General features: G+C 37.7%; 1 protein-coding gene and 1 non-coding gene across 2 annotated transcripts; one reads left to right on the top strand and one right to left on the bottom strand.

The window, feature by feature from the left end:
- Nucleotides 1–7,255: 7,255 nt before the first annotated feature.
- Trnad-guc (transfer RNA aspartic acid (anticodon GUC)) lies at nucleotides 7,256–7,327 on the bottom strand. Its single transcript has one exon. It is a non-coding gene; the product is annotated as a tRNA-Asp (tRNA).
- An 8,210-nt stretch (nucleotides 7,328–15,537) lies between these two features.
- LOC106075047 (T-box transcription factor TBX2-like) lies at nucleotides 15,538–51,296 on the top strand. Its single transcript, XM_056007136.1, has 8 exons — nucleotides 15,538–16,032; nucleotides 19,876–20,449; nucleotides 37,948–38,043; nucleotides 40,837–41,008; nucleotides 46,057–46,203; nucleotides 47,584–47,660; nucleotides 48,241–48,431; nucleotides 48,950–51,296. Exons 2-8 carry the CDS (start codon nucleotides 20,064–20,066, stop codon nucleotides 49,921–49,923), a joined length of 2,043 nt encoding a protein of 680 aa, XP_055863111.1. The 5' UTR covers nucleotides 15,538–16,032; nucleotides 19,876–20,063; the 3' UTR covers nucleotides 49,924–51,296.
- Nucleotides 51,297–72,089: the final 20,793 nt, after the last annotated feature.

Below are 72,089 nucleotides of genomic sequence, written 5' to 3'. Positions count from 1 at the left end.
CTCTCTTCAATATTATTTTAAAGCAAACTACAGTCACCAAATTCTATGATCGTAGCTAAATGGGGTTTTGAATTAAAAACAAAACAAAAAAAAACCCAGAGATTTTTTAGTTTAAAACCCCTCAACAGATGATTTGACGAAAAAACTTTCTTTTTCGATATAAAATCTAAAGCGAAATACAGGCATGTAATTCCAAGAGCGTAGTTAAGAAAGGTTACAAATTTCTACCAGTGGCTTGGGCTTCATTAATTAAGTGTGAATAGTCTTCTGCCGAAATTGAAAATCATTAAATGTGTCTCAACAAAGATGGCTAAGACAGATTTTAGGAGTCAGTCATAGAGATCGGGTCTAAATCAAAGAAATGATATGCCGAACTGGGAGTCGAATCCTTAGTAAGGTTGTGACAGAGCGTCGCATGAGGTTTTGCGGGACATGTTTTCCGACAAAATGAATTACGCAAAATAAGAGTTGCGGAAACAGCTTGCCGGAAAATGCGCCGAACGGCGCGAGAGGGTTTAAGGTCAGTAAGAATAGCACATTAGGTTTTTGAAATAAAACTTTTTAATAGCAAGATAATGCACTGTAGGTACCTCAGAATATGCAGTTTGTTATCTTTCAATACCAGAAATAGTGCTCGGCGGCGGGGCTTCGCCCCGCGCTGGGGGAGTGCTGCGAACTCCCCCAGACCCCCTTGCTAGCAAGGGCGGGGAGTCTACAATAAACAATAAACGTCTTCCGAAAGGGTCAGAATGTAATAAAGATTAATTATGTACACACACACACATATATATATATATAATTTTTTTTGCGGGGGGGGGGGGGGGGGGGAGGTCGGGGAGGGGGGAATCCCCCCCCCCCTCCAAAACCCTCCCCGAAAAAAAATCCTGGCTACGCCCATGGATCTATGTATCTATGTATGTATCTATCTATGTATCTATCTAATAGATCTATGTATGTATCTATCTAATAGATCTATCTATCTATGTATGTATCTATGTATGTATCTATCTAATAGATCTATGTATCTATGTATGTATCTATCTAATAGATCTATGTATGTATCTATCTATGTATTTATCTAATAGATCTATGTATGTATCTATCTATGTATTTATCTAATAGATCTATGTATGTATCTATCTATGTATTTATCTAATAGATCTATGTATGTATCTATCTATGTATTTATCTAATAGATCTATGTATGTATCTATCTATGTATTTATCTAATAGATCTATGTATGTATCTATCTATGTATTTATCTAATAGATCTATGTATCTATCTATGTATTTATCTAATAGATCTATGTATCTATGTATGTATCTATCTATGTATCTATCTATGTATCTATTTATGTATCTATCTATCTAATAGATCTATGTATCTATCTATGTATCTATGTATGTATCTATCTAATAGATCGATCTATCTATGTATGTATCTATCTATGTATCTATGTGTGTATCTATGTATCTCTATCTATCTATCTATCTATCTATCTATGTGTGTATCTATGTATCTCTATCTATCTATCTATCTATCTATCTATCTATCTATCTATCTATCTATCTATCTATCTATCTATCTACCTATCTATCTTGTTTCATATATATATTTAGTGTAGGAAGCACATTGGCTAATGCAATATTCATAAACTTGATTGCACTCTGGAAACTCCCGGATTTCTGATGTTGAAAATCTTCAGGTTTCTTCAAGATTGTAGACCAACAATTCTTTAAGCCACGTCAAATCGTCACATCCTTCCTTCTTTATTGGCCCTTGTATATTTGTGCTGTCTGTCTGTCTGTCCAAACTTAAAGCCATTTTCAGTATCACTGATCTCAAAATTGCACTAAATGTTTTACTTTTCTTTTTTTTTTTTTTCACTACAATTTAAACACGTCATCTTCAATTTTGTTTTTGTTGCAATTCCTCTATTCAAGTCACTCCTTCATGGAACCAGCAACCTGGGCAGCTGATCTCAAAAACGACCGTTATCAATTTTCAAGTAAAAAAAGTGATAATTTAAAATTTGGCTAGAGATCTATATCTGGGATTCTAGGTTTAGATCTATCATCTGTTTTGAAAGGACTATCGCGTTTGGGACTTTCCGGAATGTAAGGCTTTATTGACGCATGAGTTTAATAAATGAATGTTCAGGAAAATTTTATGCATCGTCTTTTTAAGTCTAGTCTACTCTTAGATCTGAATGCTTATCGTTGGAATATTATAAAGCGTACAGTGTACTAGATCTATACATTCGCTTAACCAGGAGGCTTTCTGGGGGAGGAGGGGGGGCGGGGTAAGACATGCTTCATTGTTTTTAAATCAAACATTCATTAATTTTTAGGAGAAAAACAATCGCTATATAAATTGTACAAAGGAATATTGTCTTATCTTCTTATCTTATATAATACAGACGTTACTTAAAAAAGAAGATGATTACGTCCTACGCGTCATGCATTTAGCCAATGCCAATGACCAAAATTCTGCCAAGTCACTGTTTTTCCTGGCTGGCTCAGGCAACCCATTCCATGCTCTTATAGCGCTAAGGAAGAAGGAGCTTTTGTACAAATTTGTCCTAGCATATGGTCTAAGCTGTTTTGGTTTGGTTTATGTTATGCTAAGCTATTTTAGTTTATTTTCTTGTTTGATTTTAAAAAAATAATAATAATTCGTTTTTAATCATGTTTTTCTGTGTTTTTACAAAGCTTGTAAACACGTCATCACGAAGTCTATACACCCATCTGCCTGGTACGAATTTTATAATCGTTTTTTTTTTTCACCCACTTCCCATTCTCAAAACCATCCAATTATTCATTGCCCCAACAAAATATGAATCTATTAAAAATTTAATCGATTAATTGATAACCAGGTTGTAATATTTTTTCAGAAAGGGGAAATAAATCTAACAGTATTAAGAGATCCCGTATATAAGATTTTTTACAAATATTTTTTTGTGTGTGTCTGTTTCTCTGGTTGTTTTTTTTTTTATATGTCTGCTTCTCTTCCTGTTTCTCTATTTTTCTGTGATTGAGTTGTTCTGTCTGTTTCTCTGTTTGTTTCTCATGTGCATACCTCAATTCGCTCCCTTTGTTGGGACTATGTGACTAAACAGAACGAAACTACTTTAAAGGTTTAACGTCACATTTCAAATCAATGTGTTGCATTATTCCCGTAATGACCTCGTTAGTACCCACCAACTGCCCACTGGGCATTTCATCATCGACTGTAAAACTAATAGCTATAGTTAAACCCTTGGCTGTCAGTGCTATTCCCCCTCCCCCCGCTTCTTCCTTGCTCTTGTCTCTTTCCCCCGCCCCCCCCCTCTCTCACCACACTTTATCAGTGTCACTTGCAAAGCACTGTCCGTTTATCTATTTCGCCGCTGACCACGGCCTGGCGGAGTGACCGCTAGAGTGTCACATACGCCCGGTTTTTCCGGTCATGTCAGAGAGTTTTGACACTCGGTAAAAGTGTGTTCGCACGGGAAGGAAGATGTCCAAGTTATTTTTTTTAGAGCTAGAATTTATATCGGGATACAGAGAAGATGGACTGAAAGTATGCATTATGAGAAATTGTGCAGAGTCTTAGTGAATTTAATGCCTTAATTAATTAAAGCTGTCAACTCAAAGGTTCTGAATTCGAACCGTAATCTTCTAATAAACATCTTTATTTGTATATTTATACTCCGTACTTTTTTTTTTTTTTTTTTTTTTTTTTTTTTTTTTTTTTTTTTTTTTTAAAAAGACATTTTAATGAAGATTTCTATATTTTTGAAAAGGTCATAGGTTTTATGAATGTCATAAAATATGCATTTTATTTTGTCTACTTTTTATTACAAAACTTATAACAACTCAGTCTGTCTGGGTGGAATCTTGTACACCTTGTCTCTCCCACTTTCTAGTCTCGGGTTAAGTTGAAACTTTGCCCCATTATTTATACCGTCCCTAACCAATCAAAAAATTGACAATCTGCTCATAATAATTTCGTTTTAAAAGAGACATTACTGGCCAGGGGGAAGAAAGCCATATGTAGAGAAATAGTTTGTCGCCTACAAAATTGTAAGCTAACATAGTGCATTGAGAAAGCTAAAAACATGAAATTGCGCTAAACAAAAACAATTGGAAAACATATTTCCAATCGCAAAGATTTATTATTGTTAGTCTAGAATCTAGATCTATTACAAATAAATTAACTGAAGGATTAAAATCATTGATACAATTAAACTATTTTTTAAAGTTTTTTTTTTTTTTGTGTCATATTTGATTTCCAGATGTAAAAAATATAAATATTCTGTAAACAACAATAAACGTTTTAACAGTTAAAAAAATACTCCATTATAAAGCTGATAACATTTTTGTACTCCTCAAATTCTTTCCACCCCCACCCCCCTAAAAAAAATCCTGTTTTCGACCATGTATAAATCTATTCAGTGTAAAGATAAAGTTTGGCAATTATAGATCCAGACTTGGAAACATTAAAAGACAGTAGTCTAGACTAAAATACTCTGACCAGTTAAAGATATACTGTTGATACTGTGTATTCATAAATCGTATCAGAACTATATATAATTATACATGTATATATTGTCACCAATTAACTCTAGCAGTCCAGTTAATTATTTCGACATCAGACGGTGAGCACAATGTTTCTGGACGTCTTGTTATTGGTTCAACTCTTTGCTGAAAACACGCGCGAGATTTCCCAATGACGAGTTTGTGCACAAATAGACTAAATTTTAATTTAAAAGATGGTTATATTTTGAAACAAAAATTATAACGGTCGATTCAGAGTTTTTACTTCCTAGGCAATTATGTAGTAATTTAAATTTATTTCCAAAATAAAAACTTGTCAAAATTCTAGGAAAATCGTTAGATCCGTATTTGAAATCCGTATCTACGCACACAGCGTCCACCCACCCACGCCAATAGTGCAAGCTACTAAGGTGAAGTGGAATAAAAATATTAGGAGGAAATTGTTTATAAATATTAAATGTTAAAGTTTGGGCGCTCAGTAAACTCAGTTAGACTAGATCTCATTTTTAAACTTTTTGAATACACAGACCAATAGGGTTTCGAACTAAGCCCTCTTGTTATGTAACCCAGGGCCTATGCCTTTCAGCCAGAAAGGAAGGTTTCTAATGTTGATTATTCATTTCAAATTATTTACATTTGTATATGGGGCCTAAATAGTGTAACGGCGCGGTGAGTGATAAAGCTTTTGGCTTCCGAACCGGAAGGTCCTTAGTTCGAATCCTGGTTGGGATTTTTAATTTTGGAATGTTTAGGGGTCATCCAGCTCAACTAGGTATATGGGATTAATTGATAAAAGTAAAAGAGGTTGGCAGTGGCGCTTGCCACATTACACCGTTGTTAACATTCGAATAATAAAAAAAAAAACACATGACCTTTACATCATCTGCCTTAAAGACTGCATGGTCTGAAAAGGGAACTTTACTTTTGAATATTCCAACTATAACCATGCAAGATGTTGTGTGTTTTTTTTTATTTCTTTACAAAAAACAACTTACAAACAACTACAAAGGCAACAACAATTATACATGTAACACGTAGGCCTATTTCAAGCCTATCACGTGGTCTGGGAGAGGGCGGGAACTTCAAAACAAGGTTAAAGAAATAAATAGACTTAAAACCTCAGAACTATTTTTTTAAGCGTCATGTTACGCTCGTCCAAACTTTCCGATATACAAGACAAAGGTGTCGCTTTAAACAAAACAAAAAAAATAGAGGACTAGATTTTCACTCTCCCCCTTCTCACCTTCTCCCCTTCATTTTAATACCCTCCCTCCCCCCCCCCACCCCCCATCCAAATCGGTGCTTGGACTCAGCTAAAGAATGTTTGCCTGGTTGTGTGGTATGCGCTCAGGACACTCGTCTCAATGGTCCCGTGTTCAAACCATGCCCGCTTCAAGCTCCCGCAGTTTTGCGTAAAAATCTTCATCTCAATAGGAACATCTGAAACCTGTCCAACGAAACAAAGACTATAAGCGCTAATTGGTATTAGAAGGTCGCCACTTTCGTATCACGACGTAACGTTGTATTCTCAATTTTCAGGTTGGGGGGGGGGGGGGGCCTTGATATTCCTAGCTCGCCCCGCTTTCCATTCACCGGCACTGTAGCCCATCCCCTGAAGGTTTAGCCTTTTCGTTTTATCTAGTTGCAATATGCCGATACCTGTATTTGAGCTTCGATCTTCATTTCGAAATATAGTTTGACACTTTAAAAAAACAAAACTATCTTCCGGTACTCTTTACGGTAAACGTTCAAAAATTTAACCAAAAAAAAATGTTTAAAAAAGTTGAAATCAAGCTGATGAAGGCGAGAGTAAAGGTGGGTGTGGTATCATTAGCCGGAAGGGGGGAGATGAACCGTTATCGATATATTCATTAAGGGCGTTCAATGAGGTGTTATTATATGCAAGAAACGCCCCGCGTGGTCGTTATTATGACAGGGGAAGTGTAGAAGAGATATGTTCCGGAATAATCAAGTCTTTAATGAAGTTTAGTCTCGACTGCGCATGAGCGGGATCTATATTGGCGCGAGATGCGACAGTTCTGCCCGTACCAAGTCATTCCTTGGTTACGCTCGATTGATGGAAGGTTTGTGGAGTGCCTTTGATACCAGAGATGTTCAATAACTTCAATATATACAAGAAAAAAAAAGTGCTTTCGTGTTTTTAGGGTTGTTTTCCCCATAAATGTAATCAAAGATTTTAAATAGGAAGAAAAATACGAAAGTGTCAACTTTTCAACATGCATTGGAGATTCCCCAATCTTTAGAGGAGAACTATAAATAGCTAGCTATTTAGTGTATCTGGTGTAAAACGAGAACATAACATTTTTAAAATATTTTTTTGTTTAAAGACAATAATAGCTTCATTAATTAAACTTCAACTATAATCAAATAATTTGGAAAAAATAATTTTATAAAATTTTGGTTCAATTTGGATGTCAAGCTCGTGACACACGTCTGCTTCTGTGAAATACGCATTATCTAATTCGGCCAAAAAAAAAAAAAAGGCCAGGACATCAGGAACCGTAAAGATGTGGCGGGTGTTAGTGTAGGAGAGAAATTCCCTTCTTGATCTTCGTCTGTGTATGCAAGAGAAATAGAACACAACGATGTAGCTAAGTGAAAAGAGCATTTATGCTGCAAAGAAAAAAAAAAAAACTCCATAGGCATAAATTAGTATTATTCTAACAAAGAATATTATTTAATAAAAAAAACTTCCTCCCCGGCGGGGAATCGAACCCCGGTCTCCCGCGTGACAGGCGGGGATACTTACCACTATACTACCGAGGAAGTTACAAATAAGTAATTCTTTATTGATCTACATAAAGAAGTTTGATCTCAATTAGTATTTATTGTATTGATTAGTAATGTAGGGCATGTTATAGTTAATGAGATAACGTTAGCAAAGTAAAGAATTTGTTTTCTTTTTATTTCGTAACTCTTGTCTCTTGTTTGTTTATTTTTACTTTATTAGTATTGCTAGGGTTAAATGTAGGCTAAGTTTTTACACGACTTTTTACACGAATAATCTAAAGTGAGGTAGTTTAATTAAAAATCAACAACAAATTGTAATGTTTAAATATGCGAACTAATAGAGTCTACCGTACTTTAAGTTTAGCGAATAGGTTCCCTTTCAGACCTTGTGGTCTATAGGGCAGATGATGTATAGGTCATCTGCTTCTGTGGCCTACGGTTAACGAGGGTGTCATGTGGCCAGCACAACGACCGACCGCTTTTAGTTTTCCCCAACTAATGTCAGGTACCCATTAGAGCTGAGTGGACTCAGCGGCACCCGCAGATCCCGAAATAAAAAATCCCAGTCTTCATCAGGATTCGAACCCCCGGACCCCGGTTCGGAAGTCAAGCGCTTTACCACTCAGTCACCGCACCTCCGCTTTGGCGAATAACCCTACAAGTATCTCCTGTTCAATTCTGTTATTTTTTATTTATAGGTCCGTTACCAAGCTCATCTCTTTCGTTATTCATCCGCTAACAAGGGTTTCATGTGGCCAGCACAACTACCAACCGCAACTAAGTTTATCAACAAATGTCAAGTATCTTATGAAAGTTGTATGGACTCGAGGCAGATGTCAAATTCACGAATGACAATCTTCGCTTAAATTTAAACTCTTGATCCACCAGTACGGAAGCCAAGCGGATATGGCTAATTTTTTAAACATTAATTCAATCGTCCCAAAACAAAAAGGCAAGCGAAATACACAAAAGTACTTAGAAAAACAAAGCCGGTCGATGCCATTTTGTTGTTGTTTTTGTTCTGTGGAAGGTAGCATTATAAAAGCTTATGATGTCGATTGTTTATATTTGATATCAAATTGACAATTATAATACTATGACTCACCACTGTTACACTGTAGAAACAAAATCCTAGAGTAAAACTAAAGCACTCATTTAAGACCTACCGATCTATAGGCCAGAGGTCATCTATTTCTATGGCTGAAGATTAACGAGGGTGCCATGCGGCCAGCTCAACGATTAACCAGTCTATACTTTCCCCAATTAATTTCAGGTACCCTAAATAGTTGGGTGGACTCAAGGGTGTCCTAAAAAGTACTGAAATTTAAAATCCCTGTCTTCACCGAGTTTCGAGACCCCTCGGTTTTGAAGCCAAGAAGCTTTACCACTCAGCCACCTAGCCCTGAGGAGTACTCAGGCAATATTTTAAAATTGAAAATCGAAGTCGTCAGCTTTAAGAGACTAAGAAAAATATGTTTTTGGATATTTTTTTAAATCCTTGACTTGAACAGAAGTTCCTTATTGAAGAAAGATTCTAACTGTCCGTGCCTAACCCTCCAGCAAGACAGCCGGTGTTTCAAGGCAGTGAGACTCGTGGAGAAATGACAACTACGACACTAACACCACCTGGCGGTGAAAATATGGCGGGATTCAGAGAGCATCGAGGAAGATTATCCCGCGGCAAGGCTGTAACATTGTCGCATGCATTCAGCAAAATGAGTTTTTAATCTCCAAACTAATAGTAATTGTTTGCTGAAAGATGTGATAGGAGATAGGAAGGAGAGAATAGAAGGGAGAGAATAAGAAAGGGGGAGAGTAGAATGCTGAAAAGGGACGTAATCCATGCAAATATTTTTTTTCATGTTCGAACGATATCATCTTCACAGAACGGGTTGATGATTGTGACGTCATCTAGAGTGTCGGTGGGTGAAAAGACTTAACTAGCGCCTTCTACTTTTTTTTTTTATCTCCAGCATCAAGTTTTCATTTTTTTTTCAAATATATCAATTTGCTTCACAACATGCTTTATAATAAATTATACTAGATAGAATTTTATTTTAAAATTCCTTAAAGTGGTTATGATTTTTTTAAATTAATATATCCATAATGAGGGTTGTTTCGTATCTCTGACCTACTTTAAGCAAAGTCACGTGGTTATGGTCTGACAAAGAGAATAATGATTCTATCTTACTATGATTAGATGAAGATCTAGATCTAGTACTAGAAATAGAGATCAGGGCCGGCTTTAAGCATAGGCAAACAAGGCAGTCTCCTAGGACCTTCGATTCGAGGTGGACCTTGTTTTAGTGGTGATAATATGTTGAGCCACTTAAACACCTGGGTCAAACATAACAAGAGAGGAAGGATCATTAAAGAAGTAAAAATCCGTTTAAGCTTGACATCCGCCGTCATGAGCAAACTGTTGAGAATCTGGAAGAGTACATCAGTTTCCAAGCAAAATTAAAACTAGTCTCCATTAAATGATCTCTGTTGGACTGGCTGTCAGCGGAGGAGGACAATCGCGTCCCGAAAATCATTATGGACGGGCAACTCGCGTCTGGCTCAAGGAAAACTGGTCGCCCCCACCTCCGTTACGTGGATGTGATAAAAAGGGATTTAAAATCAGTGAACATTGATACTGACCATTGGGAAAACATAGCCTTGGACCACACTAGTTGGAGAGAGACGGTGACCATGAAAAGCTATGGACAGCGAGAAAACATGGGTCTCAGCTCTTGAAGAAAAGCGTGCCATACGGAAAATGGCCGGTCCCTCTACCAACAAAGCGAAAGCCACCTTGACCTGCCATATCTGTGGACGGGAGTGTCTCTCCAAAATAGGGCTCCACAGCCAAGTGAAAAAAACAATCAAGCCTCTACAGAAAAATGCTGGGTAGCAGATACCGCGAAAAGAAGACAAAAGAGTTTGTGCTTTTACAAGTCAACACACTGGCTGGAGTAAAAGAAAACAAAAAAAACTCCTAAATACTGTGAAAAGATAAGAGCTGAGATGCCTTTGGTCATATTGTAAGACATGACTCACTGTCTAAAGTCATTCTTCATGGTAAAGTGGAGAGAGAGAAAGAAAAAAGGGTCGTCCAAAGAAAAGCTGGCTGGACAACGTAAAAGAATGGACCGGCCCATCTCTTGAAGTCCTTCTAAGAACAGCCTGCTGACCGTGAAAAGTGGAGGCATTTGGTTAGGCAAACTATTAGAGCACCCCTGTGATGAAAGTCAAGAGACAGGTCATGATGATGATGTGGAGGATGTTGATGATGATGACCATGATGATGATGATGATGATAATGTTGATAATGATGTTGATGATGATTATGATGATGATGTTGATGTTGATGATGATGATGATGATGATGATGATGACGACCACGATGTTGATGATGATCATATGATGATGTTGATGAAGATGATGATGATGATGATGACGACGACCATGTTGTTGATGTTGATGACGATGACGATGATGGTGATGATGATGATGTTATGATGATGATGAAGAGGAGGAGGAGGAGGCAAAAGAGGATAATGTTGATGATGATGACTATGATGAAGATGATGATGATGATGATGATAGTTCTATATTGGCAGTACACAAGGAAGACATGTGTTTATCGGTGATATTCACAGCCCGTGGTGTTGATGGACTTATTGTGTTTTTACGACTTCCGTCGCCAATTCTAAAAGAAGACATTTTGATTCCATACACTTATATTGGAAATATTGAAGTGTAATACATATTTATTTTACGACATCCAATATACATTGTTGGGACAGAACTCCACTTCTATGGTTTATTGATCTACATAAGAAGCTGTTACCACCACATCGTACTGACCATCTGACCCCGTGCCATCCTGATATAAGAGAATCCATTGCTTAAAACAAAAATAAAACAACTCTTTAATTAACTAACGAAAAATATTTACTAGACACAATAATGTCTGCAGTTCGCTAGGAATTAATAAAACTTGTTTACCACAAACCTCTCGCAGTGAATCACATACAAACACAGACAAACCTAACCAAACAAGTTGAGCATATAGAGTTTTTATATAAAAAAAAAAAATCATAAGAAAAAAGAAAAACCGAAAAAAAAATTAACACTGGATTACTTTAAATACTGGCTTACTTTAAACACTGGCTTACTTTAAACACTGGATTACTTTAAATACTGGCTTACTTTAAACACTGGCTTACTTTAAACACTGGCTTACTTTAAACACTGACTTACTTTAAACACTGGCTTACTTTAAACACTGACTTACTTTAAACACTGGCTTACTTTAAACACTGGCTTACTTTAAACACTGGCTTACTTTAAACACTGGTTTACTTTAAACACTGACTTACTTTACACACTGGCTTACTTTAAACACTGGCTTACTTTAAACAAAATAAAAAAAAACAAATCTAGGTGGAAAAACTATTGAATTTCTAGCTAAAAAAAAACGTGTGACAAATCTCTTAAAACACCAACACTTTTTTTTAAAGTTCCCTTCACAAGGGCGAGCAAGATAGACAACATTAGAGAGTGTGTAGGTCTAACTCAACTTCAAGTCTGCTAACATCGCATAGTCCATGTACTAATGTAGATCTTTTCTCCCCCCCCCCTCCCACTTTCTTTTCCTCCTGTATATTTTTTTCACCCATAAACGCCCCCCATCCTTCAGATCACAACCACCTCTATGATTTTTGCCCCCTCGTCGTTGATCTTTTTATGAGCCCTAGCTAGTAATTGTGCAGGCATTGTACGGGAGACCGTTCCACCAGCTCTCCATCAGATACTCATTACGTAGGGACGGGCAAGTAGCTAGTGGGATCGATACCACCACTACGGTTACTGGACTGTAAACATCCTCTTTTTTTAATACCTTGTAAATACTTGGATAAATATTTGATTGAGAGATGCTCGTTTTAGTTTCTCTCTCTCTCTCTCTCTCTCTCTCTCTCTCTCTGTCAGTGCATCTTTCTCTTTCTTTCTTACTTTCTGTGTTTCTCTCTTTCTCTTCCCCTCTTTCTCTCTGTGCACCTTTCTCTTTCTTTCTTACTTTCTGGGTTTCTATCTTTCTCTCTCTCTCTTTCTCTCAAGAGATCTTTCTCTTTCTTTCTTACTTTCTGGGTTCTTTGTTTCTCTCTCTCTCTCTCTCTTTAATCTTTTTTTTTATCTCTTTAAACTATCTATTAAACTATGCAGACACGAATGCACTCAGCCTCTTCCCCTCTTTTTATTGATAATACTGACTATCCATCTCTCTCTCTCTCTTTCACTCTCTCTCTCTCTCTCTGTCTCTCTCTCACACACATATACTTTTTCTCTTCCTAGTCCAACCATCTCTCTATTTTTGCTGTATTCTGATCACCTTTCTTTTTGCATTCTCTCCCGACTCTTTTCAGAGTCATTCTTTTATTTTTCTCTCCTGCCGCATCACTCCTTTTCCTCTCTCCCTCACTCACTCTCTTCTTCTACTCCCTTCTTCTACTTTTACCTGTCCCTTAGTTCGCGGGACAGTTGGGGGGGGGGTACTGTTCCTCGTTGGAACGTCCCCCACTCTAGTTATGCTACCTCTTCCAACCGAGGCCACGTCACAGGTCGTGACGTCACAACCCGTGACTTGGCGACAAGCTATTGTTCTAAACTGCCCACAGGTTTCGACGTCGCAGGTCAGTATTCAGGCATTCCATAACTATAGGTCACGCCCCAACGCTCCCCAAACCGTATGGTTAAAGCTGGTGTAAAGTACAGCTTAGACTCCAGTGATTTATTAAAACCTTTGTATATCCTTACACAGTCGCTCTACTTGTCGAACTCTTCACTATTTGAAAACAATAATGTTTGAAAACATAGCAGACGATACATAAAAATGGAGCGCGTTGATGATATTTACAATAAATTGGTTTCTATATATATATATATATATATATATATATATATATATATATATATATATATATATATATATATATTTCATAATTGCAGACGAGAGAACAGGATATTAGCCTAAAGCACATCATTTATAATTCATTCCTCGCAGCGCTGACTACGCCACCAAGGCTACGTCATAAATACTAAATGAAGATTTGCTGATTTTATTTGGGTTAAGTAATGCAATAATGAGTCGCGGGCGTTGTCACAAGGCATAGTTTTAAGCTGTGAGAGTCAAAGTGGCACCCTGTGTTGACAATATTACCAGACGATTGGCAGATATTGGTGTGAACGCCTAGGTGTGTGAGCTGTTGAAAGCGCTAAATGGGCCCCCCTCTCTGGGCTATTCTTGCGTTCTCAACAGAAGACTCTCGTTTAGACTTCAAGTACGGAGAGAGGGGCGGTGGGGGTGAGTGATCAGGATGGGGACAAAAATGGACACGTTTCGCTAATTATGCACAGACTTAATGACCATACTGATGTTGTGTGCTCTTATGTGTATTAGGTGAAAAGATTCTGATGTAACTATGGCAGATATAGTGAATCAAAGAGGTTATCAAAGATGTACACGCTCTGTTGAAAGTCAGCTAAAGAAGTCGGAAACTGAGAAACAGAAGGAGCCGGGTGTGTCGTTGTTTTGAACTGATTTCCATTGTTCAACATCTTATTATTAGGCTTATGTTTCTACACACAAGAAGGCGGCTGGGTGGACTTAATCTTCCTGAGGAGTATTGCCCAGAACAGAGTCCAGAATAGAGTCCGCAGCTGGCGAAGTACAGTTGCGGCCCTCATCCGCTGGCTAAGTACAGTTGCGGCCCTCATACGCTGGCTAAGTACAGTTGCGGCCCTCATACGCTGGCTAAGTACAGTTGCGGCCCTCATCCGCTGGCTAAGTACAGTTGCGGCCCTCATACGCTGGCAAAGTACAGCTCCACTAGGAGTCATAAGGACCAAGTCAAGTCCAAAGACACCTATATTAAACGTTGTAAATATTGTCAATAAAAGTGAACATTTTGTATAACTATAAAAAGAAGGTTGTTATTGACATTGTATTCCAGTGTTGTATGAAGTAAATTAAAACCCAACGATTTAGTTTGACTAGCTGTCTGGAGTTACATTGAACTTGTAACAATAATAATAACAAAAAACTATTTCATTTTATTAGTAAAAAAAAAAAAAAAAAAACATATGGAACTACTATCGTCTGCTTACAATGATTACGATGTTGCTGCTGTGTTGATGTGTCTGTCCTCTGTCTCACTCTCCCCCTCTCTCCCTTTCTCTTTTATCTTCACTTCTTTTCTCTTTTTCCTTCTCTCTCTCTCTCTCTCTTTCCTTTCTTTCTCACATCATTCCTCTTTCTTTCTTTTTTTTCCCTCGTTCTCTCTCTCTCTGTGTGTCTCTCACTGTCTGCGTGCGTGTGTGCCTCTCTATTTGTCTCTCAATGTCTCTCTCTCTCTGTCTCTTACTTTCTCTCTGTATGTCTCTCGAAAAAGTTGATATTCAGTCTCTTGTCAGCCATTATTTTTTCTATTGAAAAAAAAAACAACAACAAACAAAGCACAAAAGATCTTTCTTTTTCTCTCTACCTCCCTCACATTTCTATCTATCTATCTATCTATCTATCTATCTATCTATCTATCTATCTATCTATCTATCTATCTATCTATCTATCTATCTATCTATCTATTTGTCTGTCTGTCTATCTATCTATCTATCTATCTATCTATCTATCTGTCTGTCTGACTATCTATCTATCTATCTATCTATCTATCTATCTATCTATCTATCTATCTATCTATCTATCTATCTATCTATCTATCTATCTGTCTGTCTGTCTGTCTGTCTGTCTGTCTGTCTGTCTATCCATCTATCTATCTATCTATCTATCTATCTGTCTGTCTGTCTGTCTGTCTGTCTGTCTGTCTGTCTGTCTATCCATCTATCTATCTATCTATCTATCTATCTATCTATCTATCTATCTATCTATCTATCTATCTGTCCCATTCTGTCGACTTGATCCTAATTGTATCTCCAACAACTCTCTCCGTCTATAATTCTAAACACAACAATCAAATTCCAAATAAAATGAAATCGAGACCCACATACAAACTCACACACATAGACACACACACAGTAGCGCTAACAGTTCTGGACATAGTGTCTCCATGTCGTCTGCTAGGCCAGCCAATAACAAGGCGGTTTACACTCCAACTCTCGGGCCGAGTGCCGCCCTCGCTTCAAAAGTCGAACCCGGGGATGCGTCAGGTTCCACACGGTAGCTTCCTAGCCGAGGCGAAAACGATCGCAGGCCCTGCCCCTTTAGGTAACACGTCGTTCGTCTGCTAGCAGATAACCGAGTGTCCTGTCTTTGTTTACCCCTCTGCTCTCCCTTTCTTCAGGTAAATAAGTGATACATTTAAAAAAAAACACACAAAAAAACTTCCTCACACTGCTGCATTCTCTCATTCGCAAGAAAGGAAGAATTTTAGGAAGACGGCCTAAACATATTTACGAAAAGGATTTTAAAAAAAACAACAACAAGCGTATCGATTGCCAATGATTTCGCGTAATCTAAATTATCGGAATCGATATTTAATTTAGTGCTATGCAATGCTAAAAATCGATACACGAGGTTCGATAAAGGCGATTTTTGAGAATCGAATATGTTTTTTTTTTTTTTAGTGATTAGAATGTTTTCAAACTAGGCCTGGAGTGGAACTGATGTGTCCGACACGTTATGGTGTCAGAAACTGAGACAGATGTGCTGTTTGAGTGTGTCTCGTCTGTGGACCAATAAGGTAAGAGCTTAGAATACAACAGCATATACATGTTTTACTCATCTCTTTCTGTCTCTCTCTCTCTCTGTCTCTCTGTCGCTCTCTCTGTCAATCTCCCTGTCTCTGTCTCTCTCTCTCTGTCTCTCTCTCTGTCTCTCTCTTTCTGTCTCAATTTTTGTGATTATAATTAAATTTACTAATGTGTATATTAAAAATAAATAGACAGACAGACAGACAGACAAACAGATAGATAGATAGATAGATAGATAGATAGATAGATAGATAGATAGATAGATAGATAGAGAGAGAGAGAGAGAGAGAGAGGGGGGGAGATAGATAGATAGATAGATAGATAGATAGATAGATAGATAGATAGATAGATAGATAGATAGATAGATAGATAGAGAGGGAGAGATAGATAGATAGATAGATAGATAGATAGATAGATAGATAGATAGATAGATAGATAGATAGAGAGAGAGAGAGAGAGAGAGGGGGGATATATATATCTATCTTTCTAGATAGATAGATAGATAGATAGATAGATAGATAGATAGATAGATTGTCTTTGAATATTTCTAAAATCACGTAATCCAGTAACAATAACATACTTCTGTTATTTGTTAGACTTGATCGGCTAGACCAGTGGTTCCCAAACTATTTTGTCTCCTAGATACCTTGCCAAGTTTTCTGGTCTTTCGTAGACCATTGCTACGGATATTATGTTTCATAAAGAATTTGTTGTTCTACGAATTAGTCCTGCAAACATTAAATATTTTTCCATTTATTAATTTGCCTTAAGTATCATTGTAAAAAGTTTTCACAAAGATCAGTTTCTCATGTATTTCTTGATCTTTCACGTGTGGCTCACAGTTTTCACTAACAGGAGAAGGGGCGAAGACGAGTAACTGGCGCCTAAGCCCGTAAGTTTCGAGCAGGAAGGGCTTATTATCCTGAGCTTGCTACCCACCTAGCAGAAGTAAAACTGAATTCAAACCTCTGTTGCTTTGCAACAATACCCAAACATCGGAAAGGTTTCTTGGGTCAACCCTGAAGAAAAATATGGAGCCGGCAACCCTTAGGCAGTTTGCAGCGCTACACCCTCTCAGAGCAGAGCCTGTGACGCCGTTTATCCCAAACTGTCGTTTGCAAAGAATTACATTAGAAGCTTTTAATTTTATAACTCATGCCACCGATGTGCCCTTAAACTGTATTGCTGCTAAAAGAAATTCTTTTAATAATATCAGACGTAGATTTGTGTAAAACAGTATCTAAAACTACATCGGCTGGTAAAATGAACGCTTTGCCTATAGTGTTTTCCGTGGTCTGCAAGACGGTCACAAACCATCATCTTCTTTATATGATTACATTAATGAGATGCAAAAAAATTAAGGTCACGACCTGCTTAAATGAAATATATTATCGTAGACCACTGTGGACATCTCATAGGCCCTCAATTTATTTTTTCTTTCGTAGACCTCTTGGAGGTCTTCGTAGACCCCTGGGGGTCTATACTCTATATAGACCACTTTAGTTTTAGTATTAAATCTATTTATTTAAACAAACGTTATTTTTAAAAACATCAACAATACAAACAAACAAAAATGTCACAAGTATCTATTTCATGGTTGACATATAAACAGCCGATCATTTTTATAAGTTGTGGACGCGTTCATATTTTTACAAAGTTTATATCAACTCTTGTCTTTCTCTGTCTGTTTTGGTAGGCCAACAATCTCGCTTCCATTTCTCGGATCAAGTTGAAACTTTGCAGAATTATATAAAAAAATAATTAGTTCATCAATTAGTTGTCATTAATTAATTTTGTTATATATTGAACATGAACTAAGCTACGGAGAGACGAAATTAATGTCATCTGTTTCGATGCCGAAGGTTCATGAGGGTATCATGTGGCCAGAACAACGACCAACCGCCTTTGCTTTCCCCAACTACTGCATGGTACTCAGGAAAGCATGTTCCGAAAATTCCGAAATTTCAAAATTCTTGTCTTCAGCTAGATTCAAACCTGACACCCCTCGGTCCGTAATCACAATCAGACTCCTCGCACAGTCGACGCACAGTATATAAAAAAATAAGCTTCCAATGTAACAATAAAAATCGCAGAGAAAGAAAATGTTTGACGAGTTGAAGCTATTAAGATTAATTACATCATTTAGAATTATAAAATTATGCACTCTGGAATCGTGCTAGATATGGAACTATAATAATTTGGCAGACACGAATGATTAACACTAATTATTAGTATAAAACAACGACGCTTATTGAATAACAGACTAGTATTACAAAAAAATATATATATTTTAAAACAAGGTTACAAAGACAGTTTGTGTTCAAACACAAACTCAAAATAGGCCCCGAAGTGGTCCACCCAGGCAGATAAAAAGGCAGGTTTCAATATTTTCAGAAAGAATATCAGAATGAAATTCTATTGTAGGCAAATGACAGAGAAGAATGGAGAAAGAAGGTTGACAGAGCCTGTGTGGTGCCCCAAAGGTCCAGCAGACTAAGGGATAGGTGAAAGTGAAGGAGAAGTTTGATCTGAACCTGGCCTATCTAATGTCATATAATGATTATCTAATTGATCTAATTGTTCCGTAAAGGGTCAATCTCTATTCAAAGCCTCAAGAAAGAAAAAAAAAAAACACACAAAACTTTCGTAAAACAAAAAAAGAAAAATTCTCCCGTTCCTTTAGTTAGGTGTCCAACATAGTCATCTGTTGGGTGTAGTTCACGCGATAATATGAAAAACTACTTAATAATTGTTGTTTTAAATTACTAATATGCATACTAACTAGATTTGTTCTAATAAAAATAAAAGTAAACACTTTTTCAAAATAGTAGTAGTTAGTATGACAGAACTTCCTTAACTTAGAAATACAATTGTAAAAAAATTGTAAAATATAAAACCATTTTCATAAATGTGTTAAAAATATAGTAAATGACATCTCCCTTACTAAATAGTCTCCCTTGTTTGTTACTATAAATAGTGAATAGTTGTAAAAATAGTGTATTTTTATGAAAAAAACTGCTTTCATAGTTGATTTTAAAAATTAAATTAAATTTCAGAAAAGAAAAAAGTAGCCGTTTCATCAGAACTTTGAATGGTCTAGGTCTAGTCCCCTTTCAGACCTTTCTATCTATAGAGCAGATGATGTTAAGGTCATCTGTTTCTTTGGCCAACGGTTGACGAGCAAGGTGTCACGTGGTCAGCACAACTGCCAACCGCCTTTACGTACTTCAAAAAAAAAAAAGTCAGATACCCATTAGAGTTGGGTGGACTCAAAGGTGTTAAAAAATCCCCAAATTCAAAATCCCAGTCGTCACCAAGAAAAAAAAATCTGTTTCTTATTTAATACTTTCTATCACGAGGTGATTCGAGATTCTAGCATGTTATTAGACCTTCGATACGATCTAAGAAATATGTATGCAATTGTTTGTTAAGATAGATCAAGTGTTGTAGAATCCTAAAAATATGGTGTCTGAAGTGATATATATGTTTTGACAGTTGTTGACTGAACTTGCATCATTCTACAAGACTAACGACTAACAATAAATACTCCCTTATCTATATATCACCTATGTCATAACTTTAGACATACACACACACACTTACATACTAGCAGAGATCTTACAAAATTATTTTTGAAATAGATAATAAATATAAAATGGATATACGAAAGCTAGACATTTTTTTATTTAATGAAAAGGAGAAAGCATGGTAAGATTAGAATAGGTTAAAAGCCTCATGACAAACCTATGAATTCGTCTTAAAGCCTCAAAGAAATGTATGATTTAATTATAAAATACTTACATATTAATGTACACTTTCTGGATTTTCTCTAGGCAAAGTTTTAATGCAAGAGTATTACAGCTGGCGTATTAACAAGAAAACAGTGTTGTTAGAAATGTGCAGATAGTAAACAGTAGATGTACTGACGATGCAGTGCTTCTTGGACTATTAAAACCTGTGAACTTTTCATATGAGAAGAAGGTCCTTCTAGGAGACATTCTGACTGACGTCTTACAACACTATGACATTCAACCCCTATCTTTACAGTCCAGGGGCGCCGGATATGTTCGCCATGAACCCCGTCGCTGGACAGCAGCACTACCTGTCAGGGCTACCTCCTTTACTCCGGGAACACTACGGCAAGGAATTCGCCAGCAGCCCTTCGGCACTGGCTACCCACGCAGCACTGCAGAAGCTTCAGCATGCTCTCCCTTGCAGGTCGAGCAGCCTGGGCGTGTCCTACGAGCTGTTGGCGCATCACCAAGCCGGCGTTCAGCCCCAGACGAGGGGATTTGACACGCCGGAGGACGGGGTGAAAGACGACCCCAAGGTGGAGCTAGAAGCAAGGGACTTGTGGGAGAAGTTCCACGAGCTGGAATCGGAGATGGTCATCACAAAGTCTGGAAGGTAGGAAATCGTTTTTTTTTATTATTATTCTTATCGATAAGTAGTTTTGATCCATTCAAAGACAGTTTTGGGTACAAGGTTCGCTGTACAAGTGCACTTTGTTTACAGACAGACCAGAACATTTTGTGCTGTATGATTGATTAGAGGTATTGAGGTCAGAAGGCCAACTTTAAAAACAACCTTAGCTGTAGCTGTAGTTATTGTTTTAGAAACAAGCAAAATAAAAAAAAATCCTTTAAAAAAAAAGAAAAGAAAAATGTTATTTCAAGGGGAAGAACTCCGCCCTTAAGTTATTTCACTTATTCAATATCAAACAAAATTAATTACCAATAATTGATTGACTAATTGGGTATTTAAAAAAAAATTGATTTATGTTTTGTCAGATAAATAAATATTTGTTTAAAGTATCAACTTGATCGGAGAATGCTTGAGGGAGAAATAGCGTTACCAATTATTTAGGAGGACTAAACCCAACAAATTTAGTCATATCTGTGAATACTGAAGGATTAGTTTCCCTTGTTGGTATGCAGTTAAAAGAAACAATTACCAGCAATTAATTGACTAATTAGTTACTTTTTATTTCATTGAATCGTGTCAATGAATAATTGTGTGCAAAATGTCAACTTGATTCGAGAACAGGAAGTGGGAGAAATAACGTGTACACACTTTTTATCAGACAGACAGAGTGAGTTGACATAAGCCATAAGCTTTGTAAAAATCAAACTGAATAGGGCAGATATGGGCACCACAGTTTTAAGTGTTTGAATACCATATAACCTTCCTAATTGTACAAAGTAAACAAATCACAGACAATTCATTCTTTGGGTTTCTGAAGTTTTGCTTTTCAGGTCTAAATCCGTGTGGTGAGTATTTTTTTTTAAACCGACGTTTCTATTTGAGTTTTTTTTTCAAGAAAATAACCTGACCACAGAAAACGACGATATACAATCTAAATACCTCATGATATATTAAATCTCATGATATACTAAATCTCATGAAATACTAAAACTCATGATATATTAAATCTCATGATGTACTAAATCTCATGATAGATAAACTAAATCTCATGATATACTAAAACTCATGATATATTAAATCTCATGATATACTAAATCTCATGATATACTGAATCTCATGATAGGTATACTAAATCTCATGACATACTAAATCTCATGATATACTGAATCTCATGATAGGTATACTAAATCTCATGATATACTGTATCTCATGATAGGTATACTAAATCTCATGATATATTAAATCTCATGATATACTGAATCTCATGATAGGTATACTAAATCTCATGACATACTAAATCTCATGATATACTGTATCTCATGATAGGTATACTAAATCTCATGATATATTAAATCTCATGATATACTAAATCTCATGATATACTGAATCTCATGATAGGTATACTAAATCTCATGACATACTAAATCTCATGATATACTGTATCTCATGATAGGTATACTAAATCTCATGATATATTAAATCTCATGATATACTAAATCTCATGATATACTGAATCTCATGATAGGTATACTAAATCTCATGACATACTAAATCTCATGATATACTGTATCTCATGATAGGTATACTAAAACTCATGATATATTAAATCTCATGATATACTAAATCTCATGATATACTGAATCTCATTGTAGGTATACTAAATCTCATGACATACTAAATCTCATGACATACTAAATCTCATGATATACTGAATCTCATGATAGGTATACTAAATCTCATGATATACTGTATCTCATGATAGGTATACTAAATCTCATGATATATTAAATCTCATGATATACTGAATCTCATGATAGGTATACTAAATCTCATGACATACTAAATCTCATGATATACTGTATCTCATGATAGGTATACTAAATCTCATGATATATTAAATCTCATGATATACTAAATCTCATGATATACTGAATCTCCTGATAGGTATACTAAATCTCATGACATACTAAATCTCATGATATACTGTATCTCATGATAGGTATACTAAATCTCATGATATATTAAATCTCATGATATACTAAATCTCATGATATACTGAATCTCATGATAGGTATACTAAATCTCATGACATACTAAATCTCATGATATACTGTATCTCATGATAGGTATACTAAAACTCATGATATATTAAATCTCATGATATACTAAATCTCATGATATACTGAATCTCATGATAGGTATACTAAATCTCATGACATACTAAATCTCATGATATACTGTATCTCATGATAGGTATACTAAATCTCATGATATACTAAATCTTAGCTCACGAGATTGCTATAGCTGCTGCTACTTGTATTAAAGTCCCTTTACTTTGCGTGTTCGTCTTAGGCGTTAGAGTTATACCACGGGTTTTGCAAACATTATCACTGATAACAAGAAAAGATATAAATATACTTAAAAAATACCAATAACTTATATTAAGTGTAATAGTATCAATTAGTTCAGATCAGTCATGTAATTAAATTTGTAATAGACTTGGACTAAACAATAATAAATCTGTGCGATTGGAAATATTTTTACTCTTTGTTTTTGTTGAGCGTAGTTTCATACTTTTTAGCTTTCTCAATATTATGATCCAATCATTGGTTTGGACCAGGTGGGAAAAAAAAGGGGGGTGGGGGGAGAAAGAAGGAGTATCTATGTGAATGTTACCGTGATACTTTTTGACATGTAGTTTGTATAAAACAAAGTTTTACGACTGAAGTTCGAACTCGAGAGCTCTAGCCTCCTCAAGCCAATATACCAACCACCTGTACCACCTGTACCAGCGAATTGCTTATAAACACAGAAGGTTTCATAGCTATCTTCTCTTAGTTTCAAACTTTTAAGCTACGATCTAATTTTGTACACAAAGTATAAAGGGGGCTAATTCAACATACACCGCCACATTTATGAAGTGCAATTTCTTTTCCCATGTTTGATACCAAGCAAAATAAATAATTAATAATAGTTAATTAACTAATAGTTGTTTTTTTTCCTTTATTGATTCTTGTTTTGTTTGAAATTTCAACTTGATCCCAGATAGTATATGGTAGAAATAAAGTGTACAGAAATTGTACAAGACAGACGGACATACAGACAGAGCGAGTTGATATAAGCCTTTTAAAAGTACTCTGCTGTTGTTATGAACCCCGCATGTTTCCACGCGGACGCAAGGATGTATACAGTAATGGGAAAACAAAAACTTAATTCGTCATCGAAGCGCCGAAAGAAGTCGATACCTTTACCACCCTTTTATATCGATATCTTGATGGAAAAAAAAGTGATTTTGGAAATTAATATCAATAAATAAATTTTCTGGTTATGTTTTTCTACTACAGGTAGTGGGAGGGGGGTGTATTGAATCTTGTTACTATTTGTTACAAGGGTGGAGGGAATTAAAACAACAAAACGTAATGTACTCTGTTACAGATTTCTGAATGTTCTCTAGTCAATTTAATCACTGAACAAAATGTAACAAAATGTAACTTTCTGTAGTAAATGTCATATGTCATGTAGATGAGAAACTGGAGTATGAACGTATGCTTTGTGTGCTATCATACAAATTGTTGGCTCTAATTATATATATATATTAATACGTGTTACCAGTACACATATTTTATTAATTTTCCGTGAGAGTTGAAAGAGGATTTTAAATAAAATTCCTTTTAAATGTTCTGTTTCAAGTAAAAAAAAATAATTTTTATTTTTAAAAAAATAAAAAAAAAATTATAAAAAACATAAAATAAAATAAAAATCTAAAACCATAGTCTGATTCTCTTAGTGTGGGTAACATACCATCATAAAGACATTAGTTTTGTCGCTTGTTTGACACGCCATCATTTTAGGTTCCTTTCTTCAATGCCCCAAAAAACTAGCCACTCCCCTCCCCCCACCAGATACTTTAATATTCTGTTTCTTTCTATCAATTCCCCCCGCCCTTTTTATTTTTTTTTCTCAACTCATTAATGTATCATTTCTTCTCTTTCGTTATTTGTCTTCTAAGAAAGAAAAGGAAACCTCCCTGGAGGCGGATACCCCGGCAGTCTCAATGGTAGACCACCCTCACCACACAGCACAAAATATGGTAACGAGACAAGATAAAAGTTCTTTTCCCTCCCGCCCTTCCATCCATCTATTTCCATCGCCGCCTCTACCCCATCCCCCCGACCCGATGATCGGTTTGATACTAAGGGATCTAATTATTATTGTATCCTCCACTTTGTCAACGCAATACGTCCATTCCCCCCCCCCCCGCCCCTCCATTTTCTTCCTATACCTTAGAGGCATGTCATTTGATACTTAGATATTCTGTGGGATAGAGAACGGGGAAAGTGGGTGGGGGAGGTCGCTGCGCTACAACTTTCACCCACAAACAGTGCCGCACCTTCAAGCTCAGGTAATAATCCGGATCCCTAAACAGACAGCTCCCATATCGTGCGGGGTAGATTGGGTGGAAGAGGGGTGGACATCTCGTGACGAAGGAGAAGAGTCAGGGTTCAATTACGGCGCGTGGGCAGTAACGACTTAAATTGCTAGCAATGGGGGACTCATGCCACTGCTTCCACCACCCAGCTACTTTTTCAACCGCAGTTGTCCTGGATTGAGTCTTAATTTACGGACCCCCCGTCTCCATGGCTGGCGGGGACAATATTTTTCTTCCAGTTGAAAGACATTCTTCTCCTCCCGGCGTCCGATGAGGCACCTCAACCGCAGTCCTCTCTATATCTATGCGCCCCCCCCCCCTTTTCTACACACAATACCGAAGGTACATTGCGGTTTACTCTAAATCATCGTTTTACACAATCACAAGAGAAACACTCTCTCGCCTTTCAATCTCAGCTTTCTCTCTCTTTTTCTCTCGCTCTCACTTTTTTTTCCTCCATTTCCCGGATGCCCGGAAATCTAATGAGGGCTCGTGTCAGTCCGGGGGGAAACAGTCCGCCCCTGCAGCCGTTGTTTAGCCTGTCCAAACTGTCTTAGGGAGCTCTCTGGCTTGACTTGATCATAATTGGCTCGCCTTTGTTTCGACTCGACGCGTCCTCGGCTAATGTCTATCATCTTATTTGTCTGGTGGTCGGCGATGAAGATTTCGTAAAACGTGATGGCAATGTATGTGTGTGTGTATGTGTGTGTGTGGGTAATGTGAAAGGAGAAAGTGAAAAAGAGAGAGAGAGAGAGGGGGTGTGAGGAAGAGGAGTACGGTGTTACAAATAGGTAATAATAAGAAAACGGAGAAGTCGCAAGACTTGTTTGGGGGCGGCCAAGTGATGATAAGTGAAATCTCTTTATGTGCCCTTCGGCGTTGAACCCAAGTTCACTGGCGTACCCAGCAAGCCATTTATCTCCCAATCACCATCGCTCCAATTTCAACCTACTTAGCCAATACTCACATCTTTTTCACATTCGGGGGGGAAAAAAAATCAATTTCAATGCATCGTAATTGTTGCCCTGCTCTGCATGTGTTTCTCTTTAACTTTTTGGGCTTCCGGGCAACGACAACTACTGACACTGTTGCCCTACGGCTGACAGTACTGACCGAAGCAGTAAGTGACACTCTTATTGGAGCCTTATACCATTATAACAATTAAAGCGCCCCCAGTGCTGCTGTCCGCATTGTCCATCAATAAAATTGATTTAAGGAGAAATTATACTGGAAGCGAAATCTACGCTTTCAAAATAGAACGTAGGTCTGTAGAGTGTAACTTCGAGATGGCAGGTCAATTAATGTAAAGTGGACATTGTCCCCTGAAGATGGTTTAATTATAGAATACGTAAGAAGGTTTGAAGAAGACAGTAGCCAAGCATTGTCTCGTGACTAACAAACTCGAGAGAGGAACTAAAAGTTGTGGCTCATTGTGTGCATTTTGGGCTAGCTTGCCAACTAACAGTCGATGCTACACATTGAGATATTTTAAAACAGCCAATTCAATAAGAATCTAACTTGAAATAATGAGGTTCAATACAATATTGGTCGACAATTAATATATTTATAAATAGACGTTATATGATAATCGTTTTGTATATGGACGTTATCGACGACAACGAAAGTCTAGAATATTTTTTTCTTTTCACGAGAATGATTCTACACACGCTGCCACACGTTCGCATCAAAAGACAAAACAAAAATTAATTAAACGCGTGTAGATGTAGAACTTTTACACAGTACTTTTTGAAAGGGGACGGGGAAGGGTGTTATGGTGTGTGTGTGTGTTACTATGGTGACGGTGAGAAGTAGTTAGAGATTGGTTGGTTGGCGTGAATGATGCAAGATAAGCAGCAGTGTCGTAAGCTATCTTGTCTCACCAGACGACTCTAGATTACCATAGTGAAAAGACGTGTTTTTGTAATGAGATTTTATTTTGAAATAACATTTTTTTTAATTATTGCTCAAGTCTACTACATGTCTACATAGATTTCATTTGCTCTCTAGTTGAATCTCTCTAAATTGTAATAAAAGTTATATATAGTAGGCCCCATTGTAAACAAAGAAGTTAGGGTAAGTTTTACAACTGAAAATATATAGCTCCTCCTACGTGGTCGAAGATGAGCACATTGGTCTTTTTCCATGAACTCGAAAATGACTGTAAAGTGCAATCCTCGGTTTAAAGATCCGGCCTCACACATGACATGGGTAAGTTGGGTCTACTGCAGATAGGCCTGCTTCTTGTCTAAGGTTTTTCTTGGCTCGGCGTTCTTTCATGCTGGCCACTCTCCTCCTACCAGCAGTTTGGTGCTACAAGTACTTTGGTGCTACCAGCAGTTTGGTGCTACAAGTACTTTGGTGCTACCAGCAGTTTAGTGCTACCAGCAGTTTGGTGCTACAAGTACTTTGGTGCTACCAGCAGTTTGGTGCTACCAGCAGTTTGGTGCTACAAGTAGTTTGGTGCTACAAGTAGTTTGGTGCTACAAGCAGTTTGGTGCTACAAGTAGTTTGGTGCTACAAGCAGTTTGGTGCTAAAAGTCAACGACCGTCAACAACAAAGATGAGGGGGTGGGGAGAGAAAAAGTCAACTTATGTTATTGTCACAATCTATATCATAATAATTAGCTGTAATTGTGCCCGAACTACAACCCGCGGTCCATATCCGACCCATTACCCGGAAGCATCAAAACGTCTGCCGACAGTGCAAGTAAAAGAGACTCGATTTTATTTGACTTTTTTTTTCTTGCGGCGATGCTGCCGGTGAGACGAGCATTTGAAATGTGTTTGATCCCTCCCCCCCCCCCCCCTCGGACGGAACAGGTCTTCGCCCCACTGGCCCACTGCATCACGAAAATTAAACTGTCCCTTAGTCTGTTGGACCGTGATACCACACATCATCTACCGACCGCATGTCTCCATTCCTCACCATCTTTCCTCTTATCTAGATGTTCCACTGATTCACATTATTTAAAACAAAATTGTTTTGTTGATGGCCGAAACGTCGCATTCAAGCTCGGTCTGCGTATCTTATAAAATATAGACATTTCTTCAAACAAGAAAAACATTAATAAATATAAAAAAACATCAACTCCCTAATACAACTTAAATATAAAATAATAAAAAAGACACCGGGTATCGAACCCATGATTTTGACACCTTGAACGACCGATGTTACCCATGTAGTGGGCAATGAAAACTTGTGCCATTATTTATTGGAACTGGCCATCTAGACCTAGAACTACACCTAGGCTTCTGGTTTAGAACTCTTTAGATCTAGTCTAGATATAAATCTAGATCTACTTCTAGATCTAGGATCGAGATTTAACATATATTAGATTTACGTAGCTTAGCTTTCAATAATCTTAAAGCAATTTTACATTTAATAAGCAACTCAGTTATCGGTACACTTCGGCTACGTCATGTTTTTTTAAATTATTATTGAATAATTCCAATAACAGGCCTTTTAAATCTAGACTTAGAAGACAATGTGCTAAATTTGTCTGAACATTAATATATTAAACATTTAAATCAATAATACCGAGTTCCATTAGGAAATTCCCGAACGCGATAGTGATTTCAAGAACTCGATAGTCCTTTCAAAACCGATGTTGGCTCTTGATCTAAAGTCTAGTTCTCAAGCCAAATTTACATTTATTTTTTTTTTTTAACTTTGAAAAATTATAGTAGTCAAACTAAGGTTCAACTAGCAAGTAATTCTTTTCTCAGAGGTATACATCAACTATTAGATTTCTAGAAAAATCGTTAGAGTCGTTTTTGAGATCAGCTTTCAGGTTCCGCCTTCCATGAAGAAAGGACTTGAGGTATTGTTAAAAAAGAAGAGGGATTTTCTAGTCATATAATTGTTATGTCTATATCTCTATACATTAATGTATGATGTTCCTAAACCACTTCTAATGATCTGATGTGTGTGGTGGTGTTTTTGTTGTTGTTTGTTCTGTTATAGTTGTTTTTCTGATTCTTTAAACGTTTTTCCGATGACGAAGATCTCACTGCGCATGTCTGTCGTGTGCATGTAAAAGTGCAAACAGCTTTGTTATTGTCATGTTAATAAATTGTCATTAGTTTGACTTTTGTGTTCGTTATAGGTTTTGTTTTTTTGTTTTTGTTTTTGTAATCGTCAACTAGGGAATGTTTTTTGTTTGTTCTACAATCAAATGTGCAGAGAGTTAAAGACGTAAACAAAAGAAAATTGCAATTTTTCATTGAAACTCAACAGACGACGCCCGCCATTGTTTCTGTCACTACGAGGCTGTGACGTGCACGGTTAAACTTAAAGATGAAAAGACGAGGCAAAATGCGAGTTTACTACCATTCATTTTTTTGGTCGATATATTTGTTCATCATTAACTCTTTTCGGCCTAGCAGGACGATTAAATACATTTATTTCCCAATGCTATTAGCAGTAAGTAGGCTAGACGTTAATGGGTTAATTCATTCGTTTCTGGTAAACTTGGCATTATTTTTTTATTGTTAACGATGCTCCTGTGATGTACACATACGATTGATATAAGAGCGGAGATAAGACGTCCATGTGGCATCTGCGTTCCTGTCGTCTGATCGTCATGAGAGTCGCTTACAAAATGGCGTCCTTTTAACATCATAATTATCTTTTTTTTTTTTTTTTTTACGCACGAGAATCAATGGACCGGTAGCACTCTTTAATGGGAGCGTTGAGACTTCGGCAGTTTTAAATATGATTCATTAGAGCGGGAAAACGAAATGAAACATAAAAAAAACAAAAAAAACAAAACTTTTGCACTTTTAACAAGAGAGATGAAAGGAAGATGGATATGGATGTAGAAAAGGAAGATGGATATGGATGTAGAAAAGGAAGATGGATATGGATGTAGAAAAGGAAGATGGATATGGATGTAGAAAAGGAAGATGGATATGGATGTAGAAAAGGAAGATGGATATGGATGTAGAAAAGGAAGATGGATATGGATGTAGAAAAGGAAGATGGATATGGATGTAGAAAAGGAAGATGGATATGGATGTAGAAAAGGAAGATGGATATGGATGTAGAAAAGGAAGATGGATATGGATGTAGAAAAGGAAGATGGATATGGATGTAGAAAAGGAAGATGGATATGGATGTAGAAAAGGAAGATGGATATGGATGTAGAAAAGGAAGATGGATATGGATGTAGAAAAGGAAGATGGATATGGATGTAGAAAAGAAAGATGGATATGGATGTAGAAAAGGAAGATGGATATGGATGTAGAAAAGGAAGATGGATATGGATGTAGAAAAGGAAGATGGATATGGATGTAGAAAAGGAAGATGGATATGGATGTAGAAAAGGAAGATGGATATGGATGTAGAAAAGGAAGATGGATACGAATGTAGAAAAGGAAGATGGATATGGATGTAGAAAAGGAAGATGGATATGGATGTAGAAAAGGAAGATGGATATGGATGTAGAAAAGGAAGATGGATACGAATGTAGAAAAGGAAGATGGATATGGATGTAGAAAAGGAAGATGGATATGGATGTAGAAAAGGAAGATGGATATGGATGTAGAAAAGGAAGATGGATATGGATGTAGAAAAGGAAGATGGATATGGATGTAGAAAAGGAAGATGGATATGGATGTAGAAAAGGAAGATGGATATGGATGTAGAAAAGGAAGATGGATATGGATGTAGAAAAGGAAGATGGATATGGATGTAGAAAAGGAAGATGGATATGGATGTAGAAAAGGAAGATGGATATGGATGTAGAAAAGGAAGATGGATATGGATGTAGAAAAGGAAGATGGATATGGATGTAGAAAAGGAAGATGGATACGAATGTAGAAAAGGAAGATGGATATGGATGTAGAAAAGGAAGATGGATATGGATGTAGAAAAGGAAGATGGATACGAATGTAGAAAAGGAAGATGGATACGAATGTAGAAAAGGAAGATGGATATGGATGTAGAAAAGGAAGATGGATATGGATGTAGAAAAGGAAGATGGATATGGATGTAGAAAAGGAAGATGGATACGAATGTAGAAAAGGAAGATGGATATGGATGTAGAAAAGGAAGATGGATATGGATGTAGAAAAGGAAGATGGATACGAATGTAGAAAAGGAAGATGGATACGAATGTAGAAAAGGAAGATGAATATGGATGTAGAAAAGAAAACTGTCAACTAGTAGGCACACCATTGTAAGTTCTGTTTACCCACATCAGTGGCCAACGGTCAATTAGTAGGCACACCATTGTAAGTTCTGTTTACCCACATCAGTGGCCAACGGTCAATTAGTAGGCACACCATTGTAAGTTCTGTTTACCCACATCAGTGGCCAACGGTCAATTAGTAGGCACACCATTGTAAGTTCTGTTTACCCACATCAGTGGCCAACGGTCAATTAGTAGGCACACCATTGTAAATTCTATGTACCCACATCAGTGGCCAACGGTCAATTAGTAGGCACACCATTGTAAATTCTATTTACCCACATCAGTGGCCAACGGTCAATTTGTAGGCACACCATTGTATGTTCTGTTTACCCACATCAGTGGCCAACGGTCAATTAGTAGGCACACCATTGTAAATTCTATTTACCCACAGGACAGGAACCTGGAAAGTGATGCTGGCTACCACTGGAGAAGTAAGGTTGCGTCATCTCTCGTTATGAACGAATGAGTAGGTCCGTAGTTCTAGACGAGAACGGAGTCTAAATACATTCAGGTGTTGACATGTGCATGAGCTCACGAGCTCCTCACGAGGTGATTGTAGAATGGAAGATTTGTTTGACAGGAAGACATGGGAAGGTGGCCCGGGGGGGGGGGGGAGAACAAGTTTTAAACCTAGGACAATCAAGGGGATAGTCTGAAATGCATAAACCTAGGACAATCAAGGGGATAATCTGAAATGCATAAACCTAGGACAATCAAGGGGATAGTCTGAAATGCATAAAACACAGGCAGTTTAGTTAAAAATTTTGTACAAACAAAAAAAAAAAGGCCGTTTTTTAGATTAAAATGTTTATATGGATCTTTGCATGGACAAGAGCAGGTTGCTGCTTGTATTGATTTCTTTTGCGATGTGATTTTTTTTTCAATATTTCCTAAAAAAAATGTCAAAGACATTGTTTTCTGAATTCTTAAAAATATGGACAAAATATTTTTTTCTGTAACAATTAACAAAAGAGTTTTCTTGAGTCCTTAAAAACGGGAGAAGAACGATCTTTTTTAAATCTGCACCCCTAAGCTGTCAGAAGATAAGTTATTGCCTTAATAATTAAACTTTTGTTCAAATTATTCATTCATTTATAATATATATATATATATATATATATATATATTATAAATATATCTAGATCTGGGCTCTATTTAGTCTTATTTAGACTGTCAAGTGTAGGCCCCTATAATAAGGATATGTCAAAACTACGCGCTATAAAAGTAGTACGTTAAAAGCAGTTCGTTATATTTTAAACTTATAACTAAAGTTCGTATAAAAATTCTTTAAAAAAACAACTACATTTGAATTATTATTCTATTCCATGAGTTAATTAATAAATGGAAACTATATTTTATAATGATCCATTGATATTTTTCCATTGTGACCATAGATGCAATTTTTTTTCTGTTCCAATGCGCGAATCTATGATTGAAACTTAATTTATTAATGAAGAAGTCTGTGACCCTTTTAAAAGACGTACATCCCTGATGTTTTTCATTTAAAAGTGGTGTAATTTTTTTAAAATCTGCTTGCGTATATAATTTAAAAAGTATGATGGTTCACTTTCGGAAAAGAAAAAAGTAGCTGTTGCATCAGCACTTTGAATGATCATGATGTCCTATTTTCATTTTTCTCTTCTAGTTTCTGAGATCTAAACGGGACGGATGGACAGACGGACGGACAGACAGGCCACACAAAACTAATAGCGTCTTTTCCCCTTTCGGGGGCCGCTAAAAATAAATAAATAAATAAAATATCCAATTAAAAAAACAAAGGGGAACAGCTCCGCCCTTAAAACTATATCTATCAATAATGTACAAGTTATTTCCCTTATTTGATATCAAACAAAATAATTAATTGCCAATACAAAAAAAAAAAAAATTTCCAACGATGGACAGCTTTATCATTATTCACTGTGGGGCCTGTTAGCACCGAGACACGGTTCGGATAAGGTCGCGTGTCGTAGTTTTCGTACCAATGCGTTTTAGTATCGTTGTATTCTAACACAATAAAGTCTTTGTTGTTGAAAACTTTTAGAAATTATAAAGTAGTTAAGCTCCTTTGGCTTTTAAGGGTTTAATTCTATAATTCGATATTTTGTTGTGGCCTCCATCAAAACAACTTTGGAAATGAGATGAATGCCTGGGCATTAGATATGTTTGGAACGATGTCCCCCACACACAGCAGTGCCTTCTTTCACGCAGCTGATGTTTCCAAAGGAACGGCAAGTGCCCACATAGATTGGGGTCAGGCTCTGCCAGGGTGTAGCACTGGATGCTGCAAAATTGCCTAAGAGTCGCCGGCTCCTGATTTTTCCTCAGCGTTGACTCCCAAAGCCTTTCCATTGATTGGGTACTGCTGCAAGGCAACAGAGGTTTGAATTTAGAGTTTTTCATTCTCCTAGGTGGGTAGCCAGCCATGGCTAACTCAGATAACACTGGGATATCGCATTGAAATAACAGTATACCACACCAGTATACCACACCAGTATACCACACCAGTATACCACACCAGTATACCACACCAGCATACCACACCAGCATACCACACCAGCATACCACACCAGTATACCACACCAGTATACCACACCAGCATACCACACAATTATACCACACCAGTATACCACACCAGTATACCACACCAGTATACCACACCAGTATACCACACCAGTATACCACACCAGCATACCACACCAGTATACCACACCAGTATACCACACCAGCATACCACACGAACATAACGTCTTTACTACATAACGTAACAACTTACAACACAAAATACAACACTATGAGATCTCGCGTGCATACCACACTAACATAACAGGCTACTATATAAAACTAAGATCTTAAACTAACCTAAAACATTTACAACAATAACTTATAGCGATAACATATATCAATAACATATATCAATAACATATATCAATAACATATATCAATAACATATAACAATAACAAATAATAAAAACATATTTTTCAAAACTTGATTTTAAAACTTCTAAAAAAAGAGCATATAACAAATAAAGTACAAAATCTAATGATAACATACAATTTAAAAAAGTGTTTGAGGTTCAGCATGGTCGCTCTGCGACTGAAGGAGACCAGTGATAATAACAATCAAATATAACAATATAGATTAAAATATATGTAATAGAAAAGTCATGGTAAAAAAAATTTTTCGCCTCATAATTCAAAGTAACATTTTTATTAATTTTTGCTATTGTTTCGCCCACTTCAGATCCAATATACCTAATCTATTTCAATGTCTTATTGAAACCAAGCTTTAGGAAAGTCATATTTGAAAAGTGACGAACTTTTAGGATCACCCTTGACATTGTTTGTCGCCCACCTCGAGACATGATTACGGTCACTTTGTCAAACAATGATTCGTATCCAAGATAATGATTGGTTATATCGTCTTGTGTTAGCCGGAGTGAGCTCCCTCGCTGGTGGCTCGGTGAAGCGTAGAATACGTGTGAGTCGGACAAAGAACAGACCTGGGTGCCCACCTTACAATCCCATATAGATCACTGCCCCCCAACCCCGACCCATTCTGTGTTTTAATTTAGCAATCAATTTTGTGTTTTGTTTTGTAATTGCGTGTTTGTTGTGTGTGTGTGTGTGTGTGTGTGTTATGCTCGTCAAAGTTCCGGAGACAATCGTAGCACGAGTGATGGAACCTAGATTTTCACCAAAGATTAAAAGATTTTGAAAAAAAAAAAACGTCTGTCAGACGGGAGGGCTTCACCACATTCAACCAGGTATAGCCCCCCCCCCCCACACACACACACTTCTCGGCGCCCTCCTGTGATCTAACGATGCGGAAAACAATCTATTTTGTTTGTATATAAAATAAGAACAAAACAACATATAAGTGAAAATTAAAGAATTAAAATAAAAATTACCTTTGGAAGTTTAAGTATGACAGCACGACGTACTTTCAACTTTTGTTTCCATATCAAATTGATTTAACCCTTTGTAAATCACATGCTCACCCCATATTTTTTTTTCTATTTGCTCGTCTTTGAGAGTGTCTATTTGATCTACAACTCAAGGGAGATGGGAGTTAACAGCCAGGCCGTAGGGCGCCTCGATTTGTGTATTTAGTTACTTTGTCCTTATCTTGTTTACCAAATGATTTTTTTTTTTAATCTGTGGACTTAAGGGCGCCTTGGGACAGGGGCATGGAGTCCCTAGTCTCAGACACAAACCGCAGATCAATTGAGATAAACATCACCTGTCGACCTAATCGTCTAATCTCGTAACCGCATGATCAACGAACGCTTAGTTACTAAACCCTAAAAGATTGAGATCATCGCTAAAGATACAGATCACCGAAAAGCTTGCGACAATACAAAAAAAAAAAATGTTAGCAATGAAAAGATGACCTCAGCAAGACAGATATTAACAAGCAGTTTGTACAAGGCAAATCAGTTATCTTCTGATTGCCAAACTCTGATCTCTCTCTCTCGTAGGGAATGGTGTCTTTGTCATAAAGTAATGCGCTGTTCAATGCAAGGAACCCGGAGTTAAATCCTGACTGCTAAGTGAAACAGCATATATATATATTTAGGGTCGTGACTAGACTAAGACTCGTTAATTACGAGAGATTTTCACGATCAACTTAACAATGTCGAGGATGTTAAATCGAACTTCATTAAATCCAACTAGATAAAGAAAAAAAAAAGACGCGGTGGCTGAGCGGTACAGCGCTTGGCGTCCGAGCCGGGGTTCAAATCCTGGTGAAGACTGGGATTTTAAATTTCGGGATCTTCAGGCGCCACTGAGTGCACCCAGCTTTACTGGGCACCTGACATTAGTTGGTCGTTGTGTTGGCCACATGACGCCCTCGTTAACCGTAGGTCACAGAAACAGATGACCTTTACATCTTCTGCCCTATAGACCACACGATTATCAGTTGATCTTCATATCAGATGTCCTCTAGTTTGTCAATTTGTCTTGAAGGTCCACGTCCTAGAGTTTAAGTCTAAACCTTTCTTCTCAGGGCCGGTCTTAGGCCACTGCAGCCTATGCGGTCGCAGTGGGCCCGCACTTTCATAGGCCCAGCGCTAATTCAGGGTGTAATTATTAAATTGCAAAATGTATACGAAAAACTCCTGGAAATCTGAAATTATTAAAATCTCCTGAAAACTCTGTAAAATTTCCAGAAAAATAGACAAAATTGTCATTTGTGGGTGTCATTAATTGCGGAAAACGCCAATCCTCTGTGTGATAAAAGGAAAAAAGGCATTGTCAGCTTTCATGTAATAATCGGGCGAATTTATACCTTAATCGGAAGTGCCAATACTTTATTTACTTTTATAGTCACTAGCATATAAATATACCATTGGTTACAAGGTTCGTAAAGTACAGATCGCAATTTTTAACTTAGTAAAGTCGATTTTCTTTTCTTATACTAAATCATAATTTTCACTTATTATCCTTATTCCCACACAGACTAGGCCCCGCGCAATCAGTTTCGCATAGGGCCCCGCTATTGCTAGGACCGGCCCTGTTTCTTATTGAAATTAGTTTGGGCTACAAACGTAAGAGCCTAACAAAAATGTGAATTCTAAAAAGTGAACACAAAATTATCAAATACTTTTTTAAAAAAAAAAAACCTATCTTATCAACAGGTCCTCTCATTTATACACCTGATACGCCAAGAAGCTACCTATCTATCTATGAGTGTTTCTGTCATGTTTTTAAAATCTCTAATAATGCACTTTTTTTTTTTTTTTACATTTCGCGTTTTTGAAAGCACTCTTTTCAGACCTTGAGATCTACGGGGCAGATGTTTCCTATGTTTCTATGATTGACAGTTAAACGAGGGTGTCATGTGACCAGCATAACGACCAACCGCCTTTACTTTCTACACAATTTGAAAAGGATCTTGTAAAAATATTTTAGATCTGTTTATTACAGATTTAGCAGGGTTTCTTTCCAGGGTTTTTGCAAGAGAGGATTTGAGCCTCTCAAGCCCTCACTCCAATGGAGATGGAGGATGATGATGATAAAAGAGCTAGATCTAATTGTCTCCAACCCTTTTTTCGTTTTGAATAAGGCGGAGATTTAGTTGGGCTGAATCATTTTATCTAAAACGTCTAAGGCCCATGCCGTTTGTCTGTTTCAAATGTTCCGGATGTTCCTTCAGATTTAAAGATAATTACTTAATAGCCGAAACCTCCCGGAGGACGATGGGGAATGGCAGTGGGCAGGGTTCAAACCCGGAACAATCGAGATCATGTATCTACAGTTCAGAGCGCATGACCACACGACCAGGCAGCCATCTAGTAGACGACAATAAGAACCAATCAGTGCTGCTTGTACTCGTTGAAAATAATCTCTTGAGGTTAGGGATCGAGTCTTTTTATGGCTCAAGTTTCCATTATGTCCTGTTTATTTATTTTTTTTAATTATTGCATCCTAGCTCAAGCATCCAGCGCGGGGCGGCCACGCGCAGGATTCGAATCTAAGCCAATCGTGTCGACAGTTGGGGGCCGAAACCACACGACCAGTCAGCTTTCCTGGATCAGTATAATGTCAGTGAGTCTTAGATTATGTTTGTGGCGTCGTTTGTTGCGTCATGCAAATCAATTTCCAGATGGCTTCACCTTCACCTTCACTTTACCTTAAGTAAGTTGAACCGTTGGGGCACCACTGATGATCTGTCAACCATCTTTCTCTATTCATTTCGGTCTTTGGCCTTTAATAGTCTCTTTCAAAGACAGCCCATCGATTTCTCTGCCTGCCTCTTCTTTTTCATGGACTTTTCCCCCGATGGAACATCTTTACGAGCCTCGGACATTCCAGATAGCAATGAAATAACCTTTTTTTTTTCTCTTCTATTTCAGACGAATGTTCCCACCTTTCAAGACCAAAGTCAGCGGACTGGACAAAAAGGCAAAGTACATCCTGTTACTGGACATTGTCAGTGTGGATGACAACAGGTCAGTTAATATATATACATATATATATGTATATGTTTATGTATGTGTGTGTGTGTTATCTCGCAAAAAAAAAGACACAAACATGGCAACAACAAGATTCTGCTGTCTGAACTGCCATGCATCAAACCTGCTTGAGCAGAATTACAGACATAAATCTCAAAACAATGCTTGACCCTTAGCAAGAGACTGTCGATAGTACATTAAAAATACCCAGGATCTTGTAGCCACTTTTTACACTTAAAATAGTGCCAAGCACACTGTAAGAGATACTTCAAATAATGAGAGTGATTTCTCTTTTGTTTACTTTTTTTTAAAACCCGATTCGTATTCTTAAGGAATTAAAGGGAAATATGACATGCTGAAAAGTTGGCTCCTTATAATGGAAACTAAAAAAAAAATGTTAAGTCGTTGGTTTAACTGGTTGATTCAGACAACACTTTCCAAGCTCTAATGGTATTATGGGAGAAAGAGCACTTATAAGAATGTATCCTAGCATACGGAATAAGACGCTATTAGTTTTGTGTGGCCTGTCTGTCCGTCTGTCCGTTCGTCCCGTTTAGATCTTAGAAACTGGAAGAGAAAATGAAAATCGGACATCATGATATTTTAGATCATTCAAAGTTCTGATGCAACGGCTACTTTTTTCTTTTCTGAAAGCGAAAAATCTAATTTTTTAAATCAATTATGTAAGCAGTTTTTTCATAAAAATACACCATTTTTACAACTATTCACTGTTAATAATAACAAACACTAGAGGCTTTCTAGTTTGGGTAATACTTATCAATTATGTATTTTACATATTTATGCAAATGGTTTTAGATTTTTGGTAAAAAAAAATTTTTTACAATTGTATTGCCAAGTTATGTAAGCTCTGTCATATTAAACGCAACATTTACAAAAAATGTTACCTTTTTTTAAAAAGAGAACAAATCCATTTAGTATGCAAATAAGTTGGACATAATTTAAAACAACAATTAATAAGTAGTTTTTCATATTATCGCGTGAACTGCACAAAGCATACCTATAACCTTCAAGGAGGTCACCATGCCGTTATGGAACATAAAACTAAAGGAATTTTTTTTTTTTTTTACGGAATTTTTTTTTCTTGAGGCTTTGAATAAGAGACTGACCCTTTACAAAACAATTAGATCAATTAGATACTCATTATAAGACATCAGTTAGGCCAGGTTCACATCTAACTTCACTTTCACCTATCCCTTGGTCTGCTGGACCTTTGGGCACCACACAGAATCTGCCAACTCATTCTCCATTCTTCTCTGTCATTTGCCTTTGATAGAATTTCATTCTGATATTCTTTCTGAAAATATTGATACCTGCCTTTTTATCTGCCTGGTTGGACCACTTCTGATAGACATTAATACCGATATTCTTCTAAAAATATTGAAATCTGCCTTTTTTCCTGCCTGGGTGGACCACTTCGGGGACCGATTTTGAGATTGTGTTTCTCACAAGCTGTCTTTGTAATCTTGTTTTTCTTGTAAGTGATGGTTCAGTATTTTATGCATTATTTTTACATAACTTGTTAGTCTTCAGTCCTTTAGTGTCTCTAACTTTAGTGATTTTACTAATGCAGTGAGAATCTACTGGTTTCATATATCCAAAATATCACATCGCAGTCTTTTCTCAAGATTTGAACTCGAGACCATTGGCTTTTATGGTCCGGCGCTTACTTCGTAGCCCTCCCACTCCATAGTCTATATAATGTACATGTGCTTTGCTAATGATAAGTACATCCTTTAATTGACGTGTACGTCAACCCGTTTCAGTGCGGAGTTGGGGAGTATTTGCACTAGCGCTGGAGAGAGAGAGCGGCGAATTACTTGGTACATAATATTAATATCACTATCTTTTTAGTTTTAAACTTTTATTTATTTATTTTTTCCGGATGTGAGAGTGATTGTTCCTTTGTTTTTGGTAGTAAATTAGATGCAGGACAAACAAGTTGTTTTGTTTTTTTTTAAAAAGGCAAACATTCTATTAGTTGTTCCTCTTTTTGAGCTTATCTAATGGGACCCGGAAAAAAAATGTAAATAATACAATTTCTTGATGCATTTGTCAATCTTTTATGGGCTTGAGCATGTTCTAATTTTGTGTTTTTTAAAAATATCTATAGATAAATGTACAATTGAAAAGTTAATCCTTCAAGTATTTTGACTTTTAAATAAATTTGTTTTAGTTATTTCCTTTTTCGTGCCCAGTTTAAATTAAATATTTAAAAAATCTTGAATATACTTTTTTATTTATTACAACTTTGTAGTCAATTCATTTTCCTTGAAAAATAATAATAAAATTCGGTTGATTATATAATAAAATAAAATAAAAAGTTACGTTAGTTTTAGTAACTCTACCCCACCAGCACATTTTTGTTCGACCCGGAAAAATCCTTTTTTTTTCGATCAAAACAATTCGCACTGAAAGAGTTAATATTCGGACGCCAAAAAAAAAAAAAGCCTTATTATTATGTAAGGCCAAAGGGAAGATGAACTACAAGTCCATACATAGCAGCCATGTATGAGACGGAAACTTATTTATATACGCTTAATATAAGTTTTAAGCTGAAATCGTCAGTCACGTCAAGTGTACTATTGTTAGGCCACCGTTCCTCTGGACATAAAAAAAATTGTCAGAGTTGTGCTAGGTTATCTTTTCTTGGATTGTGTTTACGTATTTTTTCTAAAGAACAGAGACGATGAGCCCATGACACATATATTAAATATGTATAACGAATATATCGATGGATAAAAAAAAAGAGCATGTCCATTTTGTACACAGATACAAGTTCCACAACGGAAAGTGGATCATCGCTGGCAAGGCGGACCCTGAGATGCCCAAAAGGATGTACATCCACCCGGACTCTCCGTCCACTGGTGAACAATGGATGCAGAAGGTCATCAGCTTTCACAAACTTAAGCTGACAAATAATATCTCGGACAAACACGGATTTGTAAGTTGATTTTTTTTTCTTTTTACATTGTTGAACTTTCCCCTAGATTGCCTAGTGAGAAATAAATTAGAAACAAAGTGTTGGATGAAGCTCTATGACATCATGTTCTGTTGTAATGCAGTGGTTCTCAAACTTTTTCCTTCACGAAAAACTTTGCACATTCTGATTATCTAACGGAACACTGGTTAATTATTATGAATATTATCGTAGCACCTATTAGGGGCTTCAAATCTTATAAACATGGCGTGTTACTAAAGTTTTCTATTAGTGTAGTTTCCAGATTGATTAAATTTTAATTCCACCATCTTAAGAGGATTAACTACTGTAAACGATTCACCTAATAGAATACATACCCAAATAATTTAGTAATATAAATTTGTTGTATAGTATTATTTTGGGAAATAAAAAAATACGTTTGTAATAATAGTTACGCATTATTGAAAATAAATTACCTCCCCCTTTTTTTAAAACTATTATTGGTAAATAAAGTTAAAAATAGTGCATTTTTGGGGGGAAAAAGACAAAAAAAACAAAACAACTTACATATTTAATTAGAAGAAAAAAAACGATTCATTTCCAGAAGATATCTTTTCTATTTTTTGAAATCTAAAAGTTTATGATGATAGAGTGGACGGAAAGACGGACAGCCGAGACCATTCATTTCAACATTGGCCAACTTCAAGAAAATTAAAATTGATTGATGTACATTTTATGGGCAGATCACGGTAGAAATTGGAAGAATTTTTTAAAAATCTTTTGATATTTACAGAAGTAAGCTTACAATCATATAACATAATACATTTTATTGACCAAAGTTATCCATGACAGTATGCACTTCACCGCTTGTCATCAGGGCACACCTCTTCTGAACAAACAAACAAAATGAAACTGTTAATGAATTGGTAGACAACACTTGCCCCCCCCCCCAAAAAAAAAATCTTCTTAAAACCAGTGGGCATGGGTGAGACCATTATTTATAGAAGGCTTCAACACTGACCTACAACGTCACAACCTGTGGGCAATATCTACCTATAGCTAGTTGCCACGTCGTACAGGCATGTGATGTGGCGACGAGTTATTGGTCTAAACTGCCTACAGGTTGTGACGTTGCAGGTCAGTGTTGAGGTCTTCCATAACGAATGGTCTCGGGCATGGGTCACTATGAAGAAAAAATAAGGTGGGGGGGGGTGAATCCTTCAGAGTACTGGAGACATCCTTTAAGCGCCCCTCAATCTCTTCAGCTCCTCCCCCCTCTCTCCCATTTAGTTCTGTTGGTCACTAAGTGGTTACTTGTATCAGTTGATCATCACCCAGACTTAGCCAGGGAAACGTTGACATTCGTGTTAAGCCCTAGAAGACTCAGATATAAGTGTGCCTTTTTTTTTAGCGTGTGTGATTGTCTGTGTGTGTGTGTGTGATCGTATTCGCAGATATACGTATCATTTGTTAGCTTGTATGTGCGTAACTGTGCATGTGTGTGCGTATACAAAAAAAAAAGCGCGTGTTTAGTGTCACCTAATCCCAGAACATCTCTAAGCGCTTTTCTTAAGTTGTAGCGACTAGCTGAAATGAGACAGAAATCATTATTAACCCTGTGACGACGTATGTTAGGATTTGCTCCGGGGTCATTCCGTTTCAGGATGCTTTCTCGCACAAACTCGAACACAGGTGGATTCCCCCCCCCTTCCCTCGACTACCCTGCACGCCATCTTTCCTATTAGCCCGAATTATTTATGACTTTAAAACAAAACCACCATTCTGTCTTAACTTCAAACAGCAGGAGTGATGTTTCTCCCCCTCCTCCTCCTAACGGACGACAAGCGGACTAGAAAAACTGTGACTCAGTGTCACTTTGGGTTACAGAGATGACCCTCCGTAGAACAGACTTCAGAACATGGCCCGACACCATTGGTCAGATTCCTCCGTGCCAGTAATTGTTTTCTAATTTTGACTCGACGGTTTCTTCCTTTTTAGTTTTCTCAACTCGCCATTAAAAAAATAGTCCAGATATTATATTTGTTTCGCACTTATTCTTTAATCTACCTTTATTTTTTAAAAAAAGTAGTCTACGGATGCAGTCAAAACTATTGGAGATTTTGACCAGTTTAAGTCACTGATTAACAAGCATGTCTTGACTGACACGTGGAATGCGTATGACGTATTTATCTTCTCCTTTGAACTAAAGTCGGTAATCTAAAAGATAAGCTAAACTAAACGATGTCAAGGGCGCTAACTGGGACTTTCATTTTTCAAACTAAATAAAGGCTACAAATACAATTTGATTCTGCAAAATGTGCACAAATATTGATAAATCTTTAAATAGAACATACTTTAGCAACACTTCCATTCCTGATACATGTAATAAGTTAATAACGTCTCTATATATTTTTTCCGCTAATGGTGAATATCTATTATTCCTTTGAAAAGTGTAAAAATACATAAAAATTTCATCAATTTCTATCAGCACGTCGAGACATAGTGTCCGAATTGTTAAAATTCTGACCAACGTCCAGAGGAGAAGTTGAAGGGTGTTCTACAGAGAATGTAGATAGCATTGTGTGTATGTCTTATGATATGCGACAAGGTCATATGACCATGGTGGGACTGGGATATCGGGTTTAGTACAAATGCTAATCAAGATCTTTATGTGTCATAACTCATAAGTTCCTTCCAAAACGAACAGGATTACATTCTAGCCTAGTGGGGGCACGGGCTAGCCCAGTGGGGGGTGGGGCAGGTTCGTGACCACCTTGGTGACAGAAGCGCATACCACACAACCAGGTAGCCATCTGTAATTATTGTACGATTGTTTGACTTATCAATGACTTATCATATATATAAAGCTCTGCAAGTATTTTAAATAATAGTGTCCGCAGAGGCATACACAAGCAAAATATAAAAAATCCATTTTTTTTTGTTTTCACAAAAAAAAAAAAAAAAAACTATCTAAAGGGAAAGAAATTCACCTGTAAAACCCTATATATCAATAATGTACAAGTTATTTCCCTTATTTGATTTCCAAAAAAAATTAACTACCAATAATTAATTGACTAATAAAGTATTTTGTTATTGATTCACTATTTTGTTAGGTACAATAAATAATTGTTTAAAGTATTAACTTGATCGGAGAATGCCCGAGGGAGATATAGCGTTAACAATTACTTAAGGAGACTAAACCCAACAAATTTAGTCATATCTGTGAATACTGAAGTATTAGTTTCCCTTGTTAGTGTTAAACAGTAATTAGATGCCTAATTGGTTATTTTTTGTTTATTGATCCATGTCTTGTCCATGTCAATAAATAATTGTGGGAAGTTTCAATTTGATCCCAGAATGGGTGTGGGAGAAATAACGTGCACACACTTTTTACCTGACAGACGGAATGAGTTAATATAAGCTTTGTAAAAATAGATTATATCATCGGATAGTGTGACAAAGAAAAAGTGATATAGAGAGACCATTGATTAGAAAAGCAAAGCAATATAATTACTGGTTTGTCGAGCGTGAGAAGAACCTCTGGATACTCATTAATAACAAGATAAGACAAACGAACAGAAATACAGTTGATCCCTTTGTTTCTAACAAGAGTTGTCACTCTTCTTTTGTAAGCTGCGCATGTCAGAGATTACTTCCCATCCCACAATTCCCTACCACAAAATAAGCAGACGATTGTAATGGGGTTTTAGTATATGTGACGCTTTTAAGACAAATCACTTACCACGTGTTGAAATAATGCCTTGACCTGACGCACCCCACACCTGGTTTTGGACTGCCATCGCTGGACATGGTTAATTGCTGAGCTTAATGTGAGATAAAGACAATTGGAAAAGTCGCTCTTTTAGTGGCACACTTGTTTGATAGACATTGGCGCTATTTTTCATTCAGTTTTGTTTTGTTTCGGAGCTTTAAGGTAAACTATTTTAATTGCTTCTTTAATTTTAATCCTTTATTTATTAGTAGTGTTCTTTTCTTTTATGCTTATATTTTTACTACTCTTGTTTAGACTCAAGTGTGTCTTTTTGTGATACAAAATGTGGTGTTTATGTTTGGATATAGGATTGTAAACAGCAGTTGATACAACCTGAGTTATAAGATTCAAGGATATCTATGTTTATTTATTAATTTTACTATTTTTTCATTGGTCCATTGGTTGGGACAGAGTGACGGCGCTTGATGTTTTGTTATTGTTGTTGTTAGAGGCCTGAGTTATGGAGCCTAGTCGTACGATATGAGTAATATAGAAGTCAGTTTTATAATGATGTATATATTCAGTTAGTTAATGTTTCATGCGTTGTCTTCAGCTACAGCTAGGGCCTACCCTGATTACTTTTATTAAAGTTATATTTTTGTTGTTAATTCATCTCTGGCGTCTCTTGAGTTATTGAAAGAAGTATTACTAGTACGTTATGTGTTAAGTATAATCCCAGTAAGGAGTTCACAACAATCACAACACAAAAATACACTGCTTTATATATCATGTGGTGGAACTTGTATGTACCTAGAGAATGGCTGTGTGTGTGATCAGCTTTAAGAAGACGTCATCGCACTACAAAACTCTCTAGCACACTCCTCTAAGAGGATAGGTTTTCTGTTTGGTCGATTTTAATTCATTGTTCTTTTGATTCTTTTTCTTAAGTTTTCTGTTTGGGTTTTTTTATTCGTTAATATGTTGTGTTTTTCTATGCCTTTAACAAAAAAGTATTTGTATCTTCTTTTTTTTTCTAACATCAAATTGGAATGAAATTTTCCAATAAATAGCACACATGGTTTTGTGAATCTTTTTGAAATCGCAAAGAATCAAGATTAAAAAAAAAGAATTTACGTTTTTTTCCCCCAATGTTTGCTTAATGCTTGCCCTGACCCCCTTTCCTTTTGCTCCCCTCCCCCCTCCGTTTTTTTAAAATGTTTTGAGTCAAAGTTTATGACAACAGTTAGCTACAGAGAAACATGAAAGATGTAGATTTATGGAGTTGCTAGTTTCTCATGTTTCCGTAACTGTGTCGGCACTAAATGTCTTAAGTTGATGTCTTTGTCTAACGAATTGGCAGACGATCCTGAATTCCATGCACAAGTACCAGCCCAGACTTCACCTGGTCAGAGCAGACGACATTCTTAAAATCACTTACAGCCCCTTTCGAAGTTTCCTTTTCAAAGAGACTACATTCATCGCGGTGACAGCCTACCAGAATGAGAAGGTAACTCTAGACCAATGTATTCAAAATCTCTTTGCACTCAAATGTTTGAGTCAGTTATGTACTCTTGGGTCTTTAATGATTATTAATCTTACCATTAAATAGGAATTATTTCCGCTCTCTGACGATTTATTATGAATTATTTAAACTCTCTGACGATTTAATATGAATAAATACTGTTTGCTCTACACCTATGCGCAATACTGTGCCTTTTGTGGATGTGGTGGATTAGTGATCAATCGCTTGGCTTCTGAAACGAGTGGTCTCAGGTTCAAATCCCTGTGAGAACTGGAATTTTTAATTTTCAGATTTTTATGACATCCACCAAACTCTAATGGGTACCTGACTTTAAAGGCGGTTTGGTCGTTTTGCTGGCCACCTAACACCCTCACTAGTATTCGGCCATACAAACAGATAAGCCCCCCCCCCTCCCAATTAATTGATAAGTCAGAAAGGGTTACCTGACTGTACAATAGATCCGTATATTATATTGTAATGAGCACTCAGAATACATATGCAAAAACGAACATACCTATTCAAAGCTAAAAAAAAAAAAAGAAAATTTACAGTGAATTAAAGAACAATCAGTTCAATTTTCAAAATAGAGCATGGGCCACACTGTCCACTATAGATTCTAGATTTTCGATAGAGTGCCGGAAGTGCCAAAAGAGAATAACCAATGGCCGCAGAAGACGGGACAGAGTTTATTTGAACAGCTTGAAGAGTCGAAGTACATTAGTTGCAAGCAAATACATTCAATATATTACTTCAAAGCCGTTAACTCTTTCTCTCCTAACTGACGATACCAGGGTTGATACCACCAGAATGTGGAAAATAATTACGGAGAGAAAGAGTTAAAAGTATCATTTAGTGAAACCAAAGTCTTGATTTTGGTTATTTAACAATCGTATCATTCTTCTGACACCAATGGAGCTCATCGTCTTAGACTGAACTAAACCGCTGTAGATGTATTATATATTGAATTATAAAACTTTAACTAAGTTGAGTGATAGTTTTGTGAACTAAACTAAATATAGCTTTTATTACAATAAAAACAATGTAGTAGACTTAGTAATAATATAAAAATGGTATTCTGAACAAATTTTAACTCACTAAAAAAACAACGTCTTTTCACTCTGACAATCTGTGGTCGTCTCTCGTACCTATAACCGCGGACGACAATGCCGCTTATCTTTCATCATTCACAACCAATCGCAAACCTCTTCCCACCGTCACCATTTAAACACGCACATACACCCCATTAGAAAGCGGGAGACAAGAACCTCGTGCATCGCTAGTCACAGCTCCTACCTCCCACGTAGCAGCACGCCAAGAACATAATGTGTAGACTTGGACTAACACTTATTGTTATTTGTTCCTCAGATCACACAACTGAAGATTGACCACAATCCGTTCGCTAAAGGTTTCAGAGACAGCGGTGGAGGGAAACGAGACAAAAAGTGAGTACCTTACAACAACAAAAGATAGTATTTAAATATGTGTTATATGTAAGGGGTGTGTTGGGTGTGGTTTATGTGTTGTATGTGTTGGAAGTGTGTTGGATGTGTTGTACGTGCTGTATGTGTTGGGTGTTTCGTATGTGTATGGTGTGTTGTATTTGTTGTATGAATTGTATGTGTTGAGTGTGTTGGATGTGTTGGATGTGTGTTGTATGTGTTGTACGTGCTGTATGTGTTGGGTGTTTTTTTTTGTGTTGTATGTGTTGGGTGTGTTGTATGTATTGGGTGTGTTGTATGTGTTGGGTGTGGTGTATGTGTTGGGTGTGTTGTATGTGTTGTTTGTGTTGTTTGTCTTGTATCTGTTGGTTGTGTAGTATGTGTTGTATGTGCTGTGTGTGTGTGTGTGTGTGTTGTATGTGTTGGGTGTGTTGTGTGTGTTATATGTGTGTGTTGCGTGTGTGTGTTGTACGTGTTGGGTGTGTTGTATGTGTTGTGTGAGGAACCTATTTTAAAAACAGCTATTGCATCACTTCTTTTGTTTAGTGACTCTTATAAATACTTTTATTGTGTTATATTCCAGACGTACGACGGTTGGCTCAGCTTGCTCACGTGACTACAACGAAGGGAATTCCAGGGAAGCTCGAACCATTGCAGACGACAAACAACGTGCCACAGACAGGTCTCAAAAAAGAGAAGTGTCACGTGACAGGGCGGAGAGAAAATCTTACAATCAATCTCATTCAAAATCACCGCAAGTGAAATCAATCACAGGTATCAATCTCACTCATTCAGTTTAAATAGATCGATATATTGAGTCTATCGTCTCGTCTGGCAGATTGTGTGGGCAATGAAACAGACTATAGATAGAATATCTTGCTAAGACAAAAGACTTGCAAACTAGTAATAAAACACAACATATGATAAAGTTAGATATATATAGATAGACAGATAGATAGATAGATAGATAGATTGATAGATTGATAGATAGATTAGATAGATTGATTGATAGATTGATAGATAGATTAGATAGATAGATAGATAGATAGATAGATAGATAGATAGATAGATAGATAGATAGATAGATTGATAGATTGATAGATAGATTAGATAGATTAGATAGATTGATAGATAGATTAGATAGATAGATAGATAGATAGATAGATAGATAGATAGATAGATAGATAGATAGATAGATAGATAGATAGATAGATAGATAGATAGATAGATAGATATGTTGCTCATAATTATTGTAAGACATATTTAATATTTTCAATTTTTGTCTCTTTAAGCGGAAGTGACATGTTCCTCGGAACTTATCAAAAAAGATTTTCTTGGAAAAAAATCGTTGTCTGAAAGTGACCAATGGCCATACAAAGTCCCGGCAGCATATTCCGAAAATTCAGAATTTTGGGATTCGTCTACACGGGCAAGCAGAAAGCGACGCCATAGTGAACAATCTGATGTGGGCCATGAAAGTGACAACGAAGGGGTTCACGCCTCATCTTCGCTTCGACCTGCGTCTCCCGACTCTTCAACAAGTAGAAGGCTACTTGTGACGCAAACAAAGTCATCTTCTCTGGCCTCTTGTGTGACATCCACATCTGCTTCCAAAGCCTCACCACGAAAAGCGTCATCACCGACCTCAAAGTCTGCCATTTCCTTCCCCGTCAGTGCCATGTTAAACTCTCCTACAGATGTGTCCTCCATGTCCAGCATGGCAGCGCCGTTATCTAATTCTCTTCCATTGTCTAGCCACAGGACCACCCATGCTCTGTCCAGTCATCAATTCCAAGACTTGAAGTCTTCGCCAAGCCAGCTGGAGCTCGCGCAGCATCTCTTGAAAAATGCCAACTCCTGGAACCCATTGGACACATTTCAAGAGACCCAGGCCTTGCTGGCTGCTCATCTTTCACTGCTAAGTGTCCAGTTTCTGAAGCACAGCATGGGTGTCCACTTCGCCAACCCGTACGAGAGTTTTCCTCCGATGTCGCAGTTCGCATCTCTGCTGCAACACAACCAGCTAAGTCAGTACCTTGGCAATAATCATTACCGCCAAAAGCACCAATACCATGAGTGTAACAGCCCCAACACTAACAACGGAAGCCGGCACGCGTCACCGTGTCCTTCTGAAAAATTGTCGGAAGTGTCTGCCGAAGACCTTCCGAACCCGCCAAACTTTGAGCCTGTTCAGGTTCAATCACTAGACGTAAGTAGTCAGTCTGGGTCAAGGTCATCGTCAAGGTCATCCACGGCTACTCCTTGAATGCTAATATATATGCTAGACATTTTTTTTTATTAATACGTAAAGTTATCGGAAAACATTGGAAAAGATTATTTGTCTTACTCTTTTCTTCTCTACTGCAAACTTTGTCTGCTAATGTAAACACACTTCCGGTTTATTTTGTAATGACACGAAGAGCCTGATCGTATCTAGTCGACCTCCATAAGTTGTTCGCTTGGTGTCCGTAGTTTGTCACCCCGACCCAACGGAGCAGTGTTTGACATGCGTGCAGGTTACGGCCGTGTTGTCATGGAAACACATCATAGAATCGTAGCACCACATTTTAATACATGAACACATACGCACCTGTTAGTCCTGAAAGACATGGCCCGCCTTGTGGTGTACTACAAGCTTCGAACTGTCTTCACTATGGTCGTGGGTTCGAATCCTGTTGGATGTCATCGCTTGCAGTCTTGCAGGAGGTTAGGGCCTGGATGTAAACATTGTTTGTGATTGAACGTTCGAAACTTGTCGAACATTCAAAAATTTGTCACGACTTTAAAAGTTTGTTGAAAGTGTTCAAATGTTTAAAACAATAAGCTGTCATTGAGAAAATTTGTAATTTTAAAGACGATATCTCATGAAGATTAATGCCAGGAGATAGTCGTACAGATGGTAGAAACAATTTGTAAACATGTACGTCATAAACATTTTATAGACATTGGCTCTGTCAAACTTTTTGAAAAACTGATCGAAGCCAATACACAGTGGCGTAGCTAGAGTGTGGGAGGGGGTTGAAGAATTCGAAAATGCCCCCGGGCCTCCACTTGAGAGGGCCTCCTAACGAGTGTTTTTTTTTTTACATTAAATATTACGCAAAATGCAGGGGCCCCTATAGAGATCACCCCCCCCCCGGTCTCCAAATAATGTCGAATTCCTCCTAGCTACGCCACTGCCCATACAATAACTGTACTCTTTATGATGTTCTTGGTTTAAGACTGTCTGTTCAATTGTTCATTCTCTTTTCGTTTGATTATCAGCACTACTGTGAGAGTATGAGAGACGATTAACATTTCCATCATGTGCCCTTGTAGATCGTAAGTTCTGAAAGAGTTGCGTTACTTACTTGTTCTAAAGTCTATTTTTAGTTTGGCACACGTGATCACTAGAAAACATTTTTTTTTTCATCTCGCAATGTGGATATATATTTGAATGTGGCATTGCAATGACATAACATTTGGAATGTATTAGATCATAAAATATTTTCAACATAATTAATTTCACTATTTTTGCTATTGCCCAGGGCAGATGAAATGTACTACTTTTTACTCTACATAAAAACAGTGTTTGTTGTGTCTCTGTTTCGTGTTTCAAATAACTATGTTTTTGCTCATTTAAATAAAAAGTTGACCAATCAGAAATGAGTCTTTTTTTTTTTTTTTTAAAATCTCATATCAACTCACTCTCACTGTCTGTCTTGTAAAAAAAATGGTGTATTTTCCCCACACTTATTCTCGGATCAAGTTGAAACTTTGATCCAATTATTCATATTGGTATAGACAAGAAATGAATTAGTAAAAAAAAAAAAATTAACCGATTTGTCAAATAAATACTGGTAGTTACCATATGTACATATACCAGCAACAGAAATTAATCCTTCAGTATTCACAGATACGGTTAAATAAGTTGTTTTTGTTCTCTTACAAAATTGTACCCGTTATTTCTCCACCCCCCCTTCCTCGGATCAGGTTGAAACTTTAGGCAACTATTTATTACACCTAAGTAAACATGAATCAATTAAAAAAAAAATTAACCAACTATTGAATTAATTATAGGATATTGTTTGTTGAGTTTGATATAAGGGAAATAACTTCCACATTATTGAGAGACATTGTTGTAAGTGTGGAGTTCTTTCCTTTTTAGAAGTATTTCTTATATTTTGCTGGTTTTAAATGCATGTGTTTTTGCTGGTCATTTCCTTCCAATAGTTCAACAAACCTATCTGGTTACACGTGACTTTATGTTTATGCATCCCAACTTCCTGTAACTTCACCACCTGAAGTATCCACGACATCCTTAACATTCAAACATCATGAACATACAAGGATTTCCATCATCCACAATATGCCAGCGTAACCCAGCATCCCTGACATTCTTAACATCTCAGTATCCTCTATTGACATCCTTAGCATTCAAACATCTTAATTCACTACAACTTCCCGCAGCATCCCAATTTCTCAATTGTCTCACGAGCCAAAAATTCCCATCTCATCATTCCAGCATCCCCGACATCCTTACCATGAAAACATCCCCATAATCCCCAACATACCAGTATTCCAGTTATCGTGACATCTTTAGCATCCAAAAACCCGTATCATCCATAACATCTCAGCATCCTTCATATCGTTAACATCTAAGCATGCTCATCAAAGCCAAGTATTGCAAGCATCACTGACATCGGGAGCATCTTATCCTCTCCAGCATCCTACTATCCCTGAAATCACGAACTATTCACGAATCCGGAACATCAAAAGATCCCCAATATCTCCGACATCCTCAACATCCATTTCTATCACCACCAGCATCTTTAACATTAAACATCCAAGCATTTCTATCGCCATCAGCATCTCTGACATCACAAACATTCATGCATTTCTATCACCCACAGCATCTCTGACATTCATGCATTTCTATCGCCATCAGCATCTCTGACATCACAAACATTCATGCATTTCTATCACCCACAGCATCTCTGACATTCATGCATTTCTATCGCCATCAGCATCTCTGACATCACAAACATTCATGCATTTCTATCACCCACAGCATCTCTGACATTCATGCATTTCTATCACCCACAGCATCTCTGACATCACAAACATTCATGCATTTCTATCACCCACAGCATCTCTGACATTCATGCATTTCTATCACCCACAGCATCTCTGACATTCATGCATTTCTATCACCCACAGCATCTCTGACATTCATGCATTTCTATCACCCACAGCATCTCTGACATTCATGCATTTCTATCACCCACAGCATCTCTGACATTCATGCATTTCTATGATCCACAGCATCTCTGACATCACAAACATTCATGCATTTCTATCACCCACAGCATCTCTGACATCATCAACATCCATGCATTTCTATCACCCACAGCATCTCTGACATCATCAACATCCATGCATTTCTATCACACACAGCATCTCTGACATCACAATCATTCATGCATTTCTATCACCCACAGCATCTCTGACATTCATTCATTTCTATCACCCACAGCATCTCTGACATCACAAACATTCATGCATTTCTATCACCCACAGCATCTCTGACATTCATGCACTTCTATCACCCACAGCATCTCTGACATCACAAACATTCATGCTTTTCTATCGCCACCAGCATCTCTGACATCACAAACATCCATGCATTTCTATCACCCCATACCAGCATCCTTTACATCACAAACATCCATGCATTTCTATCACACCCAGCATCTCTGACATTACAAACATTCTCATCATCTCCAAATGTTTGTATCTTCAGCATCCCCGAATCCTTAACATCCAAACATCCCCAACATGCTAGACATCCTTGACATCCAAACATTCCCATCACCTTCACCGTCACTGCATCCTGAACATCCCGGTAGCCATTGGCATACAAAAAACATTCATCCCTAACATCCCATTATTTCTCATCATTCCCAGCGTCCAAAGTTTGTTTCCTTCTATCCTATTGTTATTCACAGCTCCCTCTCGCCTGGTACTTAAGTCACGTCTGATAAATCTTTCAAATCACATTAAGTTCCAGCTATTCCCGCTCCGTGATATATTAGCGTCTTTTTTTTTTCCCCTTTCTGTTTTCTATTATCTAAGTTTTTCCGCACACAGTTGTCTTGGGAGTTTGGCACCATTCAGCTCGCCATCAAAATTACAGCCGGCGGGAGAAAAATCGAATTACCGTATGAGTGATTTCCCTTGCGCCATCTTTTCTGCAGTGTCCTTAGCAGACGGCCGAACGCTGCTTTTAATTAGTTAATCCCGGAGAGCGCGTCAGAGGGATTAGAACATTAGTTTCAGAGACAGGATTTAGTGAATTAATATGACGAAAACGTCAGTTATGAGAGATGATAGGCAGGCAGACGTAAACACTACTGACATGAATTATCTTCTGCTCCTAGGCTGCAGATCAGCTACAGTTGTGTAGTCTACTTTCAGATCGATAGAAATATACACTTAGGTGATCTAATCTTACGATTGATTTCCATTTCATCACCACCCATATGGATAAGTAAAAAAAAAAAAAGCTCCCCTTTCAGACCTTGTGGTCTATAGGGCAGATGATGTAAAGGTCATCTGTTTCTATGGCCGACGGTTAACGAGGGTGTTATATGGATAAGACTAGTTTATATAAATAGTTATATACATGTATATTATCCGCTAATGTCCAACCAGGCATTATCAAAGTAATATATTATGTTCTAGTGTTCTAATACCCCTAAGCTAGAATGTGGCAGAATAAATCACTGCGTCTTTCTATACAAATGAGTGTCTACCAGGCAGCGGTTTTCTCATTTCTTCTATATGGATCTGAGGCATGGTTACTATACAGAAAAGAACTAAGACTTCTTGAACGCTTTCGGCAAAGATGTCTGCTCTCATGGACATGCACTACCAGACTACAAAGAGCGATGTTTTCGCAGACCTCGGCATGGACAGTATACAGAAATGGATTATAATTCGACAGTTATGCTTGGCTGCGCACGTATCACTTGATTAAAGGTGGTCGGCGTGACAAAGGTGCCCTACAGAAAAGCTTTAAAGACCAGCTTAGTCGCCAACTTCAACTGGCATATAAGAGAGCAACTGGCAACAGGCTTCCCAACGAGACAACTGCAGGTAAACGTTTTCAAGACAAAAAGACATTCCAGACGTAGACGGCTAAAAGAGAAACTAAATTGAACACACGCGGACAAAGGTTATGTCTGCGCTGGATGTGACAAAATATGTAGGCCGCAGCTGGGACTGCGTAGCAGTGCCGGACTTAGGCAATCAAATTAGGCATCCTGGTCGGGGCTTCGGACAGGACAAAAAAAATATAGTTTTAGGGAAAAATCTGAAACTTTGATCTGATCTCAAACCTAGTAGAGCACCATGACTCTATGTTAAGTTTTGTCTCTACTACGGAAATTGCGAAATATGAATTTCAGTTTTTTTTTTCTTTTCTTTTTTTTTTTTCGGTAGATCTAGAGGTAGGTTGTTGTTTTTTTTAACAAATTGTGTAATTTTTTTTTTCGCTGTTTCTATTTTTCTTTTAAATTTCATTTTGAGTCACCTAGTTGACGTCACCTAGAGCCTCCAATTACCTAGAGCCTCCAATTACCTAGAGCCTCCAACTACCTAGAGCCTCCAATTACCTAGAGCCTCCAATTACCTAGAGCCTCCAATTACCTAGAGCCTCCAATTACCTAGAGCCTCCAATTACCTAGAGCCTCCAATAACCTAGAGCCTCCAACTACCTAGAGCCTCCAATTACCTAGAGCCTCCAACTACCTAGAGCCTCCAACTACCTAGAGCCTCCAATTACCTAGAGCCTCCAATTACCTAGAGCCTCCAATTACCTAGAGCCTCCAATTACCTAGAGCCTCCAATTACCTAGAGCCTCCAATTACCTAGAGCCTCCAATTACCTAGAGCCTCCAATTACCTAGAGCCTCCAATTACCTAGAGCCTCCAACTACCTAGAGCCTCCAATTACCTAGAGCCTCCAACTACCTAGAGCCTCCAACTACCTAGAGCCTCCAATTACCTAGAGCCTCCAATTACCTAGAGCCTACAATTACCTAGAGCCTACAATTACCTAGAGCCTCCAATTACCTAGAGCCTCCAATTACCTAGAGCCTCCAATAACCTAGAGCCTCCAACTACCTAGAGCCTCCAATTACCTAGAGCCTCCAACTACCTAGAGCCTCCAATTACCTAGAGCCTCCAACTACCTAGAGCCTCCAACTACCTAGAGCCTCCAATTACCTAGAGCCTCCAACTACCTAGAGCCTCCAATTACCTAGAGCCTCCAATTACCTAGAGCCTCCAATTACCTAGAGCCTCCAACTACCTAGAGCCTCCAACTACCTAGAGACGGCCCAGCGCGTAGCCATGTGAAATACTGCACTCCTCATTAATCTCCGGACTGAAAGAAAATATTATAATATGTCCAGTTTGTAATGCCCATATTAAGGTATTCAACAGTAAATCAGAGTTTAGTTTCATAGTAATATCACTACAGCGTAGTAACAAGGAAGATAGTAACAGTTAAAGTCAAAGAGAAGAACTAATCATTCAGCCGTAACTCTTCGTTCAGCCGTAACTCTTCGTTCTCTCTCTGACCAACCAGCTGCCAGTGTTGTAACACGTCCACATTTGAAAGACAGCCAAGAAAAAGCATCCCGATTACAAATTGCATTCTAGATAGCTGTCTGACCTTTGTGAAATGCGCTTCGGGCTGTAGTAACAACAGTTGGAATCACTGGCTGCTGGCACCTGCAGTCTTCTAGTGGAGCTTTATGCTTGGAAGGAATGATCGTCACCAAAGAAATGGCTTCATCTTGCAAGGTCAACCTAGTTTTCTCTAGTTTTTTGTGAAGTCAGACTTGTGACTTAGCAACGAACTTTTGTTCTAAACTGCCCACAGGTCAGTGTTTCAGCCTTCTGTTAACTATTGGTCTTTGCATGCACGCTCTCTGAAGAAACCCGAATGATATTGAACACAATCTTGTTCTTGTTTGTAAAATGTTTTCCATGTTTCGGAGTTGAAGATAATCTACTTCCTAGTCCAAACCTCCCACAGGACGACAGGGATGGGAGCAGGGTTTGAGCCTGGGACCATCGATAAGTCCGAACGACAGTCCAGCGCACAAAACGCACGATCAGGCAGCTAGTGAGAGCCGGATGGACGGACTGTTCAAGACTGTTAGAAACCCCAGGCCCTCATTCTTAAATAGGGAATCAATAGTGTGAAAAAATATTTTTGCCAAAAAATTATGCATATTAGATATAAGTTAGCGAGTAATGAAAATGACTTTTTATTTACAAGTATAGTATTTTATTTCTTTCTTCATAATAAACAAATGTATAGATATAATAATAGAATGAAGTGTATTTATATTGAAGTTTGTAGGGCCTCCATGGAAAATGTACATACCGCATCCGTGGCTTCCACTTACAAGAATATGTTTTTATTTCTAAGTTAACAGCTTGATTAGGCTAAAAGACTGACGAATAACAAAAAAGATTTAACGCTGCAAGGGGTGAACGACTTTATACAAAAGTCACTTACCATGCATGGAGGAAACCTTGTTGGACAAAGTAATACAAAGAACGTTCAGTCATCTGCTACAAACAAATACATACAAACTTTGTTTTTAATTGATTGTCTTTTTTGTTGGTACCTGAAGGCCTCGTAATTGTATTTCCTTACGCTTAACTGACTTTGTGACTGGACATACTAGCCATGTAAGTGTACAGTCAAAGTACAGGCTGAGAATCTAGGCCAAATCAAGGTGACACTTGTACAGTTCTCCTGCTGACCACCTGGAAGATTCCGAAAATTCCCGAATGCTGTTAAATTTTCTTGGTTTACACTTTTCCACCGCCCCTCCTCCCGCCCCCAGCTCCAAACTTAAATTGTTCTTGTATGTCTTTAAACTGTTAGGACTAAACTTAAGAAATAGAGGGGGAGGGGGAGAGAAAACGCATTAGTAAAAACGTCTGTCGTATCTATCTCTCTTTTGTCACGGCACTGGGTGCCTTGTACACCTCGACTGTCCAACACGTGGCTCGATGTGTCCCGGATTAAACTTGACACGGAGGACATGTTGTTTTTTTTTTAAATACATTCGCACGGAGCTGACAATTCCAGAGGCGGAAACTCGAAAAGGCAAAAGTGAGTAAGGGGAAAGTGGTAAGAAAGTTGCATCCGGAAAAACAACAAAAAAAAAAGTTCGCCTTTAATTTTTCTGACCTAAAACCGACTAGGGGATGGGGGGAGGGGGGGACGTAGCACAGAGATTAAACCTTTTTTTTTTTCATTAGTTTATGACAGCGAGAAAACGGAACGGAGAGGTACAGTGAGGGAGGGGGTGGGAGGAGAGAAAGTCAAGGGGGAGGGGGTGAACAACAAAGCAACAAAGATACAGCCTGTTGGAAAACAAAGATGTATGTTCTCTTGGTCACCAGACATTAGTCTCAGAAAGCTGCCACAACAAGCAAAGATCAGTCCTCGGGGGCTGATGTTAAAATGTCGCCTGGTTTTTCTATGTTTATTTGTAATTTATTTCTATGTCTTCCCACCAACCCAAACCCCCCACCCTTTTTTTTTGGTATTAGATATCATTACCATTTACAAAAAGATTTTTTTTTGGGGTGTAAGGGGGGCGGGGCTTAACATATCATTGAGTCCACCTAGAGGCGATGCTAAGGATGGTGTCACCCGGTGCAGTTTGCTAATGGTGTCACCATATCACCAATTAGACTTCCCCTGCCCACTCCAAAAAAAAAAATGAAAACATTATCGATTATTATACGTTCAAAAGCATACTTAGATATAAGCTAATGTCGATATTTCAATCATCATCAAACTCCATTTGAGTGAGGGCCTCAGAGGCTTAAATCCTCTCTTGCAAAAGCCCTGGACAGAACTTTTTCAATAAATACTGTTGTTTTTTAAATTACACCCCCGCACCCCTCCTCAGTGACGCTGCTGCCTTAACACAGTCATAATATGACTTGTGACTTCTTCTCAGAAAGCGCCTCTACATCTGTTGCTTTGTTGTACAGGAGCGTCAGTCTAGGGGTTTCATTGCTGGCGAGTATATAACAAACCCCTGTACAGTCTTTTGCCAACAGAATGATCTTCGCTGAACTGAGGTAACTAGCTCTCACACTCTGAGCAAACTATTTTTTTTTTTATTTTTTTTAAAATTGTGACTCCAGTCAAGACTTGCAGTTGTTTGAATTCAATTCGATATAAGTAATTAAGTACGATACTTAGTACATCAGAAACCAAAATCTAATAAAATACCCAGAAAGACACAAACATAAAGGTCAGCCCTCGTTCCATATGCTAGGACAGGGGTCGGCAACCTTTTGAAATGAAAGAGCCAAAAATTACAATTTACCTAATTTTAAATTTTTTAAAGAGCCACAAATTTTTTCTTGCCAACAATAAATAGTACTCGCACAATTAATCTTTTAATACAGAAGTAAATAATACAAAAACACGAATCTATTAATTCATATATACGTGTTTTTCACAACAAATTAGGTTTAGTAAGTTTGTATACATTTGGCTCATAACTTGTTTTTAGTTTCAAACATGACTCTAAATTTTCGATCGTTTATTGACTTATTACTTTAGTTTTAATTATATTCATGCAAGAAAACACTTGGTCGCACGAATATGTCGATCTGAAAATAGTCAGTACTTCAAATGCCAACGTCACCTCACTGTAGCATTCTGAAGACTATTCCATGCGTCGAATATAGGCAAAGTGCCTCAGCTCGAGACATTTCTTTTAAAGTTGTCACTTTTGTTGCGTAACGTACATACATTTCTGGACCTCCAACTTTTCCAACTTGCTTTTTGACTGTAAATTTTCCACCCCACAAAGCTTTACTTTTTAAATCGATCAATTGCATTTCTAGAGATCCAGTATCAATTCCTAATTGCTCAATGTGGATTTTATTACTACTTGTGTTGAGAGGATTTACCAGGAATTCTAGAATGGTTTTGTTGGTTTTGTCTGTCAAGAAATTCATCTTTAATTCTTTTATTACTGTACTGAAGTAATTCGTGTCAAAAGTTGCACTGATTTTATCGCGATACTGCTTTAGATATTTTGCTCCGAAGAATCGATGTTGCTCCTTTATTTTTTCCTGTCATACTTCTGGCTTCATCAGTTGCTGTTTAAACGATTTTATTTAACTCGATCTTATTGTCTTCAATGCATTTTTGCACTGCATTCATGAGAGCCATGTCAAATCATGAGAGTAGCAATCCTAGCAGATATTCTTTTCGACCTTGGGAAGACATATTCCTGACAAAATGGGCAACTTGTGCCGAGTCGTTTATGTCGCAAGACTAGCAAGTGATAAAGCAGAAGAAAGTTGAATATCTTCCACCTGCAAATATGTTACATTTGAAGATATTTTAACTATTCTATCTTGTACTGCGGATAATGGCAAATCTTTGATTTTTTTTCTTCAAGGTTTCTGGAGGACACTGGCGGATCCAGGGGGGGGGGGTAGGGGCGATATATATATATATATACGCACGTTTATGCATAGGGTTAGGGTTTACTGGGCATTAGGGTTAGGGTTTGGAAAAAAATCGCCCCCCCCCCACTCAAAAGTTCTGGATCCGCCAGTGCTGGAGGAGGGGTTGAAATCATGAAAAAGTTCTTCAGAAGCACTCAGGAAGAAGTCCTTGACATACTCACTATCTGAAAAGGGTTTGCCTTTTTGTGCAATTTCTATTGGTACCGAAAATCTTGCCAGATTAGCATTACTTGTAGATTGCTTCTAGCTTTGAGAAGATCATTCGCTTCTAACTCATTTACTTGAAACAACAAACTATACGTCACAGCCAAAGCACGTGGTGAAGATGCGTTTCGTCTTGCGTCGACTTAAAACCTACATAGAAACACGCAAACACGCGACGACGGCGTCATTGAGAGTTTCCGACGGACTGACGACAGTGACGACGCGTCTAATTGGGTTGGGGGGGGGGGTTAAGGCTGCCTAATCCTCGTTAAACAATTCAGAACTATTTTAAAAAATGTTTCGATAAAATAATTAATATTTGCATATGGAACTAAAGAGCCGCAGGTTCACATCCAAAGAGCCGCATGTGGCTCGCGAGCCGCAGGTTGCCGACCCCGGTGCTAGGACAAATTTATACAAAAGCTCCTTTTTCCCTTCCAAATGGAATGGGTTGCCTCAGCTAGCAAGGAAAACAATGGACTTAGCAGAATTCAAGTCAAGGCTAGTTGCATGACGTCTAGGACGTGATCATCTTCTTTTTTAAGTAGCGTCTGTACTATGTAAGATAAGATAAGATAAGATAAGATAAGATAAGATAAGATAAGATAAGATAAATCCATAACGGGAAACAGAAAATAGTCACACGCCGCAGGTCTACTTCTCCATTACCAAGCCTATGTCATAACATACATTTAATTTCGTGATGGCTGCGTTCACTTTTATCTAGACCAGCGGTTCTCAACCTTTTATGCTCGGCGACCCCTTTTTACAACGCCCCACTCTGCCGCGACCCTCCTCCCCGCACACACACATACAGTAATAGAAGAGTAGACAAAAACAATCCATATTTTGGATCGTCTTAGGCGACCCCTGGCAAATCGTCAATCGACCCCAACGGGGGTCGCGATCCACAGGTTGAGAACCCCTGATCTAGACCGTGAAACAATGAATTTTTCTTCTCCTTGCAGCAGAGGCCATTTCAAACAGAGAATATAGATCTGATAAATATTCTAGTTTCCAAAGCCAGTCTCCAGTCTTGCTAACAATTTCTCAACTCAAATATATCATTAGCAAAACGTTTACAGTTGATGTCAATGTCCATATGATTGATTTAGAAATTCTCCTCGAGATAGCCAACGAACATTAGAGTGAACAAGAAGCTGGGTATAACCACTTACCAATCTGCATTCAAAGAACAGTTTGTGATGTAGTCAACTGTGTTCACGCTTTCATCCACAACTTTCTATAAATTCTCTCTGTGTAATAAACAATATGTGAATATAACATTTCGGCCATTTTTTTCCGACTATATTATTTGCTCCATTCAATTTTTTTCCCATCTAATCAATGCTGTTCTTAGCATACTTTTTCATAACTTAAAGTTATATTCGGAGGCGCGGTGGCTGAGCGACAAAGCGCTTCGCTTCCGAACCGGGGGTCCCGGATTCGAATCCTGATGCAGACTAGGATTTTTTATTTCGGGATCTTAAGGCGCCTCTAAGTCCACCCAGCTCAAATGGGTATCTGACAATACAAGTTGGGGAAAAGTAACTTGTGCTGGCCTCATGACACCCTCGTTAACCGTAAGACATAGAAATAGATGACTTTTACATTATCTGCTGTATAGAGTGATAGGTCTGAAAGGGGAATTACTTTTTGAAAGATATATTCTTCTGTTATATGAACTACTAAAGTTTAAGGAAACAAAAAATAGTCATAAATTTCTTGATTTTTTTTTTCGTAGCTATCAATTAGCAAAATTAACCAAATCAACATCCACTTGAGCCCACTGTAATTTAGTCCCCCCCCCCCCCCAAAGAAATGCCCAGCAATACTAGAGAATGGCAATACTGACCTTTTTTAAACCACATGTCACGGATGAATGTGTGTATGTATGTATAATCTATTTTTACAATCTGCGCGAATGACCGGAAGTGTGTTTTGTTGTCAGCGTGTGTGATATGCAGTAAAAGCTGATTAAAGTTTATGTGTTTGATCTAGTGGTTTAATTGTTTTATTTCGTTAACTAGAACTGAACCAGGGACACCTAGACGTATCGAGAACTAATGTAGATTCTATCGAGGTATAAGTAGATAGAAGTATAAATAAAATAGGAGAGCTGTGACACCATATACGCATATTTTAGGACACGCAATATATGACACTACATTTCAAAAGACGAAGCTTTAAAACAACTCTTTACACCAGTGATGCCCAAACTACGGCCCGCGGGCCACACCCGGCCCGCGACGTGGCTTTATCCGGCCCGCCTAAACATCGGCACAAAGTGAAGAAATTTATTAAAAAAAGCTTGAAAAATATATTTGTTATTACGTTAGAACTCTAACTTTGTCTTGGAAAGATTTGATTCTAATCTAGTATATTCTAATTGTTATATTATTATTTATTGAAATGAACACGACGTTTATTTTTTCGATGACAAGTGTTGACAGTTATTTGAGATTCTTGGATAATTCCGCTATTCCTATTCCCACTGAAGATTGTTCCGACAGATCTGCAAATGGAGCTGATTTCCATACAAAGCCAGACATCCTTGCTTGAGAAATTTAGAGCGATGCAGAGTAGACAAACGTTTGACTAATATAACAGATGAAACTGATCTTACATAATTGCCATACGTGTGTACAAAGCCCAAATAGTGCTACGGGTTTCTAATAAAACCATTTAAAATGGTTTATTCTCTATTTTTTTTTTTTTTTTTTTTTCATCTTTTCGATGATGTGGCCCGCGACAGGAGTGTCGGAAATTAAACTGGCCCGCCGGCCGAAAATAGTTGGGCACCACTGCTTTACACTATACCCATTTTTATTGTAACATCAAAAACTATAAATCTTTTACAATTTTATACTAAATAAAAAGGCTATGATTGAGAATTCTTGGGTTGGCTAGTTAAACCTGTCTAATATAATAAAAGTTTTCGTCATAGTTAAAGTGCATTATCTGATCTCCGTACAGCTTCGTTAAATGTATAATAATGCTATCAAAGAATGTGAAATTACAAAAAAAAATTTAAAAAGTTATTAATAACGGAAGATAATAAATGGGTCAAAAAAAGCATATTTAATGAGGTGCAACGCGTATCCCCCCCCCCCAATATCCTCTGGTAACCCTGGGGGCACACCTACCCCACTTTATGAAATTCTGTTCTTGAAGATTCTATGAAAAACGGCATTAAAAGACGGGAGGAGCTTGTTCAGTTATTTGGTTAGAGAGCTGGATCTACACGTCAATAACCCCCAATTCTATAACTCACATTTCTGGGACGCTCATGGGTCCACACGACTCTGATCTGTGCCTGACATTAGTCGGGTAAAGTAAAGGTGGTTGGTCATTGTGCTGGCCACGTGACACTCTCCTGAACCGTTGGTCATAGAAACAGATGACCTTTTATATTATTTCTCTTTATAGGTCTAAATGGGGAATTCTATAGCTCACAAACACGACACCCCTGGCAGCTATTACATAGGTCGTTTTGGTCAATGTGACATACCCTCAAAAAAAAAAGCTATTAGCAACTAAAACAGAATTGAAAGTATTTCCTCTTGTTCTGTGGACAATCAAGTCAGTAAGAAAACTTCATTTAAATAGACAGAAGAAAAAAACAATCAAAATTTTAAAAATACTTTAAAAAAAAGGCAAAGTTAAAATACAGTTACAGATTTATATATGATAAATAATTAAGACTATTACCAATAGGATGATAATAATGACGTCAGCCGTCGTGACAAAAGACGATCAAACTGGCAACAAACATGGCTGCCATTGTGTATTGTGTATGTAGTACTGTGTAGTGAGGTATAATTGTAACTGTTGATAGTTGGCACTTCATAGCTTCTGATATTTATGCTGATATTTATATATTGAAATCTGTCGTTTCACAAAGCTTATACCAACTCACTCTGACTGTATGTCTCTATGTCTGTCTGTCTATATGTCTGTCCGTCTGTCTCTATGTCTGGTAAAAAGTTCAATCATGTTTTTGATTTCCATTTCCCATTCTCAGATTAAGTTAAAACTTTGCACATTTATTTATTTAACCCGAATTTAACCTGATAAGACATGAAACAATAAGTTAATCAACTGTTGGCGATTAATTATTTTATTCGATTTTGAAATCAGGGGATTAAATGCTACTTAACGAGAAATGTGGATATATATGGATTTATTCTCCTTACTATGTTTAACACGTTTTTTCTCCCATTTTCCATTCTCGTGTCAAGTTGAAATTTTGCAAGATTATTTAAAGTCGATAACAATACACGAATCAATCCAAAAATTAACCAATAATTTAATTATTTAGTACTAATTAATTAATTTTTGTTTTATATAGCAGAAAGAGAGCTAAACCCTGTTATTTTAAATAAATGGCAGCAATTAGCGGTTCTTTCCTTTAAATAAGCTTTGTTTTAGAAAAAGTATTATTTTTCTGATACTTGTTTTTATATTCTGCAGACAACGATTTCATGTGTCCCCTACCTGCCAACTACACGTCAATACATTCTTTTAGCTTCGTTAGCAGACTAGTATGAAAAGATTGTTGTGTGAGGGCGCTGGAGAGGGGGAAGGGTAGCGAAGGAAGTGAAACTGTCCTTAAGACAAAAGAAAATGTAAAAGGGGAAAGGGCGCATAACTTTTGTTTGGTTCGTGTCATTAATGTTCTATTATCATAACAGGGTTATCGCCCCTGGCCATCTCCCTAACCAATAAGAGAAAGAAAAAAACAGTGTTCTCAGAGGTGGTCCGACCATTGCTTACCTACCTTAGGATATAAGATTAGGTTGCCCTTCTACATGTTTTGCACCGAGTGACACTTCCATATTTGTTTGTAGGGTTTGGGATCAAGTCCGATGGTGAAAAAAAATTGTGGGAGGGGGTGGGGAAGAACGAAACAGGCAGGATTTTTAGCCACGGGCCACATTTTACTTATTTAGATCTAGAGTTGATGGTGAGAAGTAGCGAAAGTACTGGTAACTACGAGTAGTGGAAGGGAGACATGCACACTATCTCATTTGGTCTGCGGGTTTTTGTTTTCTTCTCTCGCTCTACTCTTCGTCTATCTATCACCCCCTCTCTCTCCTGCCTTGTTCTCTTTTTTTCTATCTATCTATCTATCTATCTATCTATCTATCTATCTATCTATCTATCTATCTATCTATCTATCTATCTGTCTATCTGTCTGTCTGTCTGTCTGTCTGTCTTTCTGTCTGTCTTTCTGTCTGTCTATCTATCTATCTATCTATCTATCTATCTATCTATCTATCTATCTATCTATCTATCTATCTATCTATCTGTCTGTCTGTCTGTCTGTCTGTCTTTCTGTCCGTCTGTCTTTCTGTCTATCTATCTATCTATCTATCTATCTATCTATCTATCTATCTATCTATCTATCTATCTATCTATCTATCTAATCTATCTATCTATCTGTCTGTCTGTCTGTCTGTCTGTCTGTCTGTCTGTATGTCTGTCTATCTGTCTGTCTTTCTGTCTGTCTGTCTGTCTGTCTGTCTGTCTGTCTATCTATCTATCTATCTATCTATCTATCTGTCTGTCTGTCTGTCTTTCTGTCCGTCTGTCTTTCTGTCTATCTATCTATCTATCTATCTGTCTGTCTGTCTGTCTATCTATCTTTCTGTATTCCTGGAGAGACACATTAGTATTATTCCTTTATTTAAACATCTTCTTCGTGATAAGAAATGCCTTCGTTATAAAGTTGTAGCAATACGATTGGCCTGTAGATATCTAACAATGTCGTCCTTCAGTCTCAAAGCAACTGGTGACTAGAGATCGTCTCATAGACATGAGGTGAATCCCTGTGCGTTAGTTAGGACCGGAATGATGTCGCCCACACAGCAGTTCCTCAATTTCCAGCAGCTGTTGTGACCAAAGGATTGGCTTGTGCCGATACAGTTTGGGAGTCAGCGACATCCCAGCTCCTACCAGGTGTAGCAGTATGAGCTTTAAGCTGTCTAAAGGTCGCCGTCGCCTTATTTTACCTCAGGGTTGACTCAATGTTTAGGTATAGCAGCAAGGCAGCAGAGAATTGAATTGAGAGTTGTTTTTTTTTCTTCTTCCTTGATGGATTGCCACCAAGGGTTAACGAGCCTAAATCTGAATAAAAAAAACATATTTTCCCTCCCTCTTCAGTATTTTAAAGTCAGAGGGCAAATATCGAGTAATTAGAGTCGATTTATGAGAAGTCTTCAGTAATTGTATAACATTCGCAACGATAAGCCTGGATGGCTGCCTGGTCGTGCGATATGCGCGCTAGACAGTCGTTCGGACTTCTCGATAGTCCTGGGTTTCCCCGTCTTCCTGCGGGAGGTTTTGGACTAAGGAAGTAAACTATCTTCAACTCTGAAGGAACAATCGAAACATAGAAAACATTTTTCTTTATTATTTTAAGCCTAAGTGATTGTGTGTTTGTGTGTGTATGTGTGTTTGTGTGTGTGTGTGAGAGAGAGAGAGAGAGAGGGGAGAGAGAGAGAGAGAGAGTCAATATACAATTGGTAACTGTTATTTATGTCTCTCGTAGAGAATGTACTTAACTTTCTAATTGGACGGCATGGTCACTCATTAACTGGGAAGCTCTCATTAAGGCTAAGAAAAAAAATGGTTTACCTCATCAAGGTAACTAGCACGGTATGGTATAAGTAACTGGATACCCTTCATTAAGCAAACACACACAGGCGCGCACAGAAACACACAGTCACAAGTATTCATCTTAAGACTTTTTTTAATACTTGTACTGAAATTTAATTATCAATTAAGAGTTTTAAAATGCGATTTTTTTTAAATCTACCAAAAGTTTGTACCTGGTGTTTTAGTGTCCCTGTTCGTACGTCATTTATTCATGAACTAATCAGCCGTTCCACATGTCTGAAAATTGCGTAGAACGAAGGACCAATAATAAAGAGGCTTGTTTTGAGATATAATTTGTAAAGTTTACTGTAACTAACCAGAAATGCAATGTGAAAAATTAAATTAAAGATATTCAGGCACATTTTTGTAACTATTGGAACATGTTTCTGTTTGTAAAATGTTTGTAAAATGTTTTACATGTTTCGGATGTTCCTTCAGAGTAATGCCATGGACGATTTTGACCACCAGTCCTCCGCCACTTGGAAGGGAGGCTCCACTTTAAAAAGTTTGAGAAACAATGCATAGAGTGAACCCAGTTTAAGATAAGATAAGATAATTTTTATTGATCCAATCAAATGGAAATTCAGTTTGACAACAATTGACAATATCAGCGTAACTACTGCAACAATAACATTATAGATGCAAATACGAACAACATTCACACACGAAACACATACACACTCACAACTAGCGATTTATGAATTAGACTTATATGAACTTCTCGATGACGACAGATGATCTTGTAACACTCCGACTGACAGTGGGGTGAAGGAATTTTTAAATCTTTCTGTTTTAGTCCTAATGGAAAGGAGACGACCACTTCGTTCAGATCTAATGTAATAGTGGTTTAATGGGTGCAGGTTATCTTTAAGAATCGTGAGTGTTTTGGAAAGGCATCTTTCATGGAAAAAACTCTTCTAGAGATGGTAGCTGTGTTCGAGATCATTTGTATCTCTATATATAGTTCAATCGATGTCGGCTGTGTCTTACAATAATATAGAAATGTTAAGGTTATCTTTCAGGTAGTAGGGGCTCGTTACTTTGGCTGGCTACCCATCTAGGTAAACTCTGAATCCAAACCTCTGTTGCCTTGCGGCTAAATCCAGTTTGATCTGTCCTTAAGAGTTCAGTCTAAGCACATGAAACTCTAGAACAGCAAAGATCCCGCTTACCAGCCTGACTGAACAAGACGTTATGTCTGGCGAGGGTCGAAGCTGATATATTGACGAAATTGCTATTTCCGATGGCCTTGACACTTCTGACTCACAGGCTAGTAAGTGGCAGAAGTCCAAGCACACCGGTGACCAATGACATTTTCCTATACTTTTCAGGCTTACCGTGCGGGACGTCATTTTTTAAACAGCCCCTGGAGGAACGGCGCCTGGACTGTTGGCACGGTCATAGGAGATCTCTTCCAATCCCTCGCAGTGCAATGGAAACACTCTCGCGCCCCAAAGGAGTTTTGTTTTGTTACCCATTGGCCAAATCATGTACTCTTGCGACCGCTTCCACCCTGGCACCACGGTCAAACATGGGGAAAGCTTCAGGAGTTAACATTAGCTTGCAACACACAGAACCTGCAACGCTACTGACCCCTGTATATTAGGCATTGGCCGTTACCTTGGATACATCTCTTGAGTTGAGAGTGGGAAACTGCTGTGTGGAAAGGTGATAAATGCTGTGTGGAGATGAGGGAAACTGCTGTGTGGAAACTTGATAAATGCTGTGTGGAGATGAGGGAAACTGCTGTGTGGAAAGGTGATAAATGCTGCGTGGAGATGTGGAAAACTGATGTGTGGAAATGTGATAAATGCTGTGTGGAGATGTGGGAAACTGCTGTGTAGAAAGGTGATAAATGTTGTATGGAGATGTGGGAACTGCTGTGTGGAAAGGTGAGAAATGATGTGTGGAAATGTGGGAAATTGCTGTGTGGAAAGGTGATAAATGCTGTATGGAGATGTGGGAACTGCTTTGTGGAAAGGTGATAAATGCTGTGTGGAGATGTGGTAACTGCTGTGTGGAAAGGTGATAAATGCTGTGTGGAGATGTGGTAACTGCTGTGGGGAAAAGTGATAAATGCTGTGTGGAAATGTGGGAAACTGCTGTGTGGAAAGGTGATAAATGCTGCGTGGAGATGTGGGAACTGAGGCGTGGAAGGGGAAACTCTGTCAAATGGAGGGGAGTCGCTGTTTGGAGAGTGGGGAAATGCTGTGTGGGTGACATCGTTTTGAACTTATGTCCAGGCGTTCATTTAAGGTTATCAAGAAATGTGTTTAGTGGACATTATACTTTTTTTTTCTAATATAGGATATTATTTTCATTTAGTCTTAGCAGAAATGATAAAATGTGGTCTGATATGCCTTATTGTTTGTTTCACTTCTGCTTACTTCATTCCGCTTAAATCTAGGTCATCGATTTCGGTACATGTCACCACTGAAACATAGGAATGGATAGCTCCATATCATACAGCTACTCTCCAAACAGTCTGTATTATTTGTATTTATTTATTTTGTTTTGCGGTCCCCGTAAGATAAAAAGCCATTGTTAATTTTGTGTCGTCTGTCATTTCTAGATTGAAAAAAAACAAACAATAAAAGCTCATAAAAAGCCAATTTCTCCTTAAGCTTAAGAAGTATGTACATTATATATGTATGATTCAGTAAGCTTCTAAATATCTACAATAGCAACATTTTTAATTCAACAGTTTAGGCATGTTGTTAGTTTAAAAAAAAAAAGCTTTCTTTTCAACTGCAACGCTAAGTAAACAAAGAGCCGCCTACGAGTTTGTGCATAAGCATAAACTCCATTCGTTTTTTTCATTTAAATTATTATTATTCAGACAGAAAGAGACAGGAAGAAAGTATACATGGATGAACTATATTAACAGTTTTAAAAACGACGACATAGATACAGAGAGAGAGAGAGAGAGAGACAAAGAAAGAAATAAGGAGAGAGGGAAGAGAAGAGAAATATAGTTTAAAATTATAAGAGATTAAAGAGAAGTTTATTCTGCCAACCCCGCAGGGGCGAACGAGCCTCGTGTTGAACGCTAAGCGAGCATGAGGCTGGGGGAACGTCTCAATTTTCAGCCCTGACAGACAACAGACGGACAGCAGACATTAGCCGGACCAAGCGAGTTCCCCGGATGAGAAATTATGTTGTCACCGCAATCTTATTGAGCGGGACAGAGAGTGCTTGTTTAGTGAAAAAAGAGAGGGGAACGGGCGGAGTGTTTCTTTCTCTCTCTCTCTCTCTCTCTCTCTCTCTCTCTCTCTCTCTCTCTCTCTCTCTCTTATCCACTTTTTATTTTATTAAAAAAAATCTAAAGTTTAAAAAAAAAGGGAGATGATTGCCAGCTTGTCAACAAAGGGAGGTAGTAAAACAAGTACACTAGAAGGAAGATAGCTTCTGACAGCAGGATTCTTTCCCTTCTGGTGTGTTGTGCTATAATTACATATGAACGATGTTCTTGCCTAAAGAAAAAAAAAAGCCCCTGTGTTGTGTGATAAACGCCTACATTTTCTTTCAACATCTTTGTTGTCCTCATCACCACCGACCCCCGGACCCCCCAATTTTTCTCTCTCTCTCTCGAAACCGCCTCGGCTGTCGAAATTTATCCCCTAACCTCAGGATTCTGACAGCACCCAAGTCAAAGAATGGAGAACAATGCTGTAGATTTAGCCCCTTCTACAGTGTATCTAGGAAGGTGTGGAATTAAAAGGGCGCTTAACGCCCCCCACCATTATTCCCCCACTCCCTGCCCGCCCCCCCCCCCCTGCGATTTTTAAAAAATAATTTGAAAGGTTTTGACATGGGGTGTGCCTGAAAAAAAAAAATTTGATGTTCCGAAAGTTTCAATAGATGATTGCCTGCGTGCTAATTTGGGTGCATATGGGGACCAGGAGGGGTTGACAGTGTGGGCGCGCCCCCTCGCGATGTAACAGAAGGCTCCCGTTACACTGGCCCACAGCTCAGAGTCTTATGTCAGTAAGTTGGTAGTATTTTCAAATGGTTCTAAAGCTGGATTAGCTAGTAAAGCCGGCTTCTTCAATTATAATCTAAGTAGTACGGGTGTTATTGGTCTGTTTATTAATTACCCGTGTACTTAGCATACCCCCCCCTCCCCCCCCCCCCCACCAAATACACACACGTATTACTCAAGCTACTACCATTTTAAATAGTACAAAAAATTACAATGCGAATATTTACTTTGCGAGTCTGCAAGTACGTGTTATACCGAAGATTTTCATAAACGGCGTCTTGGTGTATCTAGTGCAGCGGTTCTCAACCTTTTAAGCTCCGCGACTCCTTTTTACAATCCCTAAATTTGCCTAGACCCCCCCCCCAACACCCTCACATACACACAACAATAGAAGAATAGACAAAACAATCGATGTTCGATGGTCTTAGGCGACCCCTGGCAAATCGTCAATCGACCCCCAAAGAGGTCGCGACCCACAGGTTGAAAACCCCTGATCTAGTGTAAACAAAATTAATTTCTATCATTTAGTTGGTAACTGATCTATGCCCCCCCCCTCCCCACAATACCCCCCTCACACAACCAACACATATACCACACATACATACCACTCTATAGGGCAGATGATGTAGAGACTGACTGTTACTATAACCATTTTACTGTTTCTAAACTGTGAGATCTCATTGTTACGGTACCTTACATCATTATTATTATTACTTTTTTTTATTATCTTAGTTATATTTATTATTTGTATATTCTTATTTGTAACTTTGGTGGTCTTTGTAGCATGTTTGCTTTGTGGCAAAACAAATAGAATTGTTAAATCTTAAATTACGGCCAACGGTTAACGAGGACGTCACGTGGCCAACACAAACAACAAATCGCCGTATGTCTGGTACCCATGAAAGTTTGGTGGACGTCAAACAAAAAACAAAAAAAAACATGAAGCTCAAAAATTCAAGTCCTCAACGAGATTGGAACTCGGGACCGCACTGTTCGGAAGTCGGAAAACCAAGC

This window comes from Biomphalaria glabrata, chromosome 12 (assembly GCF_947242115.1).
Source record: "Biomphalaria glabrata chromosome 12, xgBioGlab47.1, whole genome shotgun sequence".
In the NCBI taxonomy this organism is placed as follows: Eukaryota; Metazoa; Mollusca; class Gastropoda; family Planorbidae; genus Biomphalaria; species Biomphalaria glabrata.
Note: the sequence above shows the minus strand (reverse complement) of the source record. Positions and strands in the feature narration are given on the sequence as shown.

What these genes read in the sequence shown, in the direction of transcription:
- LOC106075047 (XM_056007136.1), top strand. Translation starts at nt 20,064, where the DNA reads ATGACATTCAACCCCTATCTTTACAGTCCAGGGGCGCCGGATATGTTC. An exon ending in GTCATCACAAAGTCTGGAAG is followed by an intron (nt 20,450 to 37,947) that starts GTAGGAAATCGT and finishes CTTCTATTTCAG; the next exon opens with ACGAATGTTCCCACCTTTCA. An exon ending in CAGCCTACCAGAATGAGAAG is followed by an intron (nt 46,204 to 47,583) that starts GTAACTCTAGAC and finishes TTTGTTCCTCAG; the next exon opens with ATCACACAACTGAAGATTGA.